Genomic DNA, 72,089 nt, shown 5'->3' on the forward strand with positions numbered 1-72,089 from the left:
TTGATATTTGTCGATGTTTACTATCCATAAGATACGGCTGACTTCACATGATACTTGATGCGATTTTAAACGATAATTTTAATGTAATCTCTCAGGTAATGGTATTTCCAAGTGAAGGAGGAACCCACTTAGCATGTAAAACATGCTTCAACCACTTTGTCCTATTACAAATACAGACGCAGTTTCACAAGGGCACCAATGCTTAAATTTCAACTGCTTTATTACGTTACATAAGTCTCATTTTCTATTTCTCATCCTTCCTAATGGCCTATTCCGAAATGCCCCAGTCTAGTGCATCGTCAGTTGAGACAGTTTACTGCTACATAATACTCGGAAAGGTGTCGTAATCGCCAAAGTAGTGCCATTTTTTTCCCGATCGATCATCGAAAATGAAGCACGAAATTTAGTCTCAGCTTCCGCACAGTATATATCAATCTGCTACGAGAAGACCATAAATTAAGGCTACGACGTCAGAAACGCGAGAGAGAAAAAAAATGCAAGCACAACAGATAGCCACCCTCAGTGCGTCCTTGGGTAGAAAATGTCGGAAGTTGTAGAGACGAAAAACTCGAGCAGAAAATTCGCCGGGCCAGTGAATCTTTAAGAGAGTTTGGGTTTAATTAAAAGTCCATTGTGTCCTAATAAAGGAACTTGCCAACTCTTGCAAGAGACCATGTATCTCATAAATTATTATTCGCTTAGGGGACTTCTTAAACTGTAAACACTGCCGTTAAGTAACGGCTTTCCAACACGAGTGGAGAATGAATAATACATCGAACAATTACAAAACACAGACAGGCAATCTCCTGAAAGGAGCAGTTCACCCTGGTGTTGGCTACCACGCTTTCTAAACGATTAAAAGATAGCAACTAGCCACATGGCACAGTGCAGGAGTCACGAACTGCATAAAAGTGAATTATAATCTTTAATAGAACATCTGTACATAATACTAAAGAAACATTGCTACGAAGCACATGGCGAAAAGATCTAATAACCTAACTTCTCGCGCTATTTTTGCAAACCTTAAGACTTAATGCAGTAATAAGCAACAGAGATGAAAGTCAAGTGATATTATAAATAGTAAGAAACACATATTTCATCCTAGTATTCCTGGCAGTTTATTTTCCGTCCTTTATGAGTGATTCAAATGATAACTAGATGATGTTCCCAATAAGGCATGTCTAAACATGTGATTCCATGAGTTCTAATAATATAAGTAATTTTTCACTCATCAGATTGGAACTATGACTCATTGATAAAACGCTGCTGGGATGATGTCTTCATCTTTTTCGTAGCGTCTCTCAGTGCTCTCATTTATTCTCTCTTTATTCTCATATTTGATTGTTAATTAGAAAAAACATCTGATACATAAATAAATGCCGGAACGGAAATCAAATTTTCCAGTATTATTAAGAGGAAAACAATAGACAATCGGAAAGATTTACTTGGATATTTCAAATGAGGGGCTTCGGTAAGCACATCGAGTCTGTCTCACCTGAATTACCATTTTCAGTTCTACTCTAGTTACTACTACATATATGTATGTCATGAGGTACGACAGTATTATTTACCATTACAATTAGTTCTCCATTTGCCTGCGCCAGAAGAGAGGGAGGAGCCTCAGAATTGTGACTTCGAACCTCGTCTCCCCGGAGGGAATTTCTTATCTACTTTTTGCATTAGTGTTTGTTTAGCTCACTCTAATTATACTGTATACGTATTTTTGTGAGTAATATTAGGAAGTCCACATATTTTAGAGTTCTGCATCTTGTACAGTTTATACATGTCACAGTTATATGTCTTAAAACAATTACCCAGAGATAAAGTATTACATTTTCTACAGTTTGCGTTTTCCACGGTCTATATATTACTCAACTGAGTGTTTGAAAACAGTGATCCCAAGAAAAAAAAGAAATATTTGTACAAACAAGAAAATTCGATTTTTTATTTGTTGTTGCCATCTTATGTTTAAAGCATGTGTTGATTAATTGCAATGTTGTTGCAGTTGTGTGAGCTGTTATAGTGCCGTATGTGTGTCTGTATATGGCGTACTGATATGTTCATGTCATCTTGTGTGTTTGTATGTTTACCTGTTGCAATATCATTCTTTTAATGAGTGTTGTCCCATTTGTGGTGTGGGGTGTATGTCTTACCGTGATGTCTTATATGGTCGTTTCTGCTTATAACTTGTGCGTAATGCTCGTGGTATTTCATCAGTGATTCAGATAAGATTTCTCCATTTATGTTGGTCTCTGTAGCGTGCCCTATATCTTCGATTTCTGTCATCAGTCTTACTTGTGTGAGTGTGTCACATTGTAGTGCTATGTGTTCTGATTACTCATGTTCACCACATGCACTTATTTCACATTGGTTAAGGCCAAAGAGGTGGATGTGTGCAGCGTAAGGGCCGCGACCCGTCAGGATATGTACCATATCGCAGCTTGGGTCAACGTGTCTCACAGTCAACAGTTTCCGGATGTTAAGGCAGAAAACCCGACGACCTCTGTAAAAGTTTTCCTATCCTTGTGCTATGTCTCAACCTTCCGTAGATTTAATTGGCGCTTTTTATGTATATGCTCTCCTCTTACCTCACGTACGTTGTCCAAAGTTCCCCTTTCGAGCCAGCATGCTGCTGATATGTGATAGTTACGCCAGTGGCGTGTGCTGTAAGCACAATGCTTAGGGCTTCCACGAACGTGGTATCCGATGTCCCTGAACAATGCATTTCTTTGTCTACGGCTCGCAGTGGCTTTATGGGTCGTGAGAAACAATTGATATGCCCAGGCATTTGCTGCGAAGGTTGTAATAGACTCCAAGAGGGCAATACGGTATACTGGTAGTGTCTTCTAATATTAGTCAGCAGTGGGCTCAACTTAACGTAGCAAGTTTGTGTATTAGTCTCGTCGCTCTTTCGTTTTTCTTGCGTGCTCGTTGAATGTCAGTCATTCGATGAGGTGTATCCTTCGATATCTCGTTGTTACTGTTCTCTGTATGCTTGTGTTTTTCAGTCTAATGATGGAATTTATCTGCAGTGTCCATTATATCAGAAAATATACTGTCTAGTTTGTCCTAACCGTGAACTTGTTATGGCTGCACTCACTTACGTTTAGAAGGAATTGTGTGACCTTGCTTTCTAGTGGCGTCCTTGAGTTTGCACTTATTATTATTAGCAAGATGTCAGCATAAACTGCTGCATCCTTAACTCCATCATTTGCGTCCAGGTTGTTTAAGAGTGCATCTTTATGGTTACGAGAGGTCCTATCCAATGTCCCATAAAACTACTACGCTGGTTAAACTTCATGGCCATCTTTAGTTATTTTTTTGATAACTTTTTGTGTACCTGCTTGCCACTGAACTGCCATATCTTCACAGTATTCGACTAAGCTATTGCCTACAACTGTTGGGGTCTTCATCTCTCGTAGCCTTACGAACAAAGCAGAGCAGCCAAGATCGTCGAAGGTCCCGGCTTTGCCTTTGCTAATATACTGTGTATTTTTCCTGTGTATCCAGTGCTATTTTCAGGGTGCGGTTAAATGCATCCCCTATTGAGCTTTTAATTCAAAAGCCACAATGATGTGGACTAAGGCCGAAGAGCCTCCTGTGTGACTGTAGATATTATTTTATTATTTAACGTATAAAATGCCAGCAGCATATATACAAAAATTGTCATTGCGATGCAAATGAATATATACACAAATATATTTAAAATACAAAAAAGAAGGGAAAGCAGAAAGGTGGAAGGAGTATATAGAGGGACTATACAAGGGCGATGTTCTTGAGGACAATATTATGGATATGGAAGAGGATGTAGATGAAGATGAAATAGGAGATATGATACTGCGTGAAGAATTTGATAGAGCACTGAAAGACCTAAGTCGAAACAAGGCCCCGGGAGTAGACAACATTCCATTAGAACTACTGACAGCCTTGGGAGAGCCAGTCCTGACAAAACTCTACCATCTGGTGAGCAAGATGTATGAGACAGGCGAAATACCCTCAGACTTCAAGAAGAATATAATAATTCCAATCCCAAAGAAAGCAGGCGTTGACAGATGTGAAAATTACCGAACTGTCAGTTTAATAAATCACGGCTGCAAAACACTAACGCGAATTCTGTACAGAAGAATGTAAAAACTGGTAGAAGCCACCTCGGGGAAGATCAGTTTGGATTCCGTAGAAATATGGGAACATGTGTATCTTAGAAGCTAGATTAAGAAAAGACAAACCTACGTTTCTAGCATTTGTAGACTTGGAGAAAGCTTTTGACAATGTTGACTGGAATAATCTCTTTCAAATTCTAAAGGTGGCAGGGATAAAATATAGGGAGCGAAAGGCTATTTACAATTTGTACAGAAACCAGATGGCAGTTATAAGTGTCGAGGGACATGAAAGCGAAGCAGTGGTTGGTAAGGGAGTGAGACAGGGTTGTAGCCTCTCCCCGACGTTATTCGATCTGTATATTGAGCAAGCAGTAAAGGAAACAAAAGAAAAATTCGGAGTAGGTACAATAATCCACGGAGAAGAAATAAAACCTTTGAGGTTCGCCGATGACATTCTGAATCTGTTAGAGACAGCAAAGGACTTGGAAGAGCAGTTGAACGGAATGGACAGTGTCTTGAAAACGAAAAATAAGATGAATATGTACAAGAGCAGAACGAGGATAATGGAATGCAGTCGAATTAAGTGGGGTGATGCTGAGGGAATCAGATTAGGAAATGAGACACTTAAAGTAGTAAAGAAGTTTTGCTATTTGGGGAGCAAAATAACTGATGATGGTTGAAGTAGAGAGGATATAAAATGTAGACTGGCAATGGCAAGGAAAGCGTTTCTGAAGAAGAGAAATTTGTTACCATCGAATATTGATTTAAGTGTCAGGAAGTCGTTTCTGAAAGTATTTGTATGGAGTGTAGCCATGTGTGGAAGTGTACATGGACGATAAATAGATTGGACAAGAAGAGAATAGAAGCTTTCGAAATGTGGTGCTACAGAAGAATGCTGAAAATTTGATGGGTAGATCACATAGCTAATGATGAGGTATTGAATAGAAATGCGTGGAAGAGGAGTTCGTGGCACAAGGGATCGGTTGGTAGGACATGTTCTGAGGCATCAAGGGATCACCAATTTAGTATTGGAGGGCAGCGTGGAGAGTAAAAATCGTAGAGGGAGACCAAGAGATGAATACACTAAACAGATTCAGAAGGATGTAGGCTGCAGTACATATTGGGAGATGAATAAGCTTGCACAGGATAGAGTAGCATGGAGAGCTGCATCAAACCCGTCTCAGGACTGAAGACTACAACAACAATAACATTTAAAATAGGATAAAAAATATCTTATAGATGCAAAAGGTCAATGTGGTATGATATACAGAAATATGACATGTATCTTGCGAGATTAGAAGCTGTTGGTTACACATTTATGTCCAGGTCTTGGATCTACTTGATATCTCGTGGGATGACCTCTATGACGTCCCGTTCTGATCCACTGAATTTCCTAGTATGGCACACTTTTGTGATTTGGTCCAGAGTTTGCTCAGGTGCTCCACAGTCACAGCTTGGGTTATCTACGAATCCCTATTTATAGACATGTTCCACAGTCACAGCTTGGGTTATCTACGAATTACCATTTATAGAGAGTGGCTTTGCATCTAGTGAGGCCACTTCGGATACAGTTGAGCTTAACCCAGTTTTTCCTAGCAAACTTGAACCCTTTTAGTTCTTTTGAAGGGTCAAGGTGATAATTACTGACTGAGTTCTTCCGTTCCTTTTTCCAAGCGTCTGTAAGGTTGAAAATATCCTCTCCTCTTACGTAGTTGTTGTACCATTACGAATTCCGTGACTTCAGTCGATGATTTGGTAAATTTCTAATGACGTCATGAATTGATAGGCATTTTGCGTCATCAATTTCTCTTATTTTCTCCCCATTACTTAATAGATGTTTTTGCCTTCCTAGTTTTGGCGGTGTTATTTTGGTGATGATGGAGAGCCGTGGTACTGAGGTAGATTTTAATGTCCCAATGATAACACACATGGTAACGCTTAGCTGCACGTCTACTACGTTAGTATTGTGACTTCTCTGCCAGACAGGAGCACAGTATTCTGCAGTGGTGTAGGCAGTTGATGTTGCTGCTGTTCGTATAGCTGATGCATCTCGACCCCAGGAACTACCTGCTATTTCTTAATAATATTATTCCATGTTCTGAGCTTCTGACTAACATTTTTAAGGTGTTCTTGGTGTGTTCGTGTTAGCCTATATGTCTGTGTGGATGAGCATGTGTCTGTGTGATATGATCTATAACTTCCCGCCCCGTTTGTCGAAGTATGTTATGGACTTCAAATTTGCTAGTGAAATATCAACAGTGAAGGTTCGTACTGCGTTTATGTACAATATAGGCGTTTGTCTTGCTTTGTTTAGGACAAAGAAACTGCATTCATTTATTGTGTCAACAACGATTTGTCCCCCACTGTGTGTTCTGTCTGCATGTGCGTGCCATAATAAAAGTGCTCAGTGATCATACCAAGTGTGGGTAGTCTTTTGACCCTCAAACATTGAGCTCTGTCTCTTATTTGGTCAACAAAAGGCTCTATTTAGGATTAAAATTTAGCCTTTAGCTGCACAATTACTTTTACATTTATAAATCTGCGACTAATGACTGAATTTTATTCTGAAATATATATCACAGGTACTGCGAAAATAAAAGCTATGAATAAAAAGGCTACTTTTGGAGGGAATTCTGTGTGTAGACATAAGTGATAATCAAGGGTTCTCGTCCATGCGTAATTTCGGTTGTGGCTTCAAGTTCAGAAAGGGCTTGTCTTATTTTCGTGACTATGTATTCATGATCGTTATTATGATGGCAGCCCTTCCATCACGGGTCCAGTAATTGTTAAGATATGGGAAGGCCTAGGGGTTTCCATCAAGCATATAAGGCTCTTGGAGACAGATTATATCTCCCTTTACTTTATGTCTATCCAGTTCTATGCCAAGTGCTCCTTATTCAGTTTAATTGTATGATCATCAAAGCGGGTATTTAGTGAATGAAAAGCACATGGTTAGTGATGTAAACCGCCGGGGCCCGTAGTACATTCTACTTTGTAACTCATGCCAAAGGTGTCTCATATCTCGTCTGTGAAGCACTGATTGAAAGGAGGCCGTGCAGGAAGATTTTTGGCTAAAGAACAGATTTTAATTAATTATATTGTGCGAAACATTCGAAACATTGTTGGAATAGAAATTTGTCCACGAATAATACAGTTTCAGTAGGAAAAAGTAATTGATTTTACACGCTAAATAGAGATCAGTATGATCTGAAGAAAGTATCAGCTGTGGCGCCGGCCGTTGTGGCCGAGTGGTTCTAGGCGCTTCAGTCCGGAACCACGAGGCCGAGACGGTTGTGGGTTCAAATCCTGCCTCGGGCGTGGATGCGTGTGATGTCCTTAGGTTAGTTAGGTTTAAGTAGTTCTGTGCTCTAGGGCACTTATGACCTCAGATGTTAAGTCCCATAGTGTTCAGAGGCATTTGAACCATCAGCTGTGGCGTTTGGCGACATATCTGCTGAAAGCGACAAAATGCAAAGGCCTTCCAATTACTATGTCTTGAGAAACATCAAAGAATGCCAGTCCGCGAAATCTGTTAGCAATCCTACAAGTTTCTGTTGTTTTGTTTTATCTTTTCTGCCGTCACTTCTTTTGGGTAATGGTAACAAGTTTCGGGTCATAATTTCCATCTTATAAGGTGCAATAGAAAAATAAAAAGCTTATATTAAGACCACAATACAAAAAAAATATTATTACTACGTCTATTTGTCACCTACGCTATGTGACCAAAGGATTCGGACATCTCCAAAAACATACTTTTCATTATAGGTGCATTGTGCTGCCACCTCCTGCTCACTAGTCATTAAACATGGTGAGAGAGCAGAATGGGACGCTCTGCGGAACTAACGACCTTCGAATGTGTTCAGGTGATTGGGTGTTACTTGTGCCATACGTCTGTAAGGTTTCCACACGCCTAAACATCCCTAGGTCCACTGTTTCCGATGTGATATTAAAGTGGAAACGTAAAGGGACACGTACAGCATAAAAGCGTACAGCCCGACCTCGTCTGTTGACTGACAGAGACCACCGACAGTTAAAGATCGTAGTCGTATGTAATAGGCAGACGTCTATCCAGACCACCACACAGGAATTACTAACTGCATCAGCATCCACTGCAAGTACCATGACAGCTAAGTGGGAGGTGAGAAAACTTGCATTTCATGGTCCAGCGGCTGCTCATAAGCCACACATCACACCGGGAAATTCCAAACCACGCCTCGCTTGGTGTATGGAGCATGAACGTTGGATGATTGGACAGTGGAGAAACGTTGTGTGGAGTGATGAAACACGGTACACAACGTGGCAATCCGATGGCAGCGTGTGGGTATAGCGAATGCTAGGTGAATGTCATCTGCCAGCGTGTGCAGTTCCAACAGTAAAATTCGGAGGCGCTGGTGTTATGGTGTAGTCGTGTTTTCCATGGAAGATGCTTGCACCCCTCGTTGCTCTGGGTGGCACTATCACAGCACAGGCCTACATTGGTGTTTGAAGCACCTTCTTGCTTCCCACTGTTGAAGGGCAGTTCGGGAATGGAGATTGCATCTTTCAACACGATCGAGCACCTGTTCATAATGCACGGTCTGTGATGGATTGGTTACACAACAATAACATCCCTGTACGGCCTGCACAGAGTTCTGACCTGAATCCTATAGAACACTTTTACGATGTTTTCGAACGCTGACTTGGTGCCAGGCCTCACCGACCGGCATCGATACCTCTCCTCAGTGCAGCACTCCGTGAAGAATGGGTTGCCATTCCCCAAGAAACCTTCCAGCACCTGATTCATCGTGTGCCTGCGAGAGATGAAGCTCTCCTCAAGGATAAGGGTAGAGCAACACCATATTGAATTCCAGCATTACCGATGGACGGCACCACGAACTTGTAAGTCATTTTCAGCCAGGTGTCCGGATACTTTCGATCAAAGAGTGTAAGTAATTTGCACACAAGACACATGTCCATCATACCCACGGCTGCCAATTGGTGCATTGCCAAATAACATGACAGCGTAAATCATGGACTTTTATAGACACAGCTAAGTACACATTTTTTTCAGCGATTTGTAAACTAGTCAAATTTATAAGTTCAAATAGTTTTTCGTTACCTATAAAATAGTTAAAGTAGTAAAACTATACGTAAAAGAGTAAGGTCTTTATAATAAAAGGAAAGAAGTAGCAGTCGTTATGGTACATACACTACTGGCCACTAAACTTCCTACACCAAGAAGAATCGCAAATGATAAACGGGAATTCATTGGACAGATATATTATACTAGAACTGACATGTGCCTACATTTCCATGCAATTTGGGTGCATAGATCCTGAGAAAAGAGTACCCAGAACAACCACCTCTGGCCGTAATAACGGCCTTGATACGCCTGGGCATTGAGTCAAACAGAGCTTCGATGGCGTGTACAGGTACAGCTGCCCATGCAGCTTCAACACGATACCACAGTACATCAAGAGTAGTGACTGGCGTATTGTGACGAGCCAGTTGCTCGGCCACCATTGACCAGACGTTTTCAGTTGGTGAGAGATCTGGAGAATGTGCTGCCCAGGGCAGCAGTCGACCATTTTCTGTATCCAGAAATGCCCGTACAGGACCTACAAAATGCGGTCGTGCATTATCCTGCTGAAATGTAGGGTTTCGCAGGATCGAATGAAGGGTAGAGCCACGGGTCGTAACACATCTGAAATGTAACGCCCACTGTTCAATGCGAACAAGATGTGAGCGAGACGTGTAACCAATGACACCCCATACCATCACGCCGGGCGACGCACCAGTATGGCGATGACGAGTACACGCTTCCAATGTGCGTTCACCGTGATGTCGCCAAACATGGATGCGACCATCATGATGCTGTAAACAGAACCTGCATTCATCCGAAAAAATGACGTTTTGCCATTCGTGCACCCTGGTTCGTCGTTGAGTACACCATTGCAGGCGCTCCTGTCTGTGTTGCAGCGTCAAGGGTAACAACAGCCATGGTCTCCCAGCTGATAGTCTATGCTGCTGCAAACGTCGTTGAACTTATCGTGCAGCCGGTTATTGTCTTGCAAATGTCCCCACCTGTTGACTCAGGGATCGAGACGTGGCTGCACGATCCGTTACAGCCATGCGGATAAGATGCCTGTCATCTCGACTGCTAGTGATACGAAGCCGTTGGGATCCAGCACGGCGTTCCGTATTACCCTCCTGAACCCACCGATTCCATATTCTGCTAACAGTCATTGGATCTCGACCAACGCGAGCAGCAGTGTCGCGTTAGATAAACCACAATCGCGATAGGCTACAATCCAACCTTTATGAAAGTCCTTACACGAGGCATCACAACAACGTTTCACTAGGCAACGCCGGTCAACTGCTGTTTGTGTATGAGAAATCGGTAGGAAACTTTCCTCATGTCACCACGTTGTAGGTGTCGCCACCGGCGCAAACGTTGTGTGAATGCTCATAAAAGCTAATCATTTGCATATCACAGCATCTTCTTCCTGTCGGTTAAATTTCGCGTCTGTAGCACGTCATCTTCGTGGTGTAGCAATTGTAATGGACAATAGTGTATTTTATATTACTCTCCTCCCATAGCCTTTCAGGAAAGTGGTAATCTGTGACAAAATTAGGAGATAGATGGTTGTCCGTTTTACAAGCTTTTAAGATACCACTAAAAAAGAGTTCCTATCTGGTACGTCACGTGGAGGTAAGGAAACTAAACGCCATAAAGTTATAAAACAGTAATCTATGTGTGCGTTTCATTAAACTCCACGAAAATTCAAAACAAGTTTGTTGTATTAGCCTACGAGTAGGTTTCTCTGGGAAAGAAAATATTGAAAAGCGTCTAGAATAAAGAGCCCAGCTTCTAAACACCGGAACTAGTCCACGACCACAAAACGCGGTGCACTAGTGTATCATTCATACTGCATAGAGAGCATGTGTCAGACACAATCCCCTATGCGTTTCGCGCGAAATAGGATTCCGCTCAGATAGCTTTCAGCAGCAAACGCAATATGGACCTTTAATTAGTTAGTGTGCCAATTAACGGAATGGAGCAGGTGTTCGCGGAATGGAGTAAGGCAGGCAGGCAATCGTACCGCGCTGATGAAGGGGCGCTACATCCCAATTATTGAGGCTTTAATTCTTCCGAAGAAAAGAAATATCGCAGCGGCTGCCAGGGGAAAAAAAATTGTGGCTCTTATATCGTTAGTTATACGTGCTCAGTCAGTTCGGTGAACTGACGTAGGTATCCGTGGAGTGAAACATACAGGGTGTTTCTAAACGTTTCGTCCAGTTTCACAAGATTGTATGTTCTGCATATATAAAGACAGAAACTTTGTGAAATACTGTAGCTCCCACGGAGCTGGAATGGTAAGACGCCAAAGTCCCGATAATCTTAGATCTGAATCGAAAACAACACTTTATGTATTTCTTTATCAGGTTCACAGTAATTCTGAGAAATTGCAACAACTGCTAACAAGTGAATAGAATAAATTTAGAACTAGAAACTGAATACTTTAATCAGAGGCATCGAGCTATTAAATTTCACCTAACGCCGTTCTGTTTCTGTTATGTTTCGACATACATTAATAAGCACATTCCATTAGCAGATATTGCATGCGAATTAACTAACATAAAAGGATATTCAGTTACCAACTCAGAGAAGGCAATGAAACACAAAGAACAATATAAAACAAGACGGCAGCGATAAAATATGTGCAAATGAATTTAATAAATAACGCTGAGCTGGCTTCAACACACAGTAATGTATTTGATCTTACATAACCAAGCCAGCTCAAATAATATTCCTAAATTACAAACCGAGCTAGAACGCAATAAACAGGAATATTTATAGCATAAACAGATGAAACCGTCAAATATGTACACAGCCTGGCATTTTCAAATTCATATAAAAGTGTGTAGATATAACTTTAACCAGAACGCCCACACGACTTCAATGAAGACAGGAAAATTTAACTTGCCCTTATGCTGAGTACAAAAGCAAGAACGACTCCCACAATTCGGTGACTACCGAATGGTACGTGAAGGTTAAGATCATTTCGTTCCAATAATCCAAAGTGACCCTTATTTCGACAAGATGTGGTACACGAAGCCGGAGGCCGACCCCATCGAAGCAGGAGAGTGTCTGATGTCCTGGAGGAGCACTTTGGGAACCGCATTCTGGCTCTGGGGTACCCAGAGGCCACTGGCATCAGCCTCGATTTGCCGCCATATTCTCCAAATCTGAGCACATGCGACTCCTTTATGTGGGGATATATTAAAGACAAGGTGTACAGTAATAACCGAAAAACCATTGCTGTACTGAAACCAGCCGTTCAGGAATTCATCGATAGCATCGACGTCCCGATACTTCAGCGAGTCATGCAGCATTTCGCTATTCGTCTGCGCCACATCATCGCCAATGACGGCAGGCATATTGAATACGTCATAACCTAAATTGGAAAATCTGTAGCTACGTTTACACTTTACATAAAGTGTGCACGCTGTAGTTTGTAATTAATTTATGTTTTTCTTCATATAGCTCAATAATTGTCATCCTGTACACTTAAAACATTCTCATGCTCAGTACAGTCCATGTATCACAGCTTCTTGTGCTGGAACCTTTGAGTCCCACTTGTAACTAGGTATTCGCTTGTTGCAGAAACGAGGAAATACGTAGATATTCCGTTGTGGTCAGCTGTCGAAACACGTCCGTCTCGGATGTCGTTTGGGGAATTCTTGCTCCGATCGAGACGTGTTAAGTCGATGAAGCAAACCTTGCGTGTACTCTCTGGCAGAATGGTAAGCAGGCCGGTGCTTGACTACAGCTAAAGAGACTAAATCGCGCTTTCAATTACATATCGAAAGCACACGGGCCTCACTTTGGTTGCAATTTATGCAACGATGCTAAAATAAAAGCCCCTGGTTGATTTGGTTGCTGGGAGACGTCTCCTTGATGTAGCTACTTCAGTGACTTGCTCTCTCGTTCATTACGCATTGTATTTCATATGCTAGTGAGAACAGAAACAAAACCTTTCGGCGTTCTCAGTTTCAACACATGACGTTCAGTTTCAACTGTTGGACTTGATATTCGGAGAAATACGGTATAACATATTTTACCTGTCAAAGCATTTGACAGTAGCACCAGCATTTTTCTGACAAGTGAGAATATACACTCAACTGGGTGTGCTCGATGAAGACGTAGAACGTTTTCATCAGAGACTTACTCATAGTACACGGAAGCCTACTCTTCGTACCCGTCCGTAATAGTTCATTCGTTATGTGTACGTCAGTCGGATTTTCCGGCGACGTTGGTGTTTCAGACCACACACGATTCGATTCGTACACGCCCGGTGAAGGGCATATCGAGCATTTGTGACAGATAAATCGACGCTGATAACCTCGGCGTTGAGCGCCCCCGGAACTCCTTCCAAAGATGAATGAACGCTGAGATCCTAAACGTAATTGTAAAAGGGACCCTATGTTTGTACGTGCATGCATATAAGAGATACTCGAAAATACAGACTTAGTAGTCGTATGTGTAAGTTAAAATTCATCTCATGTTTCGATTTTCAGTCTTAATGGAGCTTGTATGAATTTGAAATTAGAGACCCTCCGTTTTCCTACCCTACCCAGCCAACCGCGACAGCGCTTCTCTCGCGCTAGTGTTTGCATAGAGTGTGTGATCAGCGGAGTTTTTGCGACAGCTAGTGTAGATACGAGCTGACTGGGGGTGGCGCGACGTGGAAAACGTCTCCCGGAATCGAGTGCCATGACCCCAGTGGAGCCGTCGACGCTGGTCAACGCGTGACATAACTGACAAGGACAACACAGCAAGTGCCATCACCTGATTTCCCAGAAACTCCTTTCAGTGGAAGAGGGCTCCAAATAAACAAACACAGGTCTCGGTTTAGCCGTAAATATTCAACTGTTTCTGAGAAAACGACGTTTAAGATTTCCGAGGCACTACAATGTGCCTCTTAGCGAGTAATCCGTCCAACCGAAGCGGTGGCAGAGTGGCTGAGGCCGAAGCTTAACACTTTTGCGCCCCTTATTGGATACGTGATCATCATTATTTTTATTTTTTTATTTCTTCCCATGTATGTGTAAAATTACTTCATGAATGTATTATAATATGTATTGAAATTTTGAAAAAAAAATAAGGAAGACATAAAAGAAAGAATAAATTTACGTAAAAATTAGTTGAAAGTTGTCTACGGTGAAATTCCTGTAGTGTATAATGATTCATAATCAGCTGCAAGTAGCAGTATTTCGGAAAAGATGATCTGTTATAAGTGGTGAAAACTTTAGCAATGTTAATGTCGATTCGTTCCCGAGAGAGATGCATACGAAAAAAATGTCACTGCGGCAAACCTGCCTTCCCAGAGCGCTCATGATTTTTCAAATTTCTATGTTTAGAATGTTTCCACCATTGGTATCATCCATCGGAATGCTCCAAATCTTCCTGAAGAATACACATAAGGATAAAATATACGAATTAAGGACTGATCATATAAGGACGAACTATAAGAATATGAATTTAAAAATATTGTAGCCCATGAAAATACCACACACACACATATTATGTAGTAAATGTATGACATTAAGGACTCGCCGCGCGAAGTGCCCGCACGCTTTGAGGCATCATGTCACGGACTGCGCGGCCCCTCCCGTCGGAGGTTCTAGTCCTCCCTCGGGCATGGCTGTGTGTGTTGTTGTTAGCATAGGTTAGTTTAATTAGTGTGTAAGTCTAGGGACCGATGACCTTAAAAGTTTGGTCCCTCATGAGTACCCACACATTTGAACATTAAGGACTGATGTAAGGATGCACTACAAGAATAAGAATTTAAAAATACGATAAGCCCGGAAAATACAACACACACATATTATATACTAAATGTATGACACTTATCGTGAAACCTGGTTGTAATTTTAAAGTATTAATATAATGCCCTTGTATCTCTTATCTTGATAAGAAACATTCCTGTCACAACCTTCGGAACACATGAGTAGAGCAAAGAGAGAAATAAAATAAAATAAAGGAGAATAATAATCAGTTTTTGAAAACGGGACGCAAAAGTGAAAGACCATGATGTTAGCCACAATGCCACCAGTTGGAAAGGACTTATTGCGCCCTAAACGGTGTCTGGGAAATCGTTTGATGGCGCTTACCGTATCCTCCTACTCAGCTGGGGCGGCGGCGTGGTTTGATGAAGCGGGCAGGAGGTGTCGGCAGCGGAACGGGAGATGCAGCGACATCAAGCAGAGCCTCCACCTCTAGCCACAGTGCGAGTGTGTGAAGGGTGGTGTATGGGAGCACTGGCCTGACTCGTCTGAAGCGGTGTAGAAGGCCGAAAGCATCCGTAGTGGCGGTACTCAGGGGTGCGACTACAGAACGAGCCAACACAGTCATTGGCACCAACGAGTACGAATCCTATTGTAGAGCTGGTGTGTCGAGGAGGCGGAACAGTCCACGTGAGGCGTAGCTGCAGACAGCGACCACAACAGCCCAGGTGGGTGATTGGTCTCTTTCCTGAATGAAAGGATGGCTGTTGGAGAAGATATACAGACAGGAACGCTGTGTTATAAGAGGAGTGGTAAGAATGCACTTTAGTGGCCAACAATGGAATTTTTTCAGTTGAGTTAATTTAAGCTGTGTTAATCCGAGTCCTGTACACTGAAGGGCGTAAGTAGTGTACACTAGGGCCCTGCTACTGCATGGCCTATACGAGTGGCCCACACGCGCCTGTGGTGTGCGAGTGAGAGCGCTAACGCGCTTCGCGAACATTAGCGGAAGTTGCCGAAGATTACCGATGCTAATGGCAACCGCGTTAGCGCGTGTAGACTCGGCTGGCAGTGCCGCGTGTGCCACGCGGATTTCACGCTGCTGCACCCACATGCACACAGACTGTGAATTTACAGTGCGCATGCGCAATGCACTTCGTTTAGTACCAGACTGCGGTGAAATTTATGCGAATGACGAACAACGAACTTAAATATAAATTACTATTCGTTATTCGTGAATATCAAATACTATTCAAAACATTATTCACTTGCACAAATGAAAACATTTTTTCGTCATCTGTGAATAAAAAGATAAATTTGGGATCCAGTTGCACCTGTAGCTCCAGTTTGTAGTCATTTGTTAAACGCACGTACTCTCCGTTTCTTTTAAATTATTTTCAGATTAACTGTTTTTTTTTAATGTCTCATCAGAAACTTTATTTGATTTACGAAGATTTACCGTCGTGACACTAAGAAAAGTACGTTCTACACATGCAATACACTCCTGAATTCTTCTGTAATCATGAATCTTCTTCAGTAAAAATTGAATAATCATCAATTCCGCTGTAATTTTTGGCAAATAAGTCGTTGTGATTTCACTTTAACGTCAATTGTCAAATCACACTCCTAATAAAACCGTCTTTTTACATCATAATGTCTCTCGAAACTCGTGACACGTTTTCTATTATCTGTCTGAATTTGCTGTAAGCTTAGCTTGGCAAAGGATAGCAATGGAGGAGAAGTAGTTGTTTTTGAATCGTGGGAAACACTTTGCTGCAGTAATTGCCGTTGCTATAGAAGAGCATCATGACCTTGTCATGATGCGGAAGTTGCAAGCGTGCTACATATTATGAACTCTTTTATATACTCGAACCTAGTGTTTCTTCCGAAATGTTTGAATGTCAGAGCTCAGCAGAACTGCTAATAAGAAAACTATTCCATATACTAATGGCAAACTCACTCGGAGTAACTCCTAAAACACTTTGGATTATTCTGGACGTCCATCAGCATTTCATACATGCTTTAGAAAACTTTAGATTAAAAGTTAGGCGATGTTCATCGTTAGGAACCACTGAGATCTTGATTGATTCACTCACTGTACCGCAACAGCCACGAATTGCGTAATTATACTAAAGGGTCACGCATATCTAATAGTGTTATAAATGTGAGAAAGGTTCTGAAGATGAGAGTTTTTGTCGCCTACAATCTCATCGTTGCCTGGTTACGTAAAGTTTTTGCGCCGTGTTAGCGGTGGGAGTGAGAGACGTATTGGCAGGTGCGGAGACAGATGAAGGGCACCGAGTCGGTAGTGTAGTAGGGCTATAATGGACTGGTCAGACCGTCTGCGGCAGCCAATAAAAAAAAGACGTGCACTGCAGCCAGAGTACTGGGCCACTGCGACAGCCAGCTGGCTCCGGGTTGCCAACTGTGAACAGGCTGTCTCGTGGAGAACTTACGTCGCTACTTTCAGTGTCTGTGCGTTTATCGAAGCAGTCAGACCTTCCATTCATCCTGAAAAATAATTTCATAATGTCTTTCGATAGCTTGTAGGATTCGGAGGGAATTTCGAGTTCTGAAGGGACATACAATATGTCTTCAAATTTATAGTTATCGCTTTCTGGCACAGTATTTTGTAAAACAAAACATGCATTTATTACGGCGACTGCAAATTCAACTCGAACATCCATTGGCAATGAAAACTTCTCGGTTCTCCATTTATTTGTCACAGTGTATTCCATAAGCCGCCTAGTCCGAGACAGTCGGTTTTTGAAGGTTCTTCTACTGTTTGTTAAACTGCTTCCCCCATAAGGACGCATTAAATTTTCAGATATACCAAATACCTGTCTCTGACAATGCCGCACGGCATCGTTACTCCCTTGTTTGGTATAGGACTTTTCTCTGATATTCGTAAATTTCCACTAACGAGACTGCAAAAAAAAAAGAGAAAGAAAGAAGTTGAGTGCCCATGTAACTTACAATCAGCAGCGGAAAAAGCAAGTAAAATGACTGAAAAATAATTTGTTTTATTATACTAAAGTACGTCTGTTGCGAGAAAAATGGCATAACATAGTCCACGTCCATCTCGCTCGACCGATCGGTCGCTACTGATCTTCACCTGGCTCACTAGATCGGTTGCTCAGCACTGCGGCTGTCTAGTGCGTTATAGCCCAAACTGCTCAGGCCGTCCGCCTAGAAGCATTTTTATGTTTCATTTGTTACGCTGTAAATCAGGTAAAGCTGTGTACAACTTGAAGAACGGTTCCAGCACTGATGTGCTTTGCTAGGCAAGGTGATGTGCGCTTGACTTCCTCCTACCGCTGAACAGACTTATACAACCAGCTAGAGGGCGATCTACATTTCAACACGTACTCCGAAATACCGTGAAACTTTACTTGGCGTTCTTCTCATTGTTATAGGTGAAAGAAGCGATACAATCACAGAAAATCCTTGGACCGTCCGGGGATCGAATGCTAAGCCTAAAGGCACATTTCTGTAAGAATCATTAATAAGTAATTTACAGTACAAACAGGGAACTCACTGAGCCAAGAGAACAAATACTTATTCTGTGCAAGAAGTGCACAAAGAAAATACAGTAGTATTATATATTATTCGTTATTAATTTTTAGATAATTTATTGGCGAATAAGTTTGTTTGTATGATCTGCTTTTTCAAATAATTATCCAGACAGCAATCTGTTAGAATTATACCCATCTCTTTTCACCATTACCCGTAACACTACTAGTTTACTTGCTCGATTTACTCATGAAAGCGTGTGGTGTAACTGGATTGAAGTTTTTTTCTAAATCATAAACTAAGCTCATGAAACTAGTCAGTCGTCATATTCTCAACGTATTTTTTTGTATCCGTTCTGTCCAAAATATATCTAAATGTCAATCCGATTTTAGCATCTGACTGTTTAGCATCATCAACTGTTATTTCAAGAATATATATAGCTCCACAACTGAAACAATCAGCTTCAGTAACATTAAGTACCACTTTAATTTTCGTTATACTGTAGCAACAGTGGCCGCGCAGTTTGAGGGCCCATGTCGCCAGAGGTTCGGGTCCTCCCTCGGGCATGGGTGTGTGTGTGTGTAGTTTTTAGCAAAAGTTATTTTAAGTTGGTTTAAGTTCTGTATGAGTCTAGGGACCGATGACTTCAGCAGTTTGGTCCCTTAGGAACTCACACGCATTTGACCTGTGGCAATACTTGGTGAATCTCATGTACGAGGTGTGGCTAGAAAAAAACCGGACTAGTACTGGTGAAACAATAAAACGAATGCAATAAGGCTGAAAGTCGCGTGGCCTGTCACGTGACTCTCGCTCCGCCTACTGCTCGAGTTTCATCTGCCTCCTGCACTCAGTCTGCCCGTGGCGTCTGTTTTAAGTAGTTGACGTTTTGTCTGTGCATCGGAAAATGTTGAGTGTACAGAAAGAACAGCGTGTTAACATCAAATTTTGTGATCCCACCTTCTTACAAAATGTTATTACTTGCGATGAATCGTGGTTTTTTACTTACGATCCCGAAACTAAACGCCAATCGATGCATTGGAAAACTCCTGGTTCTCCACGACAAAAAGAAGCACGAATGTCAAAATCGAAATTCAAGGCAATGATGATTTTTCTTTGACATCAAAGGGATTGTGCACATTGATTGGGTACCAGAGGGACAAACAGTGAATCAGCATTACTACATTAGCGTCCTGGCTACCCTACGTGAGCGAGTACGGGGAAAACGGAACGATTTGTGGAGAAAAAAGTCATGGATCCTTCACCAAGACAATGCCCCAGCTCACAGTGCGTTGTCAGTGAAGACGTTTTTGGCAAAACACAACATTCCCATATTAGATCATCCACCCTACTCACCTGATTTGGCCCCCTGTGACTTTTTTCTTTTCCCTACAGTCAAGTCAGCTTTGAAAGGAACTAGATTTGAGACTGTTGAAGCAGTAAAAGATAAAGCGACGGAAGTAATGTATGGACTTACCGAAAATGATCTGCAGCATTGCTATGAACACTTGAAAATTCGTATAGAGCGGTGTAGAGACCGAGGAGGAGAGTACATTGAAGGAGATAACATGAAATAGTAAATAATTGTAAATAAATGTTTTTTCCAGCATCAGTCCGGTTTTTTTCTAGCCGCACCTCGTATACAGTGCACCGCCATTGAAAACATTAAAAATCGACAGCTGAAACGAAATTTCCGGGCTCATTAGTGCCGCTAAGTTGTGTCGAAGCTGTATAGGTATAGTCTATGTTTCCTTATCCTCATGACAAGCGCACGGTGCTGTTGCGCGTCACTGACTGAGCGAGCAACGGGTGACAACGAGTGAGTGGAACTGTCAGTTACGTGCATGCAAAGCGAGTGATGTAGATGAGTGCTATTCACGTGGATTCGCCACGATGCTGTAGTGTCCTAGTGCACACTGAGAGTAACGATTTGTCAACCTTATTCAACAAAGAATGACGGCGTGCACAATGCAGTGGTTTGAGGTTATTTGTTTGCTTGTACACTCGAAAACGTAGCTATGTTATTCTCATTTATTGTAGTTATACTGTGAGAGCTGCAGGAATTTTTTGTGCTATCGTACAGAGAATTCTAATTGCTTGTTTTGCGAAAGCAGTATTTTGGTTGATTGTTAGCAGTGTTGCTAATAGAGAGTAAGGTAGTTACAAGAGTGGTTCGTAGATACAGTATCCAGTTTAAGTGTACGCCTACGGTATCCCAAATAAACCTGAGGGCTGCAGTTCTGATTTGTTGTGTCTACTAAGTAGTTTTGTTTGGAGCCTATTTTCATTTTCTGATTAATGAATATACGAACTGTATTCTTGTTGTGGCCAACAATTTTTGTCTTACTGGAGCGGTGTTGATTTCAACTTGTTTTAGCACAATGATGAGGAAATTTTAATTCATTTACTGTGTTGTTCTAAAGCCTATGATATAGGAACTATAAGTGGACAAAATACGTAAATTCGCCTGTTTTGTTAACTGCCATGTAAGATAGTTTTGGTTTAATAAAATTGTTAACATAACGCTACGTCCGCAAAACCCCCAGCTGAACACCATTCCATCAAAATCCTACGCTACAAGACGGAGTCTTGTGAAACTGGATGTACCATTTTCTGAAACAGCCAGTATTTACAGCCCACCTAGGTCGGTGCTCTAAATTGTTCCACAAACTTTGTGCATGCGTATGCTTTCGCCACCATGGATCAATAAATATAAGTATTTTAGATGTGCCTCCTGATGGCTGGGTGTTGTGTGATGTCCTTAGGTTAGTTAGGTTTAAGTAGTTCTAAATTCTAGGGGACTGATGACCATAGATGTTAAGTCCCATAGTGCTCAGAGCCATTTGAACAATTTTTTGCATCACTACGTAGATAAGCAGCACATACAATCACGATTACAGCTTTCAGTGAATTAGACGAAGATAGTTAATAATAAATGAACTGAAACATCGCAGTAATAAGTACTTGATCTTTCTCATTATTGCTCGTGATCCGGTCCACATGGCCAAAGCCTACTGTTATATCGTTGGCAGAACATACCCAGCTGCCACGACGCATCATATATTGTGCTACAGATGAAGACTGTCGAACGCCAGTAGTTTCATTTACATGTTGGTGCGATCGCCTACCAAATATATTTTCACTACAGTATAATATAAGCTAGAAAATACCAGTCCATGACCAGCATCGCTCATAAAAAGGGTAAAATTCCGATCGAGATGGAAAGATACTACTTTTAGTGTTAAAAAATTTCATTGATGTCTACTACAAATGACATGTTTATAAAGCTTGGATGTGGTTACGACAAGAGGTATACGACGTACGTTTTTGCTCATAATCCTTAATTACACACATCAAAAAACGTTTCGCATCACCACGGTTCCCGGAACTCCTGAAGACAGACGTTGACTGTGGACATTGCATCACAAACACAGTCCCTTTCACTGTTCAGAGATGTCACTAAACCTGCCCAAAGATGCAAACCACCATGCATGATCAGCGCCTATTAGACGGAGGAGGTCCGACAGCCGATCAGTTCCAGTCATTCCACCAGGAAGGAGGTACACGGTTCGTGTTGTCTGCAGTTCAACTACGCCTAGACGGTCAATACCGCGGTTCGATCGCGTCCGCATTGTTACTTTGTACCAGGAAGGGCTCTCAACAAGGGAAGTGCCCAGACGTCTCGGCGTGCACCAAAGCGATGTTGTTCGGACATGGAGGAGATACAGAGAAACAGATGATATGACGCGCTCAGGCCGCCCAAGGGCTACTATTGTAGTGGATGAGACAGGAACGCCACCATGTTGAATAATGCTTTTCGTGCAGCCACAGGACGTCGTGTTACGACTCGAACTGTGCGCAATCGGCTACATGATGCGTAACTTCACTTCCGATGTCCATGGTGAGGTCCATCTCTGAAACCACGACACCATGCAGCGTTGTACAGATGGGCCCAACAACATGGCGAATGGACTACTCAGGATTGGCATCACGTTCTCTTCACCGATGAGTGTCGCATATGCATTCAACCAGACAATCATCGGAGACCTGCTTGGAGGCAACACTGTCCAGCGAGTGTAGCAAGGTGGAGGTTCCCTGCTGTTTTGGGGTGGCATTATGTGAAGCAGACGTACGTCGCTGGTGGTCATGGAAGTCGCTGTAACGGCTATACGATACATGAATGCCGTCCTCCTACCGATAGTGCAACCATATCGGCAGCATATTGCCGCGGCATTTGTCTTCATGGACGATAATTCGCGCCGCCATCGTGCTCATCTTGTGTATGAATTCCTACAGGATAACGACATCGCTCGACTAGAGTGGCCAGCATGTTCTCCAGACATGAACCCTATCGAATATGCCTGGGATAGATTGGAAACGGCTGTCTATGGACTACGTCACCCTCCAACCACTCTGAGGGATCTACGCCGAATCGCCGTTGAGGAGTGGGACAATCTGGCCTTGATGAACTTGTGAACAGTGTGCCACGACGAATACAGGCATGCATCAATGCAAGAGGACGTGCTACTGGATATTAGAGGTACCGGTGTGTACAGTAATCTGGACCACAACCTCTGAAGGTACAACATGCAATGTATGGTTTTCATGATCTATATAAAGGGCGGAAACATATGTTTATGTTTTCTGTACAGGTTCCGAAACTCTCGGAACCGACGTGATGCAAAACATTTTTTGATGTGTGTACTAATCACGTGGGTCATCATACTGATAATATGGCAGTTAAAAACCGTAAAGTTATCTAAGACTTTTCAGCGTGTTTTGGGCAGTAAATGTCATGGTGCCAATTGAATACATTAATGCCGCACGTGTTCTCGTTGACCGTGCCAAATTGCGAACATCCAACAGAAGAGTCTCTGATGGTGTTTCAATTCCTAATTATTTTTCGAAACACGGATACTCATGTTGTATGTAGCAACACAAGTAGTGCAAAGTTATTACACTTGTATATTTAGCGCAACGACTGCTTGGGTATCCCAGACGGCACGTTCTAGAATGTGAAATGTAAAGAGTTACAGTGCGAAAATACAGACAGTTGACGCCACAGACTCAAAGGGCAACACAGTGAAGTATTAGCTGTTGGTATCTTTGTACGCGGTCTCTTTCTTCATTTTTGCCTGTATTTCTCTCACACTCCCACTCTGGTGTTTTGTCACTTTTTATAATTTAATTTATTCCCGAAGACAAAATTAAATTTCTATCACACTTGTCGATGCATTCAAAAATAGGAAAATGCAAATATATTGTTTCTAAACCAGCCCGAGCATTATAACACAAATATATCGCCAGGGTCTGTTTTAATTTTTAAGGTTGTAGTGAGCATTATCAGAAGGATGTAGGTTTCAGTAGGTACTGGGAGATGAAGAAGATTGCACAGGATAGAGTAGCATTGAGAGCTGCATCAAACCAGTCTCTGGACTGAAGACCACAGCAATAACAACAGTGAGCATCCACCCAATCGGAGAGAAACGTTTGCATTCCTTACAGATTCGACTGCTTTGCCTCCGTCTTTGAATCATGAAACTATAGCATATGGTGTCTATAATTTTTTTTCTTTTGCTGAATAATGTTATCTAACTGGTTTGATGCGGTCCGCCACGAACTCCTCTCCAGTACCAATCTCTTCATCTCAATGTAACACTCGGATCATACGTCTTCGACTATTTGCAGGACGTATTCCAATGTCTGTCTTCCTCTACAGTTTTTACCCTCTACTAACGTGGAAGTTATTCTCTTATGTCTTAACAGATGCCCTATCAACTGTTTCATCTTCTTGTCCCCTTTCGTCACAGATACTGAGAAAAATTCCCTCATTCCTTGCCTTCTCAGTCCACCAGATTTTCAACATTCATCGGTAGCACCACATCCCAAATCCTTCGATTCTCTTCTGGTCCGGTTTTCCCACAGCTCATGTTCCGCTACCATACAACAATGGTCCACAAACGTACATTATCACAAATTTCTTCCTCAGACTAAGGCAACTGATACACTGGTAGACTTCTCTTGGGCAGGAATTTCCTTTTTGCCGGTGCTGGTCAGCTTTTGATGTCTTTCTTGTTCCGTCCGTCATGGGTTATTTTGCTGCCTAGGTAGTAGTATTTCTGAACTCCATATACTTCGTGACCATCAGTCCTGGTATTAAGTTTTCCGCTGTTCTTATTTCAGCTACTTCTCATTACTTTCATCTTTCTACGGCTTACCTTCAGCCCATATTCTGTACTCATTAGACTGCTCATTCATTTCAACACATCCTACAGCTCTTCTTCAATTTCACCGAGGATAGCAATGTCGTCAGCGAATCTTATCTGCGATATCTTTTCTCCTTGAACTTTAACAGCACTCTTGAATCTTTCTTTAACTTCCATGACTGCTTCTTCTAAGTATAGATGGTATTTGATCTTAGCACTTCGTTCTTGGTCCTCCACTCTTACTGCTCCCTCTTGGATTTTGTACACATCGTATTTTAGCACTCTTTCGCGATAGCTTACTTCTATTTCTCTCACAATTTCTAACATCTTGCATCATTTTACATTGTCGAGCGCTTTTTTCCGGGTCGACAAATCCTATGAACGTATCTTGATTTTTCTTTAGTCCTGCTTTCATTATCAACCGCAACGGGAGAACTGCCTCCCTGGTGCACCTGCTTTTCCTAGAGCCAAACTGCTTGTCATCTAACACAACTTCAATTTTCTTATCTGTTCTTCTGTATGCTATGCTTGTCAGCAACTTGGAAGCATAATCTGTTAAGCTCATTGTGAGACAATTCTTGCACTTGCCAGCTCTCGCAGTCTTCGGAATCTTGTGGTTGATGTTTTTCCGCAACTCTGGTGGTATATCGCCAACTTATTAATTCCACAAACCAATGTGAATAGTCTTTTTCTGGCCACCTCATCAATGATCAGAAATTCTGAAGGAGTGATATCTATTCCTTCTGCTTTATTCAAACTCAAGTGTTCCAAGCTCTTTCAAATTCTGATTATAAGACTGGATCTCCAGACTCTTCTATATAAACTCCTGTTTTTTTTCTGAATGCTGAGTCAGTCCTTAGAACTACCATTTATTCTTCGATATTTTCAGATTTTTCATGCAGGAGTTTCGTCTTCGCTTCCCTGAACTTCTTATTTACTTACTAATAATGTTATCACCCTTGCTTTGGACTGCCTTAACAGATGTGATTTAATAATGGTCTAACAACTTTCAGAACTGCCACCAAACATTTTTTCCATATGTCGAGTCATACTTCTCGACACTCCTTTTCCATTTGTTTTTATTTTTCATGCAGCCGTTATCCTTAAATTTCCGGCACTACCTCTTTATTTCATTCCTAAATGACTTTTTATTTCTGTATTTCTGAATTTCCCTGAACTTTTTTGTACTTCTTCGATACATCGATCAACTGAAGTATTTCTTCTGTTAGCCATGGTTTCTCGAAGTTACCTTCTCTATACCTATGTTTTTCTTTCCAAATTCTGTGATTGCCCTTAGTTTACATGTCCGTCTCTCTTGAACTGAACTGCCTGCTGAGCTATTTATTATCGCAGTATCTGTAGCCTCAGAGAACTTCAAGTATATCTCTCCATTTCTTAGCACTTCCGCACCCACTTCTTTGTGACATGATTATTCCTGACTAGTCAGTTTAACTTAAGCCTACTCTGCATCACTACTAAATTGTGATCTGAGATTATGTATGCACCTGGGTACGCCTTACAATCCAGTATCTGATTTCGGAATAACTAAAATATTCCCGTACCTCCCTGCCTGTTCCATGTATACTTGTTCTTCTCGTGATTCTTGAACATAGTATTCACTATTACTTGCTGAGTTTTATGGCGGAAGTCAGTCTTTCTCCTCTCTCATTCGTAGTACCAAGTCCATATTCTCCTGTAATCCGACCTTCTATTCTTTCCCCTCACACCGCATTACTATCTCCCACGATAATTAAGTTTTCATTTCCCTTTACGCACTGAATTAACCGTTCTAGATTCGCATACTCTTTCTTTGTCAGTTCATCTTGGCTCTCGACGTTGGCATATACACCTGAACTATTGTTGTTGCTGTTGGATTTATGTCGCTTCCGATGAGAACAACCCAATCAATGAACTGTTCGCACTAACACTCTATCGCCCTAGTTCCTATTCATAATGTATAATACTACGAATACACCATTTTCTGCTGTTGTTGACATTATCCTGACCAGATATCCTTGTCTTCTTTCCATTTCAGTTCAGTGATACCCACTACATCTAGATTGAGCCTCTGTATTTCCCTTTTGAGATTTTCTAGCTTCCGTATCACAAGTTCCTGACATTCCACGCCTCGACTCGTAGAACGTTATCCTTTCGTTGGTTATTCAATGTTTTTCTCATAGTCACCTCCCCCTTGGCTGCCCCTTCTCAGAGATCCGAATGGGGGACTATTCCGGAATGTTTTGCCAATGGAGAGATCGTCATGACACTTTTCAGTTACAGGCCACATATCCTGTGGATTCACGTTATGTCTCTTTAATGCAGTGGTTTCCATTACCTTCTGCAGCCTCATGCCGTTGAAAATCGCTGTTTCTTCGACGTTTTAGGGGTAGTTTCCAACCCCTAGGACAAGAGAATACCCTGAACCTCTTTTCGCCCCACTCTTCGACAAGGCCACTGGTTGAATAAGGGTGACTTCTTATGCTGTAAGTCCTCGGTCGTCACTGCTGATGATTTTTAGTCAAAATTTAAAGACGTTTTGATTACAAATCGTAGACGCGGCCTCTAGACCACGGGTTAACCGTGTCGATAATATGAACTGACAAATTCGTCAGATGCATCACCGTCAGTACTGAGTCCTCTGCTAAATAGGACGTGGAATTTCAACAACCTGTCTACTTTCAGCAATAAATGTGTAACCCCTGTTGATAATAATAAAATGCTATGAGTAGTAGATTTCCATTGTTTTAGTGATGTCTACCATGATGTCAATGATAACCACCAAGGAAAAAGTGTAGGTATGTCAAATCTTTGCATTAACTGCTTATCAGCATTACGTGGCCCGTCTTAATTGGCTGAGGACAGCTTTTCACTCATAATCAACACTGAAGCATCGAGAAATTGCGCGAAAAGCCCGTACAGATCTTAGTGGGTAAAACAAATAAGAATTAATCAGTTTCAAGAGACGGTTAGAAGATTTAGCATTGAAATTTTACAGTTTTATAAGATTTTTATATTTGTTATCACACTCGTCCAGTCATCTCGTCTGTGGCAGAAAAAATACATTATCGAAAACTTAACAGGATATCATTGACCAAGTAATGACAGAATCTTAAATATAATGCTTTAATCGTTCTGTATATAAATTTTCTAATACGCGTTATGTGAACTATGTACTAAATAGTTCCATGATGAAAAATCCATGGCTCGGAATTAGCTAAGGAACCGGATCAACAAATCAGTAGAGTACTGAAAGTCAGTTCGTCAAATAAACGAAGCGCCAGTGTAATAGGTATTGTCTGTATTGTCTGTAGAGACTGGCAGCGATGAATTTGACTAGTATAGAACCGAGTACTTCTGGAGGGGAGGAAGGTGGGAGGAGGGACAAATAGCTTATTTTTAGTGTTGTGGTCTTAATGTGGGTTTTCTTATCTTCCTTATTTATTAATTAGTTTACTTATACTGAGTATGATGGTAACATAGTTTACCGAAACTGGTTATTCACAATGCAATGTCTTATTGCGATCTTGGCTAAGAATTTTTTCTTCTCCTATGAAATAAGTCTCTTATTAATTTTAATGATGTAAATTCTTGTTTTGATTTTACTCTTAAACGGAAAATTCAATGATAAAATCAATATAAGAAAATAATTCGCTCCCACGTTTTCTCAATGAAGAGAATCTCAGATATCGGCCAAAGGATGACTTGATAATTATATCTGGCAGTGTGCTAGTGCAGAAAGTGTGGAGTCAGGTTCCAGTTGCCATATAAACTGCTCGTCTCTGGCTCTGATAAGTGGCATATTAGTTTTAGCCAGAACATAGGGTATGCTTCTGTTGCAATATCGCTGTTCGAACCTTGGCAGCATGATCTTGCATTTTCCTGCGTGAAAATGCCAAAGGTATTTCCTTTAGGTCTCTGGAAGAAAGGTTGCTGCCAAAGGTATTTCCTTTAGGTGTCTGGAAGAAAGGTTGCTGTCTGTTATTCACGTGTTTATCAACAGTTATGATTTGGTGGAAAAAAGATCAGTCCTTGTAGTACACTGCAGTCATCAAGCAAATAGTGTAGAAAATAGCTTCACATTTTACTCTTAGCCCTACTGAAAGGTGGATCCAGCTATCTAAAATGTGGAGTAATCTGTTACACCTGTATATATAAAGCAGGGAGTGTGTGTGTCAACTAAATTTGACACAGAATAGCGGGACTGATTGGTATTAGCACAGTGGGTTTTATAACCTCCCAGCTGCAATATGATCAGAGATAGGGAAAATCAATCTGACTTGCAGGGCAGCCTAAATGTCAGGGGCAAGACATTATTACCCCAGTCCTAACATCCAGGCAACTCTGTGTAACAGATGTGCTATGGTGGGGTAGTATCAGCCTGGTTTATCGACCTCTTCTGAATGGCGGCCTGTTGGTTACTGGCAAATGAATAATTTTATAGCCACTGCTGCCTAGCCTGTGCTCCAAGCATGCTTGTGGGAGTAGTAATGTCTCCTTTGTTGAACTGTATCGCTGGGGCTGTACGTGCTGATGAACAGGGCTGGCGACAGGTTGAGATGGACATAGGAGGGGATGGACAGAGAGAGGAAAGAGGGAGATGCATGAGGAAGGTGCAAAGTGTAAAGTGGTAGTGGGCTTATGCAAAAGCATGATGTGGAGCTGGATATGGGAAGATAGAGTGCGAGGTCGATTTGGTCAGAGTGAGTAGACAGGAAATTATTATCAGAGAAAGTGGAGGAAATGAACAAACAGAAGATGAGGAGGAGATAAAGGTACAGAGAGAGTCCTGCGGAGAACGTGGACAGATATAGGTGGGAGATGGTGAACCAACTTGGGAAGGAAGATGTGGGAATACAGATGGTGAGGAGGAAGAGTGTTCCAGATACTTGTCAACTGCATATGGGCGAGCAGCCTCAGGAAAAGACTCGTTAGCTTAATTAAACTGGCAGAATTAAAATGGCATTCTCATCACAACACATTCTGATACAATGATATCAATGGTGACTGTTAAACCATGAAAAACTAGACCTGACGATTTGTACTTCATTGTGTCCACACATATGGAATAGGCCAATTAAATGTCATTCCTACGAATGGGGTATGATATGAGTAAATGTTGGGTGTTAGATATATTTGACATTAGTGGTACTCTTCAACTGGCGATTCCAAACATAATGGCCAAGAGACCCAAGCATACATTTTTTGCTATTTTACGAACTTTGATAAGCATCGACAGACAGGATTGGGCGACTCTGGAGCATTAAACTGAGAGATTGCAAAGACTGTGGCGTTTAGTGCAACTGCTGCATAACTAGTGGTGGCGAAACAGACCCAGACCAATGTGGCGCCACACGGAGTGGCTGTGGGATTTGAGGCGTCATGTCACCGACTGCGCGCCCCTCCTGTAGGAGGTTCGAGTCCTCCTTCGGTCAAGGGTGTGTGTGTCGTTCTTAGCATAGGTTAGTTTGAGTAGTGTGTAGTGAGCAAGTCTAGGGATCGATGACCTAAGCAGTTTGATCCCTTAGGAATTCACAAACTTTTGAACATTTGAACCAATGTGGCAAGTAGTGTTAGCACAGGTCCTTCCCGAAGGCCTACACCAAGACTGATAGTATAGTATTGCCTGACTTGCTCTGACGAATAGAGAAATGGCTAAATTGGAATTCGGGAGAGAGGTGCATGGTGAATGTCACCACGTGACATCTGGAAAAGATTACAGGACGGTGAAATGGGACTTCTAGTTGCCATGCATTGTGTACAGCTGATATCAAGTCACAGATAACACAGACTTACATGGTGGGGCGCTATTTACATAGACAGATATGTCGTAGTACAAAGATTGGACTGCTTTGGCAGTATTTGCTTGATAATGGTATGACAAGTTTCAGCATTTTCCTTGATAAAGGCATAAAAGTCGAAATCTGGATAGTACAGAACGTAAATATTGTAATACACAGTCAAACAGCGGTTCAGTCTTTTAAAAAGTATCGCATGACTGGCACAGCACCATCGAAATGTTTCTTTAATGTTTGGTGAAATTAAAAGTAAGGGCGGTAACATCAAGAGTTCAAGGGGAATTCCACTTAAACGCAGAAAAGAGAGGGGATAGCTGGAGGGAGTGCATTGAGCTTCTGTAGGGGGGAGGGGGCAGGCTTGGGAGACCACCAGAGTAAATTGAGGCCTCTGTGGTGGGCGGGGGGGGGGGGAGGGGGGGGAGGAAAACTTGCCTGTTTACGTGATGGAAGAAGAAACATGGGTCAACCGGGACGAAATAGAATATCCAGTATTAGAATAAGAATTTAAAGAGCTTTGGACGACTTATGATGAAACAAGGCAGAAGGGATAGATAGCGACAAACGGAATTTCTGAAATCATTGGGGCAAGTGGCAATTAAACGGCTATCACGATGGCGTTTAGAGTGCATAAGACTGGCGGTATACCATCAGACTTTTGCAGAAACATCATCAACACACTTCCGAAGATAGTAACAGCCGGCTAATGCGAGAGTTATCGCTCATTAAGCTTAACAGCTCAAGCATCCAAATTGCTACATTTATAATACACAGAAGAATGGAAAAGATAATTGAAGATGTATTAGATGACGATCAGTTTGGCTTTACGGGAGGTAAAGGCGCCAGAGGCAGTTCTGAAGTTTCGGTTCATAATGTAAGCAAGGCTGAAGGAAATTAAAGACATGTTCATACGATCTGTCGACTTTATAAAATTTCCGACAATGTAAAATGGTGCAAGATATAAGAAAAGCTGAGAAAAATACGGGTAAGCTATAGGAATAGACGGGTCAGAGACAATATTTACAAGAACCAAGAGAGAACAATAAAACTGGAAGACCAAGAACACTTTGCTGGGTTTGAAAAGTGTAAAACTCGAATGTAGTATTTTGTCCCTACCGTTCAATGTTTACACGAATAAGCAATAACGGCTGCAAAAGAAAAGTTCAAGAGTGGGATTAAAATTCAGAATGAGTAAGATTTCAGTGGGACGGTTGTCCTCAGTGAAAGTGGAGGTGAATTAAAAGATGTGGTGAAATGAGTGCAGAAAATTGACTGAGATTGAATCGAAGAAAGACCAAACTGACGGGAAGCAGCAGAAATGATAATAGCGAGAAACTTAACAACAGAACTGGGGAGAACGATGTAGAATTCTTCTGTCTTGGGAGCTAAATAACCCATGATGGACGGAGCCAGGAGGACATCAAAAGAAGACCACCTCTAGCGAAGAGAAGTGTACTAGTGTCAAACACAGTTCTTAATCAGACAAAGATATTTCTGATAATGTACCTCGGGATGTGGCACTGTATGGTTATGAAACATGGACTGTGGGATAACCAGAACAGAAAAAATCGAAGCATGTGATATGTTGTTCTAGAGAATAATTCTGACGGATAAAGTAAGGAAAGAGGAGGTTCTCTGCAGAATCTATGAGGAAAGTAATATCTGGTAAACACTGACCAGAAGAAGAAACAGGACGGTAGGACTTCTGTTAGTATAACAATGTGTAACTTCCTTGATATTAGAGGGAAATGGAGAGGTTAAAAACTGTACAAGAAGACAGAGATTAAATGACAGCCAACAAATAATGGAGGACGCATATTGCAATAGCTACTCTGAGATGAAAAATTTTGCACAGGAGTGGAATTTGAGGTGGGCCGCATCAAACCAGTTAGCAGACTGACGCCAAAGAAAAGGACATGCTTAAGATGCAATTGGAAGACGTATAATTCATATTATCCTCCAACTGATGCAATATCTACAGTTACATCTCCATGATGGGATTACTGTTCACTATTACATGCCTGGCAGTGGATTCGTCAAACGAAGATCAAGCTATTTGTCTGCCGTTCCACTCTCGAATATCGCACGGGAAAATACGAACGCTCAAATCTCTCCGAGTGATCTTCGACGATTATTTTTCCTTAAGTAGGTGGGTGCCAACAAAATATTCTTACATTCGTAGGAGTAAGTTGGTGATTGAATATGGTCAAAGGATCTCGCAGCAAAGAGAAAAGCCTTTTTTTTTAACGATTACCCTAGCTACCCACTTATCATATCTTGGAACTTTCACACCCATTCCGTCATAATACAAAAAAGAGCTCTTCTTCTCTGGACGTTTTAGATGTCCTAGTTAACCCTATCTGATATTACGCCGTCCCTTTGGTAGTGTTCTGCCAAAAAACCACGGTGTTTGGTTCGTTTTTCGTAGATGATTATCTATGTGATCTCTCCAGTTTAAGTTATTTGTAATTGCAATCCATTTAGTGTTAAGTTAATTCACAGCGTTCCTTTTACTGGTCATGAGTGTGACGTCACACTTTTCATTATTTATATTCAACTGCCACGTTTCGCACAATACAGATATTTCATATAAATGATTTTTCAGTTGGTTTTAATCTTCTGATGACTTTACTAGACGGGAAATAATAGCATCGTCAGCAAACAACCCAGGAGTTTAGCTCAGATTGTCTCCTAAATCGTTTGTATAGATAAGAGGGCCTACGGTGCAGCACTTCTTTGGGAAACGCCAGATATCACTTCTGCAGTGACTCTTCTGACGGAAAATCACTGATCTAGTGGCACAATGAGACGATTCGCTACAGGCACGCAGTTTGTTTAGAAGTGTCGAAAACCCCAGGAAATCTAAAAATATGGCATAAATTTTAGATTCCCTTTCGATAACACTCATTACTTCTGGTGAACAGAGAGCTAATTGCGTTTCACAAGAAAGATATTTTCTGGATCCGTGCTGTTTTCAGTAGATCGTTTTTGTTGGAGGTAATTCATAATATTCGAGCACAATATGCTTTCCGTAACACTGCTACAAATTGACGTCAGTGGTATGGATCTGTGATTCAGTGGATTCCTCATATTTACTTTGTTGTGTATTGGTTTGACCTGTGTAACTTTCCAATCTTGGGGTAAGGATTTTTCGATTAAGGCATGTTAGGAAATTTCAGAGGCTGTTTGGTTCCAGGCCACAACGAATACGTGAGTGTATTCCTGCCCCTGGGGTTGCAGCTTCGTACTATTGTTGATGACGGATAACGAATGGAATGAAAGCTCATTTATATAACATTCCTTATTCCTGTAATCTTTTTCCTGGCTGACAGAATGGTCTATATAACAGTGGTGGAGAACATTTTATTCACAGCAGGATTTACGAATTCTCCAGCGCAATCAGGAGAAGTGACGGTGTGAGTACTACGATAACGAAGGATGTAACCCGAAGTTAAAAATCACTATTTAAAGGTGAGGAAGCAACTCCTATAGGCTTATGTTAAAAACGTTTTAGCGTACAACTATAAATATTATGAACATAACCCATAGTACCACGTTTCGAGAGCCACGCTCCCATAATCTGGCTCTGTAAGTTAATGCTTCACGAAATGCACTTCAAAGGAATTTCCGGTAGAAATACAGAAACAAATAAAATTATTCGCACACGAAGTACTCATGTACTTTAAAACTGACAACACCAGATTCCCGGCACCGCTTATCCATGTTACCGCCTATTCACAAAACCGTTTCTTCCGGAAGGCGTTAAACACCGATCATACCACCTGCCTCTCCGTCCAACATTAGTTCGTAAACTACATGCGGCTCTGACAGACTGCAGTGAGCCATCGGCCATTCCATAGCTTTCCAAAGATGTTACAAAGGGATTGAGAAGCACCATACCAATGGTTATCTGCGCCTAACTGGTCACATTTATCGCTCTAACACGAACCTTAAAATAGATCTAAAAAACCAGTGAAGAAAGCATTGCCATTCTAGCCAGTTTACATATTGGATAGATTATCTAACTTAACACGATATGTAAATTTCCACAGGCAGGCGTTTACAAAATACAATGTACATCGTGGGAAGCGAAATATTTAGCACGAACAGGTAGGAAATTTTAGAAAACCGTGGCAGATGGGTAGTTGCCAAACATATATATGTGACCAGTTACTCCCTGAAAGCCATGGAAGAGGACGTAGAGGTGATACATCTGGCTAAGAAAGGAAAGGAACTCGACCTGTTTGAGGAACTTGAAATAGCAATCCACTGGCTTAACTCTAATCAATGTACTTAATATATAAAGTTGTTTTTAAGCGTTTTTTTGTTTTGTTTCTAAGTTTGATGTTATAACGGTAAGTGTGAACTATTTGACACATATAACCATCAGTATGACGTCCTTCCATGACCTTTGTAACGTCTTTGAAATGTTATTGAATGGCAATCTGTCAGAGCCGCACACAAGTTTACGAACTAGTGTGCACGGAGAGGCACATGATGTGACCAGGTTTACCACTTTACGGAAGCAATGCTTTGTAGAAAGTGCAGTAACACGAATGGGCGGAGCAGGGATTCTGGTGTTGCCATTTTTAAAGTGAGACAAGGACTCTATGTTTACTAGTTTTTAAATATTTTGACTGTGAGTACTTTCGCAATGCATTTTAACTACTACTAACTTAGACGGCCAAATAACGAAATTGTGACTCCCAAAACTCGTTGCAGTGAATTATGTTCCTAATATTAGTGACTGTATGTTAAAATATTTTCGATTACCTTAGGGAATACACCATCTTAACAGTCCAAAAAAATCAATTCCCTGACAATTTTTTGAGCGGAAGGAAAGGTGATAGAGAAATAATAATTGGGTTAGTGTTTAGCATATATTTAAGTATGTTACAAAAAAGAAATGTCGGAAAATATTATAAAATGGCAACACTGCACTAATTTTTCTGGGGCATGTTGAATTTGTGGCTATCTGCGGCACGCACCATAACCAGTGCTAGTTAAATCTGAAAAAAAGAGAAAAATTATGTAATGCAGATGAGTGTAGATAGCGTACCAGGTACAGAATTTTAGAAATGTTTATTTTTGTGTAGTTTGCGAATGTTTGAATAAAGCCGTTCAATTTTCACCATAAAAAGGACAATTATTTTTGGTAACTATTGCTTAATTTAACTAATCGACAATGACCTATGTCTTTGGAATGAAAACATATGCGCAGTTTGGACAAGAGTCGAGAAATTCGTTCTTTCAACGTGATGTCTGCATTGCACGTGTAACATTTCACTTCCTGAGAAATAACAGAGAAAACCGCAAGAAAATTTATAATCCTATAGATCAGTCCGTAATTTTCATGAAACTCCTTGTCATTGTCTTTCAATTTGGTAACAAAAACACTGACTCCTTCTGAATCGGTTCAGCCTCATATCTATTTTTTGGACGCTTTGATGACATACTACTTCTACGCCGCGTTGGATACGCCATTTTCGTATCTTTTCTGCCTGAGTACACTTTCTTACTACTCATTCCCACTTGAAAGAAAAAACTATGAAAAGTCAATATTGCACACAAAAACCAAGAGTCGAAGCATAAGAATTATCTTTATTAATAGTTAGCCTAGCGTGAGCAAGAGTCAGTACACGTACTGACTGTTACTGACGCAAGTCTAACGTATTATTATTGTGAAATGCTTATAACTATCCCTAGACACTACAGGCGGTATCGAGTTGATGCAGGTAGGACGTTTCGGGTCATGCGAGGCGCTAGAGGAGGAGCTCGGTATTCCATAGAACAATTTTTGTAGGGCTTTGACTTTTTGACACATTTTTAGAGGATTCAAAGCATCTTTTAAGCTAGTAAAAAACTGAATTTTTTGAAAATGCTACAGTGATGTTACCCCTTAGCAGCCGCTACCTCCAGTCGTTTTTACAGACGATATAAGAAAACTTCTAGTTTTACTGCTACCTGTGTCTTTGCTTGCGGACTGTTGCTATCACATCAGCATTTTTAGCTCGTGGAAGAGACGGCTCTTGCCGACACAAGTCGCCTGGACGATTCACAGTGGCTTCCTGACGGCCAGTGACCGGGCATTGTGGAGCGAGTACAGTGGGACGCGGGTTGCCCGCCGCAAGGGGCGCGGAACATCGCGACGGCCTGGCTGGTGCCGAACTTGGCTGGCGGCTGGCTTGCTGGCTGGATGGCTAACTTTGTTAGCTCGCCGGGCCGGGCCTCGCTGCGGCTGCAGATGCCGGCATAACTCGCTCCTCCCACTTGCAGGCGAGCTGCCGCGCGGCTATTGACAAAAGGCGAGGCGGCGAGCCAACAGCGGGGCATCCCATTCCGCACAGCTCCGCGTCTGCAACGCACGCCGCAGACGACTCCTCCCACCCGAGGAGCAGCACATTCTTATCTGCAAGTCTGTTTCAGGTCTCGCGAGTTACTCTGCTGTGGAGTAGCTCCGTCGCGTCGCTGACAGCAAAAGGCCTGACTCGTGCTAAGTTGGTTCGCGCGAATAACTTTCGTTATGGAAATTTGACATTGACTACTCTTGAAGCGGATGTCACAGAAGCCGTAGTAAGGAGGTGAGTGATAGAAGCTTGTAACCTATTCTCGTGTTGTTCACTCTGTTCATTGAGTACTCAGTAAAGGAAAGAAATAAGACTTATGGAAAGGGAATTAAAGTTCTGGAAGAAGAAGTAAGAAATTTGATGTTTGCGGGTGACCTTGAAGCTGCATCAAAGAAAAACTTGGAACATCAACTGAACGAAATGCATAGTTTCTTGGAAGGAGCTTGTATGATGAGCATTATCAAAAGTGAAACATGTAACGAAATTTAGTCGAATTCCGTTATGTCATTCAGAGGCAAATTCATTATGAAATGAGACATTGAAAGTAAGAGATAACATCTGCAAATGGGGAAGGAAGAAAGTAGATATTGGAAGAGTTATGGAGAATATAAAACGCATAAAGGCAACTGCAAAACACTGTTCGGGTACTTTCTGAATTGGTTTGTTTTCGCTGTAGCCTTGTAGATGATGAACAGCATAGGAACCATGAGAATAGGGTTTCTTGAAATGTGATGCTGCAGCAAAATATTGAAGGATAGATGGGAAGATTGAATAAAGGAAAAAGACGTGTCGATTAAGATAAAGGAAATACATGTCACAGCTTCACTAAAGGAAGGGATTTATCAAAAATGGTCCAATCGCTCTAAGAAATATGGGACTTAACTTCTGAGGTCATCAGTCCCTTAGAACTTAGAACTACTTAGACCTAACTAACCTAAGGACACCACACACATCCATGCCTGAGGCAGGATTCGAACCTGCGACCGTAGCGGTCGCACGGTTCCAGACTGTAGCGCCTAGAACCGCTCGGCTACACCGGCCGGCTAAGGGATTAATCGATGACACACAAATCCTGAGGCATCTAAGATTAGTCAGTTTGGTTTTCAGGGAAGTGTGGGAGCAAAAAGTGCCGAAGGAGACCGATGATGCACTTATTAAGTGGTTTCAAGAGGATGTTCGTCGCAGCGTCGGAATTCAGACGAATTTTTTTACTGTCGTAATCAAATACATCAAGCTGGCCCAAACCGGGTGTTTCGCTAGTGCACGTCCGCTCAGTACACGGGCGGAAGGGGTACGAAGTATTTGCTTGTTACTAGTCTTGGCTGTGTAAACAAGCCTATGGCTTCACCGCAGTGACAACTGATGCTATGAATATGGATTCGGCTGAAAATAGGCTAGGTTATAGGGCAAACGGTGCCAACCAAAAATCCCATATGGAAGGGGAGTGGCTTTTTGTGAAAATTGGAGAAAGTGTTAGATGTTTAGTACGTTGACGCTCTGCTATAGCAGAAGTAAGTGTCCAGGGAGACGAGCGTTTACTAAGAATTGCAAAGTTAAAAGACTCCATCGGCCTATCAACTACTAATATTATAAGAGTTATTTTACAATTTTATTTACCCTACGCTTTTATTTCTACGAATTTGAAGTTAGAAACGACGTTGTAGTGTGGGTGAGCCTTAAATGTGCTCACGATTGCTCGGAAATTTTGACCACACTGCCTGATTTGTGGAAGGACGCCTCGACACTGCCACTGAATCCATATGATTGTGATGATGAGGTCCCTCACTCCGAGGAGCATAGGGGAAGATGCGGGAGAACCGCACCGCTGTACTAGATAAGGTCCTAACGGAGGTGGTTTACCATTGCCTTCCCCCGACCGTAATGGGGATGAATGATGATGATGAAGACGACACAAAAACTGTGGTGTCACCGCCAGACACCACACTTGCTAGGTGGTAGCCTTTAAATCGGCCGCGGTCCGTTAGTATCCGTCGGACCAGCGTGTCGCCACTATCAGTAATTGCAGACCGAGCGTCGCCACACGGCAGGTCTAATCTAGAAAGACTTCCTAGCACTCGCCCCAGTTGGACAGCCGACTTTGCTAGCGCTGGTTGACGTTCATCATTAATGGATTAAAGTTAAGTATCAAACTAATTACGTCCACTTTCTGAATTCTCATTCCTTGTCATGTTCCAGACCTCATGTCAGCATAGTTCTTCCCTCCTCACGCCAGCCTGCATGAGCTAAAACGCATGCCTTTCGGCCTCCATTCGTAACACGGTGTTGGCTCTTCTGCCAACACAACAACAACACCCAGCCATCTCGAGGCAGAGAAAATCCCTCACCCCGCCGGGAATCGATCCCGGGATCCCGTGCGCGGGAAGCGAGAACGCTACCGCAAGATCACGAGCTGTGGACTGAATCCATATGTCCTCCAAGTAAACCACAGTTAAATGGAATTTCCTGTCTCATTATACAACTGCTCGCAATATAGAAAACCTTATTGATGTTGACGACAAGTAAGTTTGAGAGGACAGCGATTCATTGTATATTCTCTGTGTCTTGATAAAAGTACTGAAATTATTGATGGAGCACAATTGCATACTTTCGCCCGAGGGGTGGATATAGATCAGAATGTCCATAGGAGCTTCTGAATATAATTACCATGAGAGGTACATGCATTGGCGAAGATATATTTCTTGCTGTTCAACAAGCTCTTGCAATTATGAATCTCATCTGGAGTAAGATGGTTTCCATCGCCAACGATTTAGCTGACTTCTAAAAACGAAGGACAGACGTTTCACTCCGTATGTTGTGTGCTTGATCGAGAAATAATTTTTGTCGCCCCCCCCCCCCCCCAAACAATCTCAAATGGTTATAAATTTAGTTGCCAGAACCGTAAATTTCAGACGATCTGTTGGACAGAATCACCGACAGTTCCGAGAATTAATGAACTCACTGGAATCTGATTTCAGTCATCTAGCCTATTTTTGTAATCTGAGATGGCTAATTAGGGGTAAGTCCATCATCGTTTCCTCCTTTTGCTTGACCGGTAAATTTTTTTATGGATATGAAACGAAGATGTGTTTTCCTTAGCTTTTTATTCCTCAGTGGATTGTAAACCTAAAATTTGCTACTGACATAACGAGTCATTTGAAAACCCTTACTACTTCTTTGCAGGGAAGGTTCAATTAATTATATCTCTGTTGTTCTTTTCTTTTTTTTTTTTCAATTCACAAAGTGCAAATGAAATTGGAGGTATGCAGAAATCAATTCAAGGACCGTAATTTCACGCATTTTCTGAATGTGACGAAATTTGCAGCTAACATTAATAAAGATCACAATGAGTCTCCTTGAGTCTCTCGATAATTTAGATTCAGGGAAAGACTCGAGGATCTGAGGTCACGTGAACAGGAATTTGATTTCTTTATATCACCGTTTTCGATTGACGTCAGAACTGTGTCCGCAAAGATACAGCTACATTTAATAGATCTGTCAAGTGACTGCTTTTTTAAGAAGATTAGAAGGGCGAGTGATGTCATTCGGGTTTATTTTTACCTTCCACGCTATAGAGTTCCTCAGTTACCTGCGACAGTGACAGTTATAATGTACAGTACATGTTTCGTTCTATACATTTATGTGAACAAATTTTCTTATCCGCTTAAAAAGTAGAAACATTGATTACAAATGACAGACAGGTATCTGAGAGGCGTTCATCGACTGCACACCACAAATAGTGTTTTCCAGGCATTCCCTCGCTTATAGGACAACATGGGAAATATTGATCACGAATGAAAAAAAGATACAGTGAAATTACAGACATTGGCTGCGATTTAGCACTGATTTAAGTCGATGGGGAAGGTTGAGAATTTGTGAGCGAGTGGGATTTAAACCGGTTACCCTGATTACTAGGCAAATACGCTGACCACTACGCCGTCCAGGTGCAGTGGTCATTGCAACTGCACCGACTACCCTAGCACGCCTCCCGTCAGCCCCAAATTTCAATCCGTACTACGAACATAGTGCCCCTTGCCCATTAACCTCGTTAACTGAGGCATTTCGCCGATTCTCGTAAGAGCTCGAGTCTCGTGTGCATACACACTGAAGAGATCTTTGCCCATCCTCGCCTTAATTATATGTATCTCGTGTTCTTTCGGACATATCCATATATATAACAATTCCAGCATTTTTGTACCTAATGTAAGTACCTTTTATATAATGAAACGGTATAGGACTAAACCTGCCTCCACTGAACTCCAAGACGTCCCGGTGACTACTCGCAATGCCTACCCGGATAAGATGGGCATGCTCTCTTGGTTCTTCTTCCTATACCGTGACGTATGCTTGCTGTACTTACACCAGACCTGCCCAGCTGTACTGAGCTACGATAAAGGACCACTTAGCTGAACAACTCTGAATTATAAGGTACATCGAATCTTAGGTAAAATCTTCATTCTGGAAAAGAATTCAGTTTTGTAGCCGGAGAAGTTGAAAAGAAAGTTTTTGGAAAGAAAGACTTCTGTCGTCAGAGAACATGATTGATTAAACTATTAACATTTTATTTTCATTTTACATAAATACGAGGACAAAACAACCTGTGCCATGATTACCATATACTACTTTCATTTTAAAGTTCCCACCACTGCTAGTGTAGACAGATAAAGTTAACGTTTTGAAGTGTTTTTTAATATTATCAAATGAAAGGAAAGTGTGAAATAAACTGTTAAAAGTGAATGTCGTACCAGAACTCGAATTCGATTCGCTGACTTTCATGGATAGTGTACTGCAACCTTGAGAGCCCCATTGATCAGGATTAAAACTAGACAAGATATGGCGGTCGACCCTGTACCAACGAAGTGACTATCGATTCCACATAATCGAGAGAGATGCCACTAGCCAGAGATAGTTTTAAAGTCGAAAGCACGTGATGAGTGGTGGCGCTGTCTAAGCACTCTACATAAGCGGGACCTCCAGCACCTAGCAGCCAGTCGCCGACTCACCTCAGAAGATGTTGCCCGCAGTAGGCAACGAAACGTCAGGAAGGAGAAGCAGTTTTATATATGGACCACGGCAATTCAGCCCGGAAGTTTTAATTAATGTCATAACATCAGCTTTCCTCTTGTTCATCTCCACACCTTTCGTCTCTACCTATGACAGCAGCCGCCTATCCCTAGAGGGAAAGCCGAAAGACTTTAATATAGTTTCGAGCATAATAGCTGGAGTTTCGAAGGCAGTTCTGAACTCCGTGTTGGGATAGTGAAAATCATAGCTCATTATCTGCGAAGGCAAGAATCCCGCTTCCGTTTAATGTTCAGGTACGCAGCTTCAGCTTATGAATGCTTAGTAACTACAGTTGTTAGGATGTTTCAGACGTTACCAGACAAAATCACTGTACAGTTTTTACAACATTAAAAGTTCCTTACCTACTGTGGTAGTCCCTAGATTTAATAGAACGAAAATTACGGTAAAATGTTGCCACATAACAGGTACCATTCACTTAGGTAATCCTTACACCCTGGATACTTTGACCACTTTGGTCACTAGAAATTGCAGAACTTTCATATCTCCTAATTGATTAAGTACGTATCGATTAATAATTTGTTGCAACGCAGTTTGGCCTGCAATGTAGCAATTTTGTAAGTTCTTTTATTAGATCTGGAGACAGCCTACCACGGTTGAAAATTAATGTACAGTAAACGTGATAACTTCGTTTAAAAATCTGGATAATCATGTATTTCACATTATTACAAGAATCCCTGGAAAATGGCATGGTTATTTAGTCCTGGCTGGAGAATAGATAACATTTTACAGCTTTCTTCTTACGTTACGGAAATTTCTGGACATATTTCCCTGTTCAGTGTGATACCTCGTGGTATCTTGTCGATTCGTTCTGGAACTGTCTTACCTCCTAGTCTTACAGTCTACCTCACTGCGCATTAGCAGATCATTCACTTTACTCCATTCAATATTTTATTTCGTTGGTAAGCCACTGAACAATGTCATTGATTACTACAGATTAAGAACAGTCGAACCTCGTCTAAAAGTGTTCCAAGCGTGCTTCGAACCAGAAGTTCGCGAGTTGAGTATTATCCTAATTTTATATATCATCAAATGGTTCAAATGGCTCTACGTACTACGGGACTTAACATCTGAGGTCATCAGTCCCCTAGAGTTAGAACTACTTAATCCTAACTAACCTAAGGACATCACACACATCCATGCCCGAGTCAGGAATTCGAACCTGCGACCGTAGCAGCAGCGCAGTTCCGGACTGAAGCCCTTTATATCATCCTCTTGTAGATCCATACCCTACAAATCACTGCGTGGCTGTGGATGTTTCTCGTTGTAGCGATTATCTGTGTCATTGGACGGAAACTTATAAGATCTCGTTGTGCGCAGCGTTCGTTGAATATAGATAATGGATAAAAGAACAACCGTCGATCGCGAAATCCGTCGTTTTATTTCAAAAGACATAGATATCAATTATTTTATAATCATCTTAGTCCCGAAGTCTCGCATAATAAACATTTTTAGTTGACGGTAGAGGCGATATACCAGGTGGACATTAGCTCCCAAAGGTGTCAAGTAGAAAAAAAATGGCTCTAAGCACTATGGGACTTAACTGCTGTGGTCATCAGTCCCCTAGAACTTAGAACTACTTAAACCTAACTAACCCAAGGACAATCACAATACACCCATGGCCGAGGCAGGATTCGACACCTGCGACCGCAGCAGTCGCGCAGGTTCCAGACTGTAGCGCCTAGAACCACTCGCCCAACTCCGGCCGGCTCTCAAGTAGAAAACAATATCAGTTGACGTAGACCATACATATGCTCCATGGCAATTAATACTGTTTACTACATGACAGTTTGGGTCGTATTTCACCTGTTATTATATGCAAAGAAGATGACTATGTAATAGTTGATATCTACTGTAATAAAAGGACGGACTGAGTGTTGTTCTTATTCTCCACTGTATTGCCTGTTGCCTATTAGTGCCCCTACAGGTTCCTTTCCTTATGGAGAAGGGTAATAGTGATTACCTTACTTTCTAATTAGTCTAGTATTGTGTTCTGGAAACATCGCAAGTAACATTTCGCGGGATAATTGTCGTTCTCACAAGCGTACGCTAATACTAGTTTCTCAGCATTTCTCGCAATGCTCTCCCGTGACTTAAACGAAATTAAGGTTGTTCGAGCTGTTCTCCTTTGTATGGGTCTTACGTTAAAAATTCCCTCATAGCACTATTTCGCATGGGCTCCTCACGCTTGAGTCAATATTGTAGGATGCATCGCACGAGTGATTTTTATGCAATTTCGTTTGTAGACCGACGGCGTTTCTCCCGCATCCTAACAATGAAGCGAAGTCCGAGAGTGGCTTTGTCTATGACTGAGGCTGACTAATTATTCCACTCCATATTCCCACAAGTTGTTACAGCCAAGTAACTGTATGAGCTGATTGACTCCATTCGTGAGCCATTGTTATTGTTAGTCATAGGTGACTAAAGTTTGTGCGTTTTGTAGGGTGGACAGTTTTATATTTCTCAACATAAATGCCTTTTTCGGTTGCATCCACTACACCAATATCGCATCTAACTGAATATTTTCACGAACTACGTGATTACCGATAACTTTATCATCTGTTAAAAGTTTACAACAAACATTACTACGCGGGCCCGTAACATTAATGTGACTACCGCCTATGCTCGAAGTTAACTTACAATAACCATTCACAGATAGCAGGTGAAAGCACTAAGAGTGGAAGATATACAAAACGTGTTATGAAGGGTTGGGCGGGGGAGGGGGGGGGGGGGGGAGCTTGGAAAACTTTGCAGTCGTTGTCGTATTGCGGATAAGGTGCGATTTGACGATTTATCTGAAGTCCAGAATGGCATGATCATTGGCTTTTGGGCCGAGAGTGAGTGTGCTCCTGTGGTTTACGAATATCCTACTTTCCCAAAGTGGCTCTAATCAAAACGGCCGCCGAGGCAACTGTGGTGCACCATGGGGCATAACAGGAGTGAGTGCCCGACGTGTAACTGTTGAAGAGTTGACCACCCAGATGAACCAAGGGGGTACCTCAGTTACCGGTGAGCGAATGTTGTTGTGTATGATCCTGCGCAGCATGCGATTACTGCTGTATTGGAATGTAGACCAGCCTGCAATACAACATTTTTCAAGTTCTTTTACTAGCAGACCACGGTCGAAAATTCGCTGTGTGATGACTTCATTCCGGACTGCACAATGAACAAACAATTGTATGTCTCTATCCTTGGTCACTATGTCCACGATCAAACGCTGTTGGGCATCCACCAGCAGGGCAATGCAACGTCTCACAGAGCTCGAACTATTGGTTCGAAGATAGACATGATGACTTTACGCTGGCCCCAGACTCTCCGAATTTAAGGCCAGGTGAACACCTCGCTCGGACTGTTTGCGCCTTGGATCCCCATCCGAGATGTCTAGCGCAGCTGGACCACGGCAGTGTAGTCGGCAAGGCTCGGCACCCCATCGGTATCTTCCAGAACCTCATTGAGTCTTCCTGTACTTCCCGCGGCGGTGCGCGCTGCGGAAGGTTGTTATTTAGGCTTTGATAGGTGGTCGCACTAATGTGACTGGACAGTGTATCAATACTGTTCCCAGGTCATTAATGCAAGTAGCTAACAGAAAAGTGTCGAACACACTGTCCTAGGCCGTACTTCAGGCTAATTGTAGGCTTGTCAATGACCCTCTATCTAAGGTAACATATTTCATACTCTCAACGAAGAAGTCATTTATTTAGTCACAAATTTCGACTGATACACGTATCGTAGTTTCTCCAAGAAGTGTTGATGTAGCAGTCAAACGCTTTGCTGAAAAAACACATACACATTTACCGATTCGCCTTAATCAGTGGCTTACAAAAGACCACATGAGGAAACCTCGCGAGCTGCGTCTTGCAAGTTAAATGTTTGGAATCCTTGGCGTAGAGAAAGTCATTCTGTTCAACATTTGAAGGAATGCTGCGAACAGAAAGGAATATGTAGTGCGTAGAGCACGTACTTTTTCACTGTACATCGTCTTATAGAAACAGTAAAAATTTTGATGTTTCGTTGCTTTCGATTTTATATGTCTGCGAAACTCTGTGTACGTTAACAGCTAAATTTTCGTCCAAATTATGGAAATAACCTCTAAAACAGGATCATTCATTGATATTATGATATGAGCCACTTCTTTAAGGAAAAACGTCGTAATTTACTGTTGGACAACTTTAATATACACATGTAACATAATTACACGTGAAAACTGACGCAGATGAAACAATACAACAAAAGTTGAAACGTTCCAGAAACATGGGTATGGAATACGACAGATATTGCATATATTTGCTAGGTGGACTGTTTCGACTTGAAAAATGCACAGGGAAACGAACAAGATCTCTAGTTGGCGTACGGATACATCGACTTGTAACTGAAGCATATTCCTCAGCATCACGCCTTTTTTTTTCCTTCGTCAGTCTTATGATGGGCCTGATACGGCCCACCACGAATTCCCATTCTGTGTCAACTTCTTTATCCCAGATTAGCCCTTGTACCCTACGTTCTCAATTATTTGTTGGATGTTTCCAATCTCTGTCTTCCTCTACAGTTTTTACTCTCTGCAGTTCTCTCGAGTGCCATGGAAATAATTTTTCCTAATTTCTTAACACATGTCCTACCATTCTGTCCCGGGGTGGCCGAGCGGTTCTAGGAACTACAGTCAGGAATCGTGCGACCGCTACGGTCGCAGGTTCGAATCCTGCCTCGGGAATTTATGTTGTGTGATGTGCTTAGGTTAGTTAGAGTTAAGTATTTCCAAGTTCTAGGGGACTAATGACCTCAGAAGGTAAGTCCCATAGTGCTCAGAGCCATTTGAACCTATCATTCTGTCTCTTCTTCTTGACAGGACAATGTGTTGTCAGTGTCTGCATTCAATGCAAAAAACAGTGTAGATAGCTTGCTAAAAGAATTCCCGGAACTCTTTCTGAAAGTTTAGGCAAAGCTATTTTGTTACACATATTACGCTGAAAAACAATGCTCAGCCGAAATTTTGCCGGGCCAGAACAGTTCCCATTGCATTACGGGACAAAGTAGCTGCTGAACTTAAAGAATTGCAAGATAACGGAGTTATTGCGCCCATATCAGCAAGTCAAGTCCATTGGCTTAGCTCTCCAAACCTTCTGGTCGCACTCGCCTCTGCGTTTACTTAAAGTCTACAGTCAACCCACAAACAGTCATAGATACTTAACCACTGCCACTCCCAGCGGATCTCATGAGCAAATTAGGCGCAGGACGCTACTTTTAAAAAAATTGACTTTCGCGACACGTATTTTAAAATACCGCTTGATGAAGTGTCTCAAAAAGTTTGTGCAGTAAATACTCATTTGGGCTTATTCAAATATCTGCGTTTGCCTTTTGGCAGTGCTTCCGCACCCGCCATTTTCCAACGGTATTTGGAGCAGCTGACTGCACAAGTGCCAAACTCTTCAAACTATTTGGAAAACTCTTTGGACGATGTTCTAGTAGCAGGTCGTACACCTGAAGAACATATTTCAAATTTACATGTTTTATTTGGTGTGTTATCTGATGCAGGAGTAAAGTGTAGACTGGGACAAGTGAGATTTTTTTAAACCTGAGTGGCACCATCTTGGTCATGTCATAAACAGTCGAAGTGTACATCCTCTGCAGTCGCATTTGTTAGCCATACGAGATTTGCCAGTTCCTCGCAGTATCACAGAATTATGGTCAGTTTTAGGGAAAATGAATTATTATATGACGTTCATACCGAATGCTGCACAAATCACAGTTCCATTGCATCGCTTGCGTCGCAAGAATGTCCCCTTTGTTTGGACAGATATGTGCCAAGCAGATTTTCATAAACTCAATGATGCATTGCTCAGTGATCGATGCTTAGTTCACTTTGATCCTGAAGAACCGATTGTGTTGCAAGTTGACGATTCCTCTTATGGAATCAGTTCAGTGCTTTCGCAGAGATTTGGTGAAAAAGACATACCTATTGCTCTCGCATCAAAATGTTGTCCAAAGCTCAGTGTAACTATTCACAAATTGAAAAAGAGGCATTAGCTATTTTGTATGGTGTCTCCGAATTCACCACTATTTGTATTGTACAAAATTCTACTTAATAACGGATCATACGTCTTTGCAATCATTGTTTCATCCGACGAAACCGGTTCATGTACGAACTGCCCAAAAATTGCAATGATGGGCTTTGTCGTTGTCTCAGTACCAGTACGAGATTGTGTATCGTCCGACGGCTCGACATGGTAATGCGGACGCACTATCACGTTTCAGATTGGCCCTGTTACAAACTTTGACGCTTCTGCTGCATCTTGTTGTCACATCGATTTTCAGGATTCTGACTTGCTTCAATATTTCCCGTTGAACTATAGGAAAATTGCACAGGCCACGGAAGCTAATTCTGATTTGAATGTTTATCTTCTGCTGCATCTTGTTGTCACATCGATTTTTAGGATTCTGACTTGCTTCAATATTTCCCGTTGAACTATATGAAAAATGCACAGGCCACGGAAGCTAATTCTGATTTGAACGTTTATCTTCTGCTGAATCTTGTTGTCACATCGATGTTCAGGATTCTGACTTGCTTCAATATTTCCCGTTGAACTATAGGAAAATTGCACAGGCCACGGAAGCTAATTCTGATTTGAACGTTTATCTTCTGCTGAATCTTGTTGTCACATCGATGTTCAGGATTCTGACTTGCTTCAATATTTCCCGTTGAACTATAGGTAAATTGCACAGGCCACGGAAGCTAATTCTGATTGGAACGTTTATTCGCACATCTTGGCCTCACTCCTTGAATAGCACAAAGAATTCTGTAGTGCGCCGATACTTCGCACGTTGGCATAGCCTCGCTGTACAGAAAGGTGTAATTCTTGTTCAAAATGACGGTGAACAGTCACGTGTATTGATCCGTACAATTTTGCAAAAAGAAATGTCGCAGTTACTTCACCAATGGTACTATGGGATTCTCCGTACGAAACAGTTAGCGTCTCGACACTGTATTTGGCAGGGCATGGACGCCCGAATAGTACAGTTGACGTCACAGTGTCACGCATGTGCGGAAAATCTGTCCGCTCCGCCACAAAAGTTCTCTGCTAGGCCTAAGTCGCAATCGCCATAGCAACGTGTGCACATAGACTTTGCGGGACCTATTTGGAACACTCGCTGATTAATTGTGGTTGACTCATATAGCAAGTTTCCTTTTGCTGTGCCAATGAACTTGAGAACGTCACGTAGCACAATCCAGGTGTTGTCTTCGATTTTTTGCCTAGATGGTTTATCTGAATTAATAGTGTCTGACACCGGGCCTCAGTTCACGTCACATGAATTTCAGACATTCTGTGGACGCAATGGCATACTGCATGTAACTAATGCACCCTTAAATCCGTAGTCAAACAGTGAAGCGGGACGTTTTGTCAGAATATTCAAGCAGCAGTTGGCCAAACTTCGCTCCGCTCACATTATGAATCAAGTATTGGAACTGTATTGTTCGCACCCACGAGATGGACCAGCGCCGGCGGAATTGCTCCACGGGTGCCTCCATCTCACACAGTTCCACCTGCAGCACCCTCCTCAGCATCTGGCGCCACAGGAAGGCCCCAAGTATCGCTACGCGCCGTATGGTACTGTCTTTTACAGGGTTTTTCGCGGCAGCAGACGGTGGGTGTGAGGCGAGATTGTCCGTCGAGTAGGCGCTTCCATGTATCTCGTTTCAGTTCGAGATGGCTTGCAGCACTGCCATCAAAATCACCTTCGCCTCTGTCACGTACACGATGATCTTCCAGATTCACGGGTCCAGAGGACAGCGCGGCCACCGGAGGGTGTCATCACGACACCGCGGAACGACCCCATGCAGAAGGAGCGTTCGCCCCCTGCGCCGCCTCTCGTCCTCCTCATGGAGCTGGATCCGTCCGAACCGTCGCTGTCGCCGCCATCTGGTCCATGGCAGCAAGAGGCGCACGCGTACCCTTCTGGTCGTTTTCCGGGGGATGTTTCCGCCAGAGTACAGGCCGAATGGCGGGTTACAGCCGGAAGCTGGTCGTCCTCTGCAACCACAGTCCATCAGAGCGTCCACGCTCCTATATCCCCCGTCGTTTTTGCATCCCATACAAGACGACGGTCCGTCGATTTGAGAGGGGGAGGGGGAGGGGTGAGAGATGAATGTTCTGGCGTAACCACAAATGCCTGTACAAAGATGAGAAACGCAAGACCAGAGAAGGCGGCGAGAAAACGACAGCCAATGCGTCGCGGAATTGGACCGTGCCACCACCAGGGGCGCCCCCGGAAGACGTGAATAAAAGCGACGCTCCTGCTAGCCTCGGCCGCTCTGACCGGCCCGGCTTTTGCGATGCTACTTCCTCAAAACTTTGTGATCAAGGGTTCAGCAGGCTGATGTTCAAATGCACTTAAATTTTAGTAATAGTGTACAGTCCTATACCGGCGATCTTCGTAAATGCGAACGGCAAACCTTCGGGCATCGCGGGCGCGTGCGCAGCCTACATGGCCCCTGCACGCCTCGCAGTAACGCACGGACACCAGGCGGCGGTACCAGCGGTACCAGAAGCCGCCACTTACAAGGAATCTGTCCGCGTGACCAGAAAACAGTGCCGTGAGTATTCCGCCGCCAGCCGCTGTATAGATCGGCGCCAGAGCTACACAAGTTTCTTCCACCATCCTTCACACCTACAGATCCTTGATCCGCCCCATCCTCTGTTACGCCAGCGTAGCTTGGATTTCTGCCCCTCCCAAGTTCTATAAATCCCTCCAAATCCTCGAACGCCATGCGCTCCGCCTCGCCTTCCGCATCTGCCTCTACGACCTCATCCCCTTCCACCACCTTATCATTTTCCTTGAACACATCCCACACTATATATTGTCCACCGCAATGATCCCCCTCACACCCTGGTGTCACCCTTCCTCTCCACCCCCAGCCCGTTGCCACCCCTTTACCGTTGTGTCCCACCCTCTCTCTATCTCCACACCCTCCGCCTCCTTTCCCAATGCAACTTCCACCATCTACCCCTCCCGGATGATGAGCTTCGCCCTGACATCTACCCTTCCTACCAACCCTAACCCCATCTTCCGCCTGCCTCCTCCTCACGGCTCCCTCTCCTCCCCCTCCCTTTTCTTGAGCGGCTTTCCCCTCCTACTATCCCTCCGTCTCTTGTGCTCCCCTTCAGTGTCTCTGCACTCCCTCCTACCTTGCCTTCCCTCTTCATATCCTGCCCCACGTGTCTCATGCCTCTTAGTGTACCCGCTGACGCCCCTACTCTTTTCATCCCATCGCCTCCCCTGCTGCCTCTTGCTCTCCCCTCCTATTCCATCCTCTCCGGCCTCTCGCTCGGCAGATCCCACCTGGCAGTTTTATTATTCATCTTGTGTGCTCCAAGTGTGTTTTAAGTGTGTTGTTCTGGAGTGTTTTTAATACTGTGGCCGACTTTTAACCTGTGCATGTGCCTTCAGTGTCTTCTTTGTGTTTTAAGAATCGCCAACTGTGTTTTTTAACTTTATGTCGAATTTTTTAACTTTCCCCCCATGAACATCTCCATGTCCGTGTGTTTTTACCTCCATTATCTCCCCTTACTCTGTTTTATGTCCCCCATTTTTATCGCCTTATATGTAACATTTTATTCTTGTCTTGGTTGTCATGTTACTCGGCTGAAGAGCAGTGGGTTGTGCTGCTGACAGCCCTCTCCTGCCAATATGGGGCAGGGGAATGGAATCACAATAAAGAGAAAAAAACACTACACAAGTCAGTTCTTCCTGCTTCGAGAGCCTCTCCTAGCCTCCTGGCCGATGCTATTCACCCCATCAGCTTAGGATGCTCTCGAAGTCCATAGTACAGACGACGCCACTGTATTCAGCCTTCGTTGTTGTTCCCTTGGCGCAATCAGATTGTATCCAGGGTAGAATTTTCTGCTCATATGCTGGTATTAAGCAGAACAGCGTGTTCAGACTTAGAATATTTCCCATACAATTTTATTTGGTTGTGACGATCGTAATTGTGTTACTGTCAGGCTCTGGAATCACCACAGTCAAGTCTTCATAGCTGTGAGACAATGCAATTGTGATTTTGTTACTATCGACGGAGCAGATGTTTCTTTCTTTGGCCAATAAACATCTGTAAACTTTAATCACTATTTTTCCTGTATCGGTGTGGGCGCCACGTCAAACAGCAGTCATAAATATGAAAAACGAGAAATACTGCACATTAAAATCAGTAAACCTGAGACGAGTTGAAAGTTGGCACTACCATTATGAGAGTAAAGGGGAAATTTTTTAAAGGGGTATTACAGATTGAAGGCAAATAGTTGGAAACAGCACACCAAGCGTTTTTCCTGACATGTTATCACCGTTAGCTATCGTGGACTGTAATAGTCATTTGCCGAGACATAGTTCAACTAGTCACTTGACGTAAGCAGATGACACCCGTGGTGGCTGCATGACGTCTGTTCGTTTTAAGTTCAGTCATTAATCCTATACTAACAGTTATTCAAGTGAGTATATTAGTGCGTTTTCTAAGATATCTACAGAAGGTTTCTTTTATGCACATTACGAGAAAAAAAGGAAAAAGTTCGTAAAGGTGGGAAACGGCGTAATTGGGCCCGCATTTGTTTCTGTTCACGTTTTAGTCGGAACAAAAAATGGTTTCCTATTATTCATGTTCCGGATAGCTATATAGTGTTGAACACTTTAAATATTTTAACGAGGAGTAATGTATGTTTAAATTTCTGATTCGGCGAAGTTGCGCAGCATTTAGTGATTTCAGGTTTAATTTTTGTGAACAAATCAAACACGAGCAAAACTACCAGGTGTTTCAGGAATAATGAATGGTTGCGGCTTCAGTTAAACGGACAACCAGCTCTTATGAAACGTCCGTCGGTTTCTCACAAGCCAGACGTTTCATGTCGCTCCACAAAAATAAATCCACATTTCACATCACACGACGGTCTGGCATTTCGTAAGTAATATTCAAAAGTCAACGGTTTCGTTTGTGCTGTAAGAGTACTATTAATTTTCAAAGAAAAGGGTCAGAACACTAGTCATCATGCCGTTTTCCTGTCGCAAAATGTCACGCATTTGTAGCATAGTTTGTAGCAGGCCGATAATGTAATAACTTCCTTCTTTATAAACTAAGCAATTCAAATGGGCCCATAAAAAGGAATGAATGGATTGCGGGCTTTCTGACTGGTCTTGCTACAGGCACTCCACGGGCGATCAATTTTAAAGGAAATTACTCGTTTGCGTGATATACTGTGGTGCCTTAGTAAACAGAAGTTCCATCACGCAAGTGCTACACGTCCACACGATAGGCGAGACCGACTTCTTTCAATAAGTTAGGTAAAGAAGTAGAACAAAAAAGTCACTTGCTGCTTTTGGTAGATGTAGGCTTATATGTCGGCTATGAGATGACAGCCGCTAATAACACACCTGGTATCGGCGCCGTACTTTAGATAGTACTTTTGTGCGTGTACACTGGAAGAACACGGATCCGTTACGACAGTTCATTACACCACCCAAACGATATAGGCATAAAAGTTTAAATTATTATGTTCTTGAAGAATGATGGTATTTGCAGCTGAGGAGTTATAGTTGGAGAATTGCCGGCATCCCGACAAAAACTCTTGCACTATTTTTTTTGTTTATCTTTTCGTGAAACGGACAGTTCACAGTTTGTTTATACCGTCGATTTCAAGTTATGACAAAGGGACATGGACATTAATGGCAAATGATGGTTGCTAAGAAAGCAATAGACAGAGGTTCTGAATTGTTAGGAAAATTGCAAATAAATAAATAAAAATAAAGAAAAGGTCATGGAACAGACTGAGGGGGAAAGCATTTTCATGATTCAAATGAAATGAATTGAGACAGATATTAAGGTAAGAGAACTGAAGTACAAAGAATATCGAATAGTTCATTGAAGCCTAGCACGACGTGAGGCGTCATACATCTCACTAAAAGGTGCTGAGGTTCTGAGAACGTATACGGGACATTAACATTAGTGAAGTTGTAAATTTTAAGATTTTCGTTTTCTGATAATCAGTAACAATGGTCTAATTTGTTTTTACAGCATCAAATATTTAATTTGAAGTTCTGAAATTATTGCACTGTGGTCAAAATTTTTTTATGATGACGGCATTAATCAAATATAAATTTATAAATACAAAACGAAAAACACCCCGTCTTACAGAAAACAAATTAATTATAAAGTAGATAGATAACAATTAATGATTTAATTACAATAAAATTCATTGTCTTTTGTTGGCATATTTTTCTGTGTTGTTGTTGTGGTCTTCAGTCCTGAGACTGGTTTGATGCAGCTCTCCATGCTACTCTATCCTGTGCAAGCCTCTTCATCTCCCAGTATCTACTGCAACCTACATCCTTCTGAATCTGCTTAGTGTATTCATCTCTTGGTCTCCCTCTACGATTTTTACCCTCCACACTGCCCTCCAATGCTAGATTTGTGATCCCTTGATGCCTCAAAACATGTCCTACCAACCGATCCCTTCTTCTAGTCAAGTTGTGCCACAAACTTCTCTTCTCCCCAATCCTATTCAATACCTCCTCATTAGTTACGTGATCTACCCACCTTATCTTCAGCATTCTTCTGTAGCACGTCATACATTTCATCTATTTCTTCATCATCTGCAGAGGTAGTTGGCATATAAACTTGTACTACTGTAGTAGGCATGGGCTTTGTGTCTATCTTGGCCACAATAATGCGTTCACTATGCTGTTTGTAGTAGCTAACCCGCACTCCTATTTTTTTATTCATTATTAAGCCTACTCCTGCATTACCCCTATTTGATTTTGTATTTATAACCCTGTAATCACCTGACCAAAAGTCTTGTTCCTCCTGCCACCGAACTTCACTAATTCCCACTATATCTAACTTTAACCTATCCATTTCCCTTTTTAAATTTTCTAACCTACCTGCCCGGTTAAGGGATCTGACATTCCACGCTCCGATCCGTAGAACGCCAGTTTTCTTTCTCCTGATAACGACGTCCTCCTGAGTAGTCCCCGCCCGGAGATCCGAATTGGGGACTATTTTATCTCCGGAATATTTTACCCAAGAGGACGCCATCATCATTTAATCACACAGTAGAGCTGCATATCCTCGAGAAAAATTACGGCTGTAGTTTCCCCTTGCTTTCAGCCGTTCGCAGTACCAGCACAGCAAGGCCGTTTTGGTTAATGTTACAAGGCCAGATCAGTCAATCATCCAGACTGTTGCTCCTGCAACTACTGAAAAGGCTGCTGCCCCTCTTCAGGAACCACATGTTTGTCTGGCCTCTCAACAGATACCCCTCCGTTGTGGTTGCACCTACGGTACGGCCATCTGTATCGCTGAGGCACGCAAGCCTCCCCACCAACGGCAAGGTCCATGGTTCATGTAAGGCTCTAAATTGTACATTGCATTCAGTTTCTTTGTTTTGGTGCCGTCATCGTTAGACATCAAATTAAAAATTAGTTCTTTGGGAGAACTCATGGAGGAGAGTGCTTAAAGAGGAGAATTTATTTTATATTGTGAGAAACTTTTAGTATCTAATAGCATTGATGGAATACTTTACCAATCAAATGTGCATATAATCTAAACTCTGATTTTAAACGTCAGAATGATAACCCAATTCATTGGATGTACTTTATTCTCAGATATTTTAGAGACAAAGAAGGTTCCGACGTGTGCAACACGTTTGCAGTGCTTACCTCCTTTACAATTTAGGAAAGAAAATATGTGGTATAAAGTGTTCATCATATAGGCTACTGTTGGTGGAAAATAATGGTAAATGGTAGTTCCTAGAGATACGAAAAGACCGAGGCAAGAGCCTCGTGGAAAGTTGGTATATGATGTTTGAAACAGTGCTTGTGGCAAAATTAGTGCCTCTGTGTGTAATGTGGAGGATATATTGCTGTGGATGTCAAAGTTGTGATGACTTTGACGATGAGTATGATGATGATCATAATGACGATGATGTGATGTAAACCGACTGGAAAGGAAATAGCCTCTGAGTGTATCCTTGCTGGTTAAATTTTATGTAACAGCGTCGAAGTATTTTTCCACACTACTTGGTGACCTCTTAATTGCGGTGTCGATAGTTACGGTGCCACAACGTAGGTGCACGCTCTCCTAAGTTGGCACTACGAGAAAAGACTGACTACGCCGACCTCAGCGTCCTCTGGCCGAAGCTGTGGAGCTCAGCGAGTGCCGTCTTGATTTCGGCCCATCTCATCAAGAGCTGACGGCCTGGAAATATCGCTTCTACTGTCGAATGTGCTCGCTAGCTATTGAGACTTTGTATTAGATTAGACGAGGACTACGGCTTCACACCTACGTGCTCATCGTAGCCAAAGTTATGTATGCCTTTGATATTTACTTGTGTTTTTCAATGTAGTAAAAGATGTTAAAGTTACATGCAGTACCGAAGTGCTTCACCCCTCCTGCTTCTACTCGCTTCCATCACTCTCGGCCTATGTTACAGAAGCAGTTCACAGGAGCAGACCCACGCGCCGCCTATACAGGCGGGATACAAGATTACTGTCACGTTTTCGCTCTGTATTCGGTTTACTGAGTGTAGTGTGATTATTCTACAAAGATTTATTCAAATCATCACAGGCTTTTCCTCTCGACTAGTGTTTTATTCTTCAAAGTTCACTTAACTTCTTCCAAAATACCGGTAAATGAAACGGTTGATGATGTGATGGTGAGGTGAAATCAAAAACACCATTTTTATTTACATATGGGACGTTTAGGAATAAGAATGTGTTATTTGACATACAAATTACCGTCATTGGTAACTTTTTTCAATTTTTCTTACAGATTTAGTTTTGCTTGTAGACTCAGGCTTTCAGCGATTTCCTCTGCCTTCTTCATCATGAGTTAACTGATGTACTAATAGGCCATGTCACGCTCTCGGATTTATTTGCCCGAATTATATAATGAAGACTACACAATGCCACGGAACTTCCACAAACTACCAGAGATAATGTCAACGTCTTTGATGGAGGAATATTGCTATCGATGCTGAATCCTTTACATGACAGATAACTCAATTTGTTTATTTGCAGCTTAGCAACATCGAGTGCCCCAGTCCACTTCCGTTTTTCTTCGATGTACTCTCACACCATACTCAGTTCTTTATTCATACGATTAACAAACAGGTGAGGAGGTTCGATCCTACGTTGCCAGATCATAAAAGAGCCGCCAACATAACATGGACAAGATGGACGGGAGAAAGGGGAGGGGGACGGGGAGAGCTGAATTTAACGAGTGGTCCTCGAAATGCTCCACAAAGAAATTAATTAACGACCGCTTGAGTGAATGGTGAATTGGTAGCCATTCAGTCAGTCATTTCATAAAACCATGTTCTCTATTTACCGCTTTACTGTTCTACATTCGCAGTTAAACAATAAATACCACAGGTTGCAAGTAATAGACAGAATTTTTCCGCCTTTGTTGCTCTCTTTGTGTACGGTAACGTACCCTGCTGGTGAGTCAAGCGGAATATTGGCCTCGTGACTGCACGCCTTTCCCTTTTGCCTTCGGGCTACGAGAGGAGTTCCCGCGTTTTGTTTTTCATCAGCATCGTATGCATGGAGGACGCGTAATCCCGTGCGAGTGCACACCGCATCCTTGCTATTGTTTCCGCGGGATACAGCCCGGCGAACAAACAAGCGCCGAATGCCGGCAGCCCGCCTAGCCGGGACCGCTGCCGCACTGTCGATAAAAACGGCCGCGCGCCGCCGCGGACGCAGCCAGCCTTCCGATTAGCTCTTCCAGCCTGCGACGACTCCAAACGCTTAAATAAACACGCCGAAAATAAACATGGTACGCCATGAAGGAGATCGAAGACAAAAGCGTGAAACCGATAGCAGCAGCACGATGTACCAAAACCATTCTAATGGTCGGTAGATATGGAAAATTAATGGCCAGAAGTGAATGTTTCATCAAATATGAGGTACTAGAAGGAATAAAATGTATAAACTCCTTTTTATTGTGCTTATATTTCATTACAGGTAACTCCTTGCACCCTTGATTATTCTCTCCGACAGGTGGACGCATCCTGTCCCACCAACGCTTCTCTATGAATTCTGTATGACTTCTCGTTTCATTTGAACATGGAACGAGATAGAAATTGTGGCAAAAAGATTTCTCTTGTTACTTGACATCGAGGCTGTTATATCCTAGCCAGTGGTGCCAGCCGAGCCCGCTGCCAAAAGGTTGGCAGCATCAAAGTCCGGACACCGTCCGCATAAGCAGCGCCAGCGATACAGGAAATCGCCGCAAGTCTGCGCGCGCCACGGCTGGCTTCTGGCTTCTTGAGCGCTGGAGTCGCGAGCGCCCGGACAGTTCTGTATTCGCCGCTCAGTGGTATGCTCGCCACCGATTTGTGTACTTGCGAGTCCGTTGTGTGTTCATCGCAGCAGAGTTGATGTTTGTCGTCAGCCGACGCTGACCTAGCCGCTCCGACTCGATCTAGACAGATTTCTGTAGACACGGGGTTCACTACTGTGTTTCTGTATCTTCGTTAATAAAGATAAGTACCGACTGTTATTTAATCAGAGTGTTTGGGTTTCATCTTTCTGTTCACTGTTCCAGCGGACCGGTCGGCCCGCTATTAAAAGTGTGGCGGTGACTTCGTAAGCCGTTTCTACAGCGAAGTGTTTGTCGCGGCACCACCGCCATAAAAGAGGCGATATTGACAGCCATGGACCATTCCTGGGTCTTGTTAGAACACCTTCGTATATGCAGTTTTCAGGCCTAGTACACTGACGGAAAAAACCGCAATACCCAAAAATATTGAATACAGAGCAATGAAATTTCGGGAATACCTTTGTCTAGGTAACATATTTAGGCGATTAACATTGGAAGATCACAGGTTATTATAAGCGTAAGATAAGCCATTGCAAATATGAAATGCTGGTACATCAATAACCGGTTAACCGCCAGGCAGTAGTAGCCGACCGCGACAGACGCAGCAACAGATAAGTACACCGCTTTTGTGACATTTACGAGTTCCTAACCAGGAGCGAATTTCATTATATCATCCGTGTACTTTAATAGTTTAGTTTCTTGAGTTTCTGCGTGTAAATTTAAAATCTAATAGCCACAGTTCTCGCGTTTTCGGTTGCGTCAGAAAGTAAACCGATTTTGTGATATAATACAAGCTCCTTATCAGGGGCAAATTATTTAGTTACCCCTGAGTGCTTCGGTAGTTAGGTTCTTGAATATCTGCGTATTACTAGACACAGTTCGTGTGTTTTCGTCAGGGTCTACATTAGAATTGCGCAGCACGTGCCGATAGTCCGTTTATCTGCATAGTTTAGTTTTTCACAGACTTTGGTATGGTCAGGGATTGCAATTGTTGTGTGCGGATGCGAGCCGAGTTGGTGACACTTCGCCCTCACTTTCGGGCTGTGATGCCTTCGGTTACACAGCTTGAGGCTGCAGTGGATGGGCACCACTTTTGTGGGCCGGCCGTGGGGATCCAACGGACGTCCAGTGCGTCAGTCCTCCAGTCGGTCCTCACCGGTGCCCAACCCAGTTACTGCTTGCACTGAGGCTGACGCCTCACCTGTGGTCGAGTAGGAGGTCGCCCCGGGGTGAAGCAGGCGGCGAAAGACTTCCCAGGCGGCCGCACGTAAGGCCTCCCCGGTTTGTCTGACAAACAAGTTCCATGTGCTGTCTGTGGCTGACACTGTCGCTGAGCCGGATGCTGCCGCCTGTCCTGTTTCAGAGGAAACCACTCAGCCTGCAAGATCCAGGCAATCGCAAAGAGTGGGGCTATTGGTAGTTGGGAGCTCCAACGTTAGGCGCGTGGTGGGGCCCCTTAGGGACTTGGCTGACAAGGAGGGTAAGAAAACAATGTGCACTCCGTGTCCATACCGGGTGGAGTCATTTCAGATGTGGAAAGGGTCCTCGAGGATGCCATGAAGAGCACAGAGTGCAGCCAACTGCTGGTGGTTGCACACGTCGGTACCAATAATGTGTGTCGCTTTGAATCAGAAGAGATTCTCTCTGGTATCGAGCGGCTGACAGAAGTGGAAAAGGCTGCCAGTCTTGCTTGCAAGATGAAAGCAGATTTGACCATTTGCAGCGTAGTCGACAGGACATTGCGGGCCTCTGGTACAGAGGCAAGTGGAGGGTGTGAATTAGAGGCTCAGACGGTTCTGCGACCGTGCAGGCTGCAGATTCCTCGACTTGCACCAATGGGTGGTTGGGTTTCGGGTTCCACTGAATAGGTCAGGTGTCCACTGCGCGCAGGAGGCAGCTACACGGGTAGCATGTGCTGTGTGGCGTGGACTGGGCGGTATTTTATGTTAGAGGGTCTCGGGAAAACACAAGATGGGCTTCAGTCATAAAGGGTGCAGGCTGACACAGGAAGAACATAGATACAGGAACCATTGGTGTAACAGTTGTAAATTGTCGTAGCTGTGTTGGGAAAATACCAGAGCTCCAAGCGCTAATAGAAAGCACTGATGCTCAAGTCGTTATAAGCACTGAAACCTGGCTAAATTCGGATATACGAACCTAACGGTGCTCCAAAAAGATGGGTTAAGCGCAGTTGGCGGTGGCGTATTTGTTGCTGTTAGAAGTAGTTTAACTTGTCGCGAAATTGAAGTAGATACTTCCTGTGAGTTAGTATAGGTAGAGGTCATTGTTGGCAACCGGAATAAAATGATAATTGGATCCTTTTACCGACCTCCCAGTTCAGATGATACAGTTGCTGAAAGGTTCAAAGAAAACATGAGTTTGATTTCTAACACGTACCCGACTCATACGATAATGGTTGGTGGTGAATTTAATTTACCCTCGATATGCTGGCGAAAATACATGTTTAATTCCGGAGGTACGCATAAAATATCATCCGAAGTTGTGCCAAACGCATTATCTGAAAATTGTTTCGAGCAGTTAATTAATGAGCCCACGGGAATAGTAAACGGTTTTGAAAACACACTTGACCTCTTAGCAACAAATAATCCTGAGTTAATAACCAGCATCAAAACCGATATAGAGATTAGTGAACACAGGGTTGCCGTAGCGAGACTGAATATTGTAATCTCCAAATCCTCGAAAAATAAGCGAATAATATACCTATTCAAGAAAGCAGATAAACATTCACTTGACGCCTTCCTGAGAGACAATCTCCACTCATTCCAAATTAATAATATAAGTGTAAACCAGATGTGGCTTAAATTCAAAGAAACGCAATCGGCAGAATTTGAAAGTTTTATACAAATAAATTAACAAACGGTGGAGCTGATCCTCCTTGGTACACAAAACGGGTTAGAACACTGTTGCTGAAACAACGAAACAAACATGCCAAATTTAAACAGACGCAAAATCCCTAAGATTGGCGATCCTTTACAGAAGCTCGAAACATAGCGCGGAGTTCAATGCGAGAGGCCTATAACAGTTTCCACAACGAAACATTGTCTCGAAACCTGGCAGAAAATCCAAAGAGATTCTGGTCGTATGTGAAGTATGTTAGCGGCAAGAAAGAATAAATGCCTTCTCTGCGCGATAAAAATGAAGATACTATCGAAGACAGTGCTACCAAAGCAGATTTACTAAACACAGCCTTCCGAAATGCCTTCACAAAAGAAGACGAAGTAAATCTTACAGAATTCGAATCGAGAACAGCTGCCAACGTGAGTAACGTAGAAGTAAATATCCTCGGAGTAGTGAAGCAACTCAAATCACTTAATAAAAGCAAGCCTTCTGGTCCAAACTGTATATCAATTAGGTTCCTTTCGGAGTGCACTGATGCATTAGCTCCATACTTAACAATCATGTACAACCGTTCGCTCGACGAAACATCCTTTCCCAAAGACTGGAAAGTTGCACAGGTCACACCAATATTTAAGAAAGGTAGTAGGATTAATCCACTAAATTACAGGTCCAACTCGTTAACGTCGATATGCAGCAGGATTTTAGAACATATATTGTGTTCGAACATATTGAATTACCACGAAGGAAACGGTCTATTGACACACAGTCAACACGGGTTTAGAAAACATCGTTCCTGTGAAACACACTTCACATGAAGTGCTGAGTGCTATTGAGAAGGGATTTCAGATCGATTCCGTATTCCTGGATTTCCGGAAGGCTTTTGACACTGTACCACACAAGCGACTCGTAGTAAAATTGCTTGCTTATGGAATATCGTCTCAGTTACGTGACTGGATTCGCAATTTCCTGTCATGAGGTCACAATTCGTAGTAATTGACGGAAAGTCATCGAGTAAAACAGAAGCGACTTCTGGCGTTCCCCAAGGTAGTGTTATAGGCCCTTTGCTGTTCCTTACCTATATAAACGATTTGGGAGACAATCTGAGCAACCATCTTCGGTTGTTTGCAGATGACACTGCCGTTTATCGACTAATAAAGTCATCAGATGATCAAAACAAACTGCAAAACGATTTAGAAAAAATATCTTAATGGTGCGAAAAGTGGCAGTTGACCCTAAATAACGAAAAGTGTGAGGTCATCCACATGAGTGCTAAAAGGAACTCGTTAAACTTCGGTTACACGATAAATGTCTAATCTAAAAGCCGTAAATTCAACTAAATACCTGGGTATCATAATTACAAACAACTTAAATTGGAAATAACACATAGAAAATGTTGTGGGGAAGGCTAACCAAAGGCTGCGTTTTATTGGCAGGACACTTAGAAAATGTAACAGACCTACTAAGGAGACTATCTACACTACGTTTGTTCGTTCTCTTTTTGAATACTGCCGCGCGGTGTGGGACCCTAACCAGATAGGACTGACGGAGTACATCGAAAGAGTTAAAAGAAATGCAGCACGTTTTGTATTATAGCGAAATATGGGAGAGAGTGTCACAGAAATGATACAGGATTTGGGCTGGAAATCATTAAAAGAAAGGCGTCTTTCGTTGCGACGGAATCTTCTCACGAAATTCAATTCATCAACTTTCTCCTCCGAATGCGAAAATATTTTGTTGACACCGACCTATATAGGGCGGAACGATCACTGCGATAAGATAAGGGAAATCAGAGCTCGTACGGAAAGATATAGGTGTTCATTCTTTCTGCGCGCTATAAGAGATTAGAACAACAGAGAATTTTTGAAGGTGGTTCGATGAACCCTCTACCAGGCACTTAAATGTGATTTGAAGAGTATCCATGTCGATGTAGATGTAGAATGTTGAATGCCAGTATGCAAAGGTGCATACACTGTGTTGTACGGGTGCTGCATGTCGGTTTGTGGGATGGAGTTTCACGCCTATTGCACGTGGTCCGTCAGTACAGGGATGGTTAATGCTGTTTGTGGATGACGCTGGAGTTCTCGTCCGATGACATCGCATTTGTGCTCTATTGGAGACAGAGTTTGCGATCGTGCGGATCAAGGCAACATGTCGACACTTCGTAGAGCGTGTTGGGCTACAACAGCGGTTTGTGGGCGAACGTTATTCTGTTAGATAACATCTCCCAGAATGCCGTTTATAAATGGCAACACAGTGAGTCGAATCATCAGATTCAAGTATAAATTTGCAGTTAGGATGCGTGGGACAATCACGAGAGTGCTCCCACTGTCACACGAAGTATCACGCCCGACAACAATTCCAGGTGTAAGTCCAGTGTATCTAGCACGCAACAGGTTGTGGGCAGGCTCTCAATTGGCCTACTGTTAACCAACACACGGCCATCCCCAGCACCGAGGTAGAACCAGCTTTCATCAAAAAACGCAGAAGACCTCCACCCTGCCTTCGAATGAGCTATCGCTTCACACCACTGAAGTAGCAAATGGGGGGGTTGGAGTTTTTGGAATGGTAGCTGTAGGGCTTATATCTCGAAATTGTCTTGAAGTAACCGATTTGTGACAGTTCGTTGTGTCATTGTGATGACAACTGCTGCTCAAATTGGTGCTGCAGATGCAGTATGATGCGCCACAGCCATACGCCGGAAATGTTGGTCTTCCTTCATGATAGTGCCACGTGGCCTTCCGGATCTCGGTATTCTTGCGACCGTATATTCTCTTGACCACCGTGCAGTCATGTGGCCGGCCGGTGTGGCTGAGCGGTTCTAGGCGTTTCAGTCTGGAACCGCGCGAGCGCTGCGGCATGGATGCCTCAGGCATGGATGTGTGTGATGTCCTTAGGTTAGTTAGTTTTAAGTAGTTCTCAGTTCTAGGGGACTGATGTCCTCAGATGTTTAGTCCCATAGTGCTCAGAGCCATTTGAACCATTTGCAGTCATGTGCAGTGGTTACATTATTGAGAAGTCTTTCTGCAATATGGCCAAGGGAACATCCAGCTTCATGCAGCCCCGTTATACGACTCCGTTCAAACTCAGTGAGGTGTTGATACTGGCGCCTTTGTGGCCTTAAAGGCATTCCTGACTGTCATGAATTCACCACCTACAGTCTGCAAGGTATCTAACACTCACGGCCGTTACAGTATGTATTTACCGCAAACCTGATTTACATCCTCATAGTGGTGCAACCAGCACCACTGTTATGCGACTGCTGCGATATCTGAATACACATCATCTTCCAGATGTAGAAACACGCCTACTACCTTTCGTTTGTCACACAGCTCTCTCTTGGCGCTGCGATTTTTTTCATCAGTGTAGTTTAGGGCATTGTCTCTTATTAAGGAACTTCACTCTGAAGCTTTCGAAGATGTACGCTTCATAGCATAAATATGGGCGTAATTTTGAGGCAGCTGTCTTTCAGATTTATGCATAACACTATCTAAACATTTAATTCGTAGCGCTTGGCAGAGTTTCCCCTGTACTCCGTCAGTTTTCAGTGGATCAACAGAAAAAAGTAGCGTTTCCCTAAGGGAAGTCAGTCTTTGTGTCCTTTCCCCTGATTTTCTCTGTGCCTATTGTTGAGTACACAGACATCCTCCAACAAAATAAATGTAGATCTTATCGCTACATTTCCAAGTACAACGTCAAGACGTCTTTGCACTTTAATATTGTTTGACTAGATCTCAATGGCTCCCACAGTTCTACAGTTACTAACGGGTAACGTAAGGACTGTTAGTTGTTGACATATTCTTTCAAGTAAGTCAGGTGACACGAAATTCACAGCACAACACGTATTGAAAACAATCGTAGCTGGAGTATCTGCTATACCCGCATTAATCGCGGACTGCGACATGGTTGAACTTTGATTGCTGCAGTAATTAGCATCTGCAGATAACTCTTGCCTGATGTCAATACCACCGCAGAATTTTAATAAGTTTACTGCTTCATCACAGTACTTACTAAATGCAACACCAACACTCCAGGACTAGGGTTAGATGTAGTTTTCTGGTCTGCTAGTCAGCGTCGATTATTTCTCTGATAACTGGCAATTTGTCCCTACCGTCTACGTTATTTGATATATCTGGCGCGTGTTGTTTCACCGGTGATTGCTACTTTTGCCTCCATGTGGCCTGTATTTCCATGTTTGTCTTTTATGTATATTCCGGTTACTGACGCGTTTGTTATTATTACAACTATTGCTTTGGTTTTCTACCTGACAGCTTCGTTGAAAATCATTGCGATCCCAACATTAATCGTCGGATGGTTCGAATTCTGTACTAGGAACATCCAACTGATTTTATGGAGGTTAGTTCGAGTTTCATCATCTCCATAACTAACGTCTATTGAGTCCTGAATATTCGATTCACTGGCAGGCCCAAAGCCCTGTATGTATCCAGCCATGAGTGTCATTTTTTGTGTATCGCCCCCATGTGCGTGGTTATACACTATGAAATTCTCTTACGAAAACGATTAGGTGCGTGTTTTTCTTGACAGGGGAGGTTTGAAATTAACTACGTCTGTTTATCTTTTGCAAACACTCAGCGAGAAATGTTGTACATTAATTTTCTTTTTCTATTCACGTAACAAACTATTGATTTGTCCAGATAATTCACGAAAGGTTTCAGAAAAATATCTTTTTAGCACTTCTGAAATTTTCCCCGCGTATTTCTTCTTCTAGTAATTTTCGGGTTTGCAGCCAGGTCTCATCAACAGTCTGCCATGACATTTCGGCCCAGAGACGTCCTGCCATCCTCAGGTGAGTAGACGAATTACTGAAGAGACCTGATGCGGTCATGGTGTTTATAGCGAATACCGCGTGTGCGAATCGTACTGGCGGTTTACGGCTCTTGCGTTAGGAGGTGACATGCGCGAGGTAGCCAGTTTGTTTGTGCTGCCCCCATTGGTGAAGTAAAAACAGTCTAATCGCTGAATGTCGACTGAGCATGTCGATTCCGCTGTGACCGCATGATTTTAATAATTGGATCCCAATTTTTATCCAGCTGAAATCCGTTATCACTATTCATTAAATTGTCAGCAAGACGTATTTCCACGGATTCTTTAATTACATAGTTTCAGATCCCAGAAGCTGTCTTGTTCAGTTATGTCCATATTAGCCCGGTTCGAAATCTTTACAAATAATCTTAAGAAATTAAAAAATTCAGTAATACTCCACCACGATAACAATAATTAATGTTATTAGTGTAATGTAGTTACCCAAAAATAGCACAGTTCATCTACAATATAAAAAAAAGGTATCTAAGGCCACCTCGCTCCTGATAACACTCAACACACAATTTTCATACAAAAATAATTCATTTTTACTAACACAAAGGAAATGCCCAGAGCTAAATTCTCAGTTTTGAAGGTACTTTGATTAGAATATTACATTGAATGCCATAATTTAGACTCATGAGATATTGTCATTAGCATTAGGTATTTTCAACAATTACTCTGATCCTACTATGTAATTTGTAAACAGATTTTCTGTCACTGCATTTATCAAGTAAATGCAAGTCTTAAAGTTTCTCATTACCATTGACTTTTTTGCTGGTTTCCTTATTGCCTTTGTTTAGTTCCGCGGCTGGTGTAATATAAAACATTGCACAATGGGCAACACAAGTTCACAGCTAACGTTCAGCGTCAAGTCTTTTCACTTGAATCAGTTTCAATTTTTAACAAGTAGTAGAAAAGTTTATGTGTTCTAATCTCGCCGGCCATATTATACAAGCTTGTGAGCCGACAGTGACACCATACCACTAGCATTAGCCAATGCATCAAACACAAAATTATTAATTCAGAAAATACTATCATCTACAAATTGGTATGTATGATTTTCTCTGTTATCACTAAACATATATTTTGACTTCTATATTATCTTGACAATGTAGTTCAGAACCCAAAATAGCCATATTCGTCACGTTAAACAAAAACGTCGTTCCTCAATGAGAGACAAAGCCTAAATGAATATCGTACAATGGATCATTTTCTGCATGAAGATGTCGAACAAACGAACAGATACAGCGATAATTATGTGCACAGAGCGCTCTTAACTGCGATTACTGATCAAGCCGTTGCTTTGACAGGCACACGGAGAAAAGTATACTTACAAAGGTACCGCACCTACACGTCACAACCGATTTTGTACAAATTTTTTGAATATTTACACCTTTGTCAGAAGATAAAGTAACAGAAGTGAAATCTTCAGATAGACAAAAACAACATTTTTGGGGCGGATTTGGAGAGGCAAGAGCCATTTATGTTCACATAGTTTCTAGGCAGCGGTTGGGCAGGGGCAGGGGTGCAGAAACGATCCGACATGAGTCTGGTCAAATTCTACGTTGAAACCTTTTTTTTATTTCCAATTTTTACCTTTCTTAGACTATAATAAAGCGCAATAATGCTCACTATATTGTATTTGATAATATTATCAGTCAAGTTCTGAAGAGGCAAAGGAATTAGCAATTGCAAATAAATTTCCAGAGTAAGGATTGTTCTTCAGTGTCCACGACGACTATGCAAATAACTTTCGAAAAAGGGGCTGCAATTACAGCGTGCAGCACTTCGCATTCCATTAGTTTCATTTTGACTTTCGAGTAGTCCTTGGCAGTTGCACGCGAACACTATGTTCGCGGTGCAGGTAAAACCTGCCCATCGGTCACTGGGACCAAAGCTGGTACATGCGAATCAACAGCCATAAAATAAAAATGTATCTAAGTTTACATATGAAGCTCTCGTGTGCACTTTACAATTTATTTATGGATATTTATAGCAGTCCCAAACTACCCTTTACGTCTCCGTTTTTTAAGTATTAGTTGGGTTTTTTGCAGTGTAATGTAAAATGGAAAAATAAAGGAAAGGGAAAAATGTTTACATATAGGCATTCCACCCCTGGAACCTCGGATTAGTGTTCTGTACACTTTCTCTGGCGCCAAAGGCTGCCTGGGAACTGCGCTAACATAAATGGCTGATGCCTCTCACGGATTGCGCCAGATTGTTCTTCTAAACGCATGGCCATGTGGAGCTCCCACTTATGTCGCTTTCGTTTCCGGCCAAGACCTTCATAAAATAGAAATTTAGACGTAATCGGTGATAACGTGTACACGCAGTTTACTTGTTAGATATACAGGGTGAAAAGTATTTAAACCGACAACTCTGGGAGGCTGTAGGGGACATCAAAACCAATATTTTTCCCTAATGTCATTTTTTCCTATGGGGAGAATTTAAAACGGTAGAGGGAGATGTCTCTGGTGGCAAATTAATTAAACAATCACTTCTTCATTTTTTATGGCCAAGAATCAACACATTAACACAACCCAATTTCAATTACAGTAGATTTTCAAAAATGCCTCCATTGACACATAAACAAAGGTTACACCGTCGGATCATGTTCTGTCTGACACGGGCAAGAACCCCAGCAGTATCCTGATAGTTCCTGCTGCTGCCACTAACCGTGCAACCAAATCCTCTTCTGATGCAACAGGAGTTGCGTAAACAATGTTGCGCATCTCTTCCCATACAAAAAAGTCCAGAGGGGACATATCTGTGGACCGAGCAGGCCATGGTACAGGACCACCTCTGCCAATCCACGTTTCTGGGAACAGTGGGTCCAGGAATCGATGCACACGACGACTGAAATGTGCGGGCGCCCCGTCATGTTGGAACCACATGCGTTGTCTTGTAGGGAGCGGGACGTCTTCCAGCAATTCTGGCAATGCTCTGGCGAGAAAATTGTAATAATGCCTGCCATTTAATGGCCTAGGTAGCAGATACGGCCCAATTAAACAGTCCCATACAACACCGACCCACACATTAACGAAGAACAGCACTAGATGAGCGCTAGTAACTGTGGCATGTGGGTTATCGTCACTCCAAACATGCGAATTGTGCATGTTGAAGACTCCATCACGCCCGAAAGTTGCTTCGTCGGTAAACAACACAGAGGATGGAAATATAAGATGCATTTCACACTGTTCCAGGTACCACTGCGGAAACTGTGCCCTGGGTGGATAATCAACTGGTTCCAGGTTGTGGACACGCTGTAAGTGAAATGGACGCAACAAATGCTCTCGAAGGACTGTTCTTACATTCGTCTGATTCGTCCCCATGTTACATACAAGAGTGCTGATTGAAGAATCCCGCTCCACATGCTGCAAGACAGCTTCCTCAAATTGCAGCGTTTTTACCGTGCGACGGCGTACCTGCCCAGGTAATCTGATAAATGACCCGCTCTCACGCAGACGATGGTACACAGCAGCAAAGGTCGTATGGTGCGGGATACGGCGATTAGGATATTGTTGTTGATAAACCCGCTGTGCAGCTCGTTCGTTGTGTTGCGCCACGTAGTACGCACCAACCATATCAGTGTACTCACTCCAGGTGTATCGCTCCATTAGTAAACTGGTGAACAGCAGTTGCCTACAACTGAAGATCGTAATACGGCCTCTAACAACTGAAGAGCCGCGCGGGATTAGCCGAGCGGTCTACGGCGCTGCAATCATGGACTGTGCGGCTGGTCCCGGCGGAAGTTCGAGTCCTCCCTTGGACATGGGTGTGTGTGTATGTGTGTGTGTGTGTGTGTGTGTGTGTGTGTGTGTTTGTGTGTGTTTTTGTGTGTAATTGTGTGTGTGTGTGTGTGTGTGTGTGTGTGTGTGTGTTTGTCCTTAGGATAATTTAGGTTAAGTAGTGTGTAAGCTTAGGGACTGATGACCTTAGCAGTTAAGTCCCATAAGATTTCACACACATTTGAACATTTTTGAACAACTGGAGAGCGTAATACGGCCACCACCGGTTTAAATAATCCTCATAGGTCAAATTGACATTAGGGAAAAATATTTGTTTTGATGTCCCCTGCAACTTCCCACAGTTTGTCGGTTTAAATACTTTTCACCCTGTATTGCAAACTATAACATAGTTTCTTTATTTACTTGCAAGGAAGATTTTTCACGATTAACTTTAAGACCCCTCTACTGCTACTGGAGACAAAATATAGATCCCTCAGCTTCGTTATAAGAGGAAGCTCGTCTCTGCCAGGCGACGAAATCGGAAGTAAAAAACTTCTAGAAGCGCTACAAATGTTTAGCGATATTATGCAGCGCGGAGACGGCGGAAGTTCGCTGCAGAGAAAAATTTTTGGTGCATCTTGTGGACAAAGTTGAGCCGTCACGGTGATGAGGAACGGGAGGAGGGCGCGGGTAAACGGCAGGTGACGCCCGGGTGGCGCAGCGCTGTAATTGGCGGGACTTTACGGCGGGGAATCCGGCGTCGCGGTGGAATGACACCGCCGGGGCGCCCAAATCATACGACGCCGCCCCCTACCGCCCCCGTCTCCTCGCTGAGTTACGGCCCCCCAGGCCGGGAACCCGCACCGTCCCCAACTAGCTGCTGCCGTTCCCGCAGGCGGGTGACGCCCTTATCTACTGAATTTGCTCCTTGTTCACTCTTCATTCCTCTTGGGATCGCGGTAGTAGATAATTCTCGCGAACAGAGGGTCGAAAAAGAGTTTCTTCTTCCTTTTTCCTCCTTTTCTCCGTAATGCCAGACTGGCAATGCTCGATCTCTGGAGATTAAGTCCTGCCCCTTCTGCGTTTTAGTGCGACGTGTGCATTCAGGTTAGAACTTCGCTTTGGTCCAGCTTTCTGAGACGTAACTTACAGCTTACTTCTCTCTAATACTTGTGTAACTTAACCCTCAAGCGGGTGCACCATTTTTCATAATACGAGCGATCGCGTGGCGTGCTTTGTACACATGTAAAGAATAGCTGTTTCCATGTTACCAAGGTTAACATGTCAGAAAAAATTACACTTTAATGGCTCTGTGCACTACGGGACTTAGCTTCTGGGGTCATCAATCCCCTAGAACTTAGAACTCCTTAAACCTAACTAACCTAAGGACATCACACACATTCATGCCCGAGGCAGGATTCGAACCTGCGACTGTAACGCCTCGAACCGTTCGGCCACCCCGGCCGGATACACGTTAATCTTAGTTTAGTTAAACAACGATGAAATAAACTTATATGAGCTAAAGAACAGTTTAACTAAACAATGATAAAATAACTTTTTCATTATATCACTCATTTGCAGCGTGCAAATTATACCACGCGGTAATGACCCACTCGAAGCATTAGCGCGGTTGAAACAGCTCTCAGCCAGCCTCTTATTCGACTACCAATTATCTCTTTCACATCTTTCTCATTATGGAACTGTGTTGGTACCTAGTAATCTGAATAATTTTCTTGCGTGAATCATAATTTTTTTCTCACCTATCTTGCTATTTATCTAATAAGTCTGCTGCTCACTTTGAGGTATAATAAAACAACTTACTACTGTGTTATCTCAAGCAATAATGAACGAATATGCATGGAATCACAATTTTCAAACAACAATGGAACGGTACCAGATAAGGTTACTGTGGTCGGCTCACTTTATACATAGGTGCGCACGCTCGAGGGTTGGAAATTTTCTTACTTCTTGTTAACCGGCAATTAAAACCCTTTAGTTGTTGCCAGATACTCTGGCGAAGGAAACAAAGTTATCATTTGTCTACTTGTCTGTAAATGCCCTGCTCGTCTGTACTGCAGTTCTGTAATTAAATTCCTTTCGCAGTACCCTTACGACAGCTTCTATCAATGTAAAAAGAAACTTAGTGATAAAGTACTCTAACTGTAAGGGAAACGAAACGCAAAGGAATAATAGAATAAAGTACGATACGTCAATGATTGTTACCAGTACATCAGTGAACTGTGTCTAAGTGCTATAGAGAATGAGAGGAAGTCCACGGCAGAGCAGTATAAATATGAAGAAATATGAAGAAATTTTGGATAAATCTAATGGTATGGGATTCTGATGAACTGGACAGCAAAACTATATATATAATAATTATTGCTAGTAATCAGTTCTGATGGGTACAAACGAGAAATACAGTGCACAATTGGGAATAATGGTGTTGAAACACGGTAAAGAGAATGAGTGGTAATAGCTACATTCTTATTTTAAAAGAAGTTTTGAAAGATTTTACAACAA

This window comes from Schistocerca cancellata, chromosome 6, assembly GCF_023864275.1.
Source record: "Schistocerca cancellata isolate TAMUIC-IGC-003103 chromosome 6, iqSchCanc2.1, whole genome shotgun sequence".
Lineage (NCBI taxonomy): Eukaryota > Metazoa > Arthropoda > Insecta > Orthoptera > Acrididae > Schistocerca > Schistocerca cancellata.